Raw genomic sequence first — 72,089 nt, 5'->3', positions numbered from 1 at the left:
CTGAACTTATTTATTTTAATCTTGGTGAATACAAATAAAAGAACATTTATTTTATTCTGAAATGTATGAGTCTTTTTCGACTTTCAGATTTTAATGCAAATTTCCACATGTGCTTAAACAGGGGACATAAGTGCCTCTGGTAGGAAAAGGAAGGTGAGCTCAGCTGGCCCACTTGGTTGAAGGCTGGGCTTTCATGGAGTGATCTCACTTACTGGGTCAACCTATGAGGAGGAAAGAGAGTGCAAGGGAAAAAGGAAGTGCCTATTGCAAACTTCAGAGGCTTTTTGGAGCTTTAGGTTAGATTGGAGAGGAGGACCGTAAGCCTGTTTTGGGGAATTCATCTTTTTGAACCCACTTTTAGGCTCCTTCGCCAGACAGGTGATGTCAGGTTTTTTTGACTGATTTCTCTCCTCCATTAACGGCTTCTTAGGTAACAAAAGCAGCTCTAAGTTGATTGCACACACCTATAAACCCTTCACCTTGGAAAAGGGGTAGAAGTGTAGGAAAAGGGTTGGAAGGGGAAACCTGTGCTTCTCAGGCTTTAATGAGCACATAGATCACCTGGGAGTCTTGTTACCCTGCCCATTGTTTTTTAGAAGTCTGGGTGGGGGACTGAACTTTTGCCTCTAAGAAACTTATTTTTTTATTTTTATTTTTTTGAGATGTAGTCTCACTTTGTCACCCAGGCTGGAGTGCAATGATGCGATCTCCACTCACTGCAAGCTCTGCCTCCTGGGTTCACACCATTCTCCTGCCTCAGCCTCCCAAATAGCTGGGACTACAGGTGGCCACCACCATACCTGGCTAATTTTTTTTTGTATATTTAGTAGAAATGGGGTTTCACCGTGTTAGCCAGGATAGTCTCGATCTCCTGACCTTGTGATCCACCTGCCTCTGCCTCTCAAAGTGCTGGGATTACAGACGTGAGTCACCATGCCCGGCCAACCTCTAACAAACTTCTCTATGATGTTGATGCCTCTGGTCTTCAGAAAACACTTTTGAGTAGCGAGGGGTACACTGTATATTTCCAGTGTGTTTTTCTTATTATTTGCCCACCTTTGGTTGGCCATAATAGTTTGTGCTTTTTGACTGCTGGGCCATCCCTTTGTCTTTAAAGTCAGGAACTTATGAAAGAAATAGAAAAAAAAAAAAAGTACCTCCCAGGTATGTGTAGGAGGGAAATGAGAGATAACATTTGCAGTTGAAGAATTTCTCATAGTCTAGGATGGAGTCCTGCAGTTTTCCAGCATCAAATATTTGAATCTGTCAGTCATCCAAGAGTAGATCATCTCTTTAAGACCTACGTTGAGCAAGCTCATAGCAATTTATGCAAAAACTAGAATGCCAAGCCACTGATCAACTATAATGAGGATACACTTCTCACGTTTGTTGATAAGATCAAAGAATTTCATATGGATTTGAGGATGTGAGAGAATGACAGCTTAGCTCTCAGTTCAGGGATGCTTTTAGTAGTTTATTCTCAGATACTACAAAGCAGTACAGAGGATATATTCATGGTATGTTAGAGTAATGCTATGGCTATAACAAATAAATATTTCAATTTATAAAAGTTCAAACACAATATATATTTATTTTTCATTCATAAAACAGTACCTCTGTGCAGTGGTTTTCAGTTCCAGGCTTTCTCCATCTTGTGATTCTGTTGTTTTCTAGGACCTTATAGTAACTGAGTCCATGTGACTGAGGAGGAACAGGGACTTGAGAATGCTGAAAAGCTTTCTGAAAAGCTTTGACCTGGAAGTGACACACATCACTTATGCTTGAATTTCATTTGATGGTAGCTAGTCACATGATTACATCTAACTGTGGGGGTCGGGGAAGGGGTGGCTAAGAAATAGTCCTTGCAGGAAAACTTCTTGACAGCGAAAATGTACTTCATGTAAAGAAAGTACTATTTTGGTCAACATCTAGCTATCTCTGCCACTTGAAGTAGTAGTCTTCACTGCCTATAGTTCATGTTTGGTGATCTCAGTAGCTCATGTAGAGTGAGATATTCGTCAGTTTGGAGGAGTGAAAAACTGAAGTCTCTCCATCCTCAGCCATGTTAGCAACCAAGAAAATAACTTATATAACCATATAAAGTAACAACTCTCCAATCAGAAACCCTGTCACCTGGGCCTCAAGACTTTATTGAAGGCCTTGAAATTTATGCTACAACACAAAGGCAACTCGTCCTTTATTGCCTCTATAATATGGGTCCTAGGAATTTTCTACCTATGTCCACATAAAGGCTTTCGGGGGGGAGTTGAAGCTATGTCTTATTGTACAAGTCAGGACTAAGTTATTTATTCACATGGTAAATGATAACATTTTTGTCCTACAGGCAGACCTCTTCTTGGAAGACAAATTATAGTTATGAGGTTCTTTGGTCATTGGAATCATAACAAGGGGTATGAAGACTAAATATTTAATGAAACTAGACAGACAGTTTAATGCATTCATCTTGCCAGTGAGACCATAACACTCTTTTCACGAAATTCCTAGAGGGGACTAATAAACATGTCCTCCCTGACCTTTCTTTTTCAACATTTCAAAGCTGAGTAACTACCTGTGGGAGGGACACTTTACTTTAGATTCATTGATTATACATATTAATCAAATCAGTATGTTACCAGTGGAAGGTATCCGAGTCACCTGCGGCGAATCCTTAGGGGTCTGTAGCAACTTCAGTTCTTGCCTCCTTAGAAGGTGGAACTCAACCGAGGTGCGTAAGGCAGAAAAAGAGACCAAGACAAGTTTTAGAGCAGGAGTGGAAGTTTATTTAGAAAGTCTTTAGAACAGGAAAGAAAGGAAAGTTCACTTGGAAGAGATCCAAGTGGGTACCTGAAGGTCAAGTACTGTGTTTAACCTTGATCCTAGGACTTTGCAGGCTGGCCTCTTTCCCACGATTCTTCCCTTAGGATGAGCTGCCCACAATCACAGTGCCCTTCTTACCCTTGGGAGCTGAGCACGCACAGTGTGTTTAGGAAGTTGTACGCATGCCCATCTGAGGCTTTCTTCCCTTTTCTGGTGGTGTGCCCCTGGAATGTCATACTCCACCATTTTGTCTCTTACTGTGCATGCCCAGGAAGTTGCTTCTCCTTGGTGTCTGCATTCAATTAACACTTTAGAGCAACGGGTGTAAACCATCAGGAAATGGCCTCTCCCTGATGCCGGCTCTCAATTTATCACTTTCAAAGAGGCAACGTGATAATTGCCAAACCATCACCTGATGTTTCTACTGGGTGAGGGACAGCCCTCTCCTGCCCTACTCATGCCTGTCAAACTACCTGTAACAACTCAGGATCTGGCCTGTCTTGCCTGCCTAAGGGTGATGTTTGTCTCCTTAGGTGGTTTTATATACCTCTTGCTATGGTTGAAATGTTTGTTTCCCCACAAAACTTAATACGATAAACTCCAAACCTCCAAGGTTATAGTATTAAGAGGTGGGGCCTTTGAGGATGTGATTAGGTGATGAGGGCAGAGCCCTCATTAATAGGATTAGTACCTTTATAAAATATGCCCAAAGGAACTTGTTCCATCATGTTGAGGACACAGCAAGAAAGTGTCAAGAAGGAACCAGGCCTTCGCTAGACACCAAATCTACCAATTCCTTGATCACGGATTTTCCAGCCTCCAAATTGTGAAAAATAAATTTCTATTGTTTGTAAACCACTCATCCTGTGATATTTTATTATAGCAGCTGGACAGACTAAGACAGTTCTATTCTAATTTATCATATACAAATTATGACAGTAATTTTAATGTTTCTCTAGGGCCATGTTATTTCCATGTTATTAATATTTGGAGTAAACTTAATGTAGCACCACTCAACTGACTGCAGAAATCAGATGCTTTCACATTGCCATAGTAGTGGGAAAAAGTAAATAATCAATAGGATTTCATAAGACACTAGAGACATAGGCTTCCACACATAGTAAACTGATCATTAAAGTTGAATATAATTAAAGGTGGAAACTGTAGGGAAAAATTTAGAATCAAGTTGAGTAAAAAATCAGATCATTAAGATATTAGATCTAACACTAAATATTGGTTACCAAAAATGTAGCATGGAAGAGCTTACTTTCCTTGGTTGTTGAAGCCCAGACAAGAGACATTTGTATATGTTGGTCAGTTTCACTTAAATTTAGCACAGCCAAAATAAAAGTCATCATTCTTTTCTCTCTACTAACCCTATCCTATTTTCCATTTATGCCCAGCATACTTCTAGGTCTGAGTATCTAAGAACTACTCTTTGAACTGCCCAGGCTTGTAACCCAAGGACCTTTGTTCCCTTATGGTTAAGGGTAGAGATGCTGAAGCCAGTCTGCCTAGATTCTTGCGTGACCTTGGGAAAATTACTTGCCTTCTTAAGTCTCAGTTTTTTATCTGTTAACTGGAGATAATAGTGACTACCTTATAGGATGAGGGTTGAAAAAGTTAATATATGAAAAGTTTTTAGAATTTTACCTGGAGCCAAATAAGCTCTGTGGAAGTGATTGTTCTTATTTACTGTCATTTTCTAGAGTCATTTTTTAATGTCATTTTATTGAGTAAGCTTTTTATCTCTTCCCATTGTACAGATTCAGTTTATCTTACCTCAAATACAGAAAGAGTCCCCATACACTTTCCCTGACTAGAGTCATACCTTTATATCCATCTCTCACTCTAATTCCAGAATGACTTTTCCTAAGCCTCAAGTCTACGCATATTATTTCATTTCCTGAGGACATTCAATTGCCTCCTAACCCTCATTAAAATATTCAGACATCTTAGTATGGCATTCATGTCATCCATAATTTTCCCTGATCTTTCTTTCTATATAATTTTGCATGACATTCTTTACATTCCCTTGCTTCAGCTATATGAGAATGATGTGATAAACAATCTGTCATGTCTTCATCCTCAGTTCCTGATGCAGACCTTCTAAAACTCTCTTATTTCTTTAGTAATAAGAGTGTCTTTTTTATACAAATGAGATGCCTCAAGGTAAGCACCTAGATAGGTTTTGAATGTGTGGCTGGTCACCAGAAAGACCAACCATGTTATTAGAAGGTTATAATAACCATGTTGTTAGAAGGTTAGGCCAGCCAACCTCTGGGGAGAGGAGTGGTGTGGAAGATTGAGTTCAGTCACATAGACAACCTTTTAACAATTTGTAACTATGCAATGAAACTGTAATAAAAACTATGAACATTGAGGCTAAGTGTCACTTCTTGGTTGGTGAACACATTGACATGCTGGGAGTGTGACATGCCTTGATTCCATGAGGGGAGAGCACTATGTATTGCTTCTTAAACTTCACTTATGTGTCTCTTTATTGGTTTGATCTTCCTGTTTTATATCCTTCAAATAAAGCCATAATTTTAAGTATAGCATTTTCCTGAATTCTATGAGTTGTTCTAGCAAATTACTGAACATGAGGGGGTTGTAAGAACCTGTACTTCTTACTAACTGGTTATAAATTCAAGACTGCAATATAGAAACCCCACCAGAGTTTCCAGCTTGCCTGGCATGCTCTGCAGAATTTGGACTCAAAACTGCAACATTAGCTCTTACCTGAATTTCCAGCTGGCCGACTTGCTCTACAGATCTCAAACTTGCCAGCCCTCACAATCACATGAGCCAATTTGTTAAAATAAATATCTCTTTCTCTCCCCTACTACACACATACTCTGGATTCTACTTCTCTGCAGAACACTGACTAATGCAGATGAAGTATAGATAGCCTGGGGAATCCCAACGTATGAGGAAAGTTTCTAAAGTAATAATAGTCTTGTTGGGTATTATTTTCTTTAACTTGTAAGAGTGTTGCTAACTCTGGGTGGTGAGTGCCAGGACTGAATTGCCGTACACCTAGCTGGGGCTGAAATAGAATAACAAGCTAAGTCACTATTTGCTAAACTGGCTCATATTTCAAGGTCCTATTGAAAAGTTAAAGCCTTTACAAAGCTTACCTTGACGTTTCAGCAAAATTGACTTGCTCTTTCATTTCTGTGCCTCTTTTGTTGAGTGTATATGCATCTTTATATCACATTCCATCGTCAGATAAGAAATACTACTTTATTTTCTCTGACATTCAAATTTTGCAGTCTTCTCCCATTCAAGCTTGCTGGCAGAAACGTAGGCTGTCTTTCTTGGGATTCCAACTTAAGTCTGTGCTGTTGTTCTTGGACGTGAAGCAAAGCCAATGCAGAAGGAGTGGGAAGTATGTAACCTCGGTTCACACAGGTTGTTCTTCTTTTCAGAGTCCCTTAAGTCCACTGAATTTTGGGAACTTCTCTACCACACGTGGAAAATGGCAACTTTGAAAAGCTGCCAGTGGGGTAGGTGAAGAGCTCAGTTTTGAGATATCTGTGGTCTAAGTCAGAAATCCAATAGGCAGTTGGATTCATTGAACATATATATATATATATCTCAAATGTTAGGTCCTACCAGTGAGTACTTCTTTAAGCACTGGGGATCTAGCCTTGAATACATAAATATAGCATACTTCTTCATGGAAGTTCAATCTAGCAGACACGATTCTGAAGTTTAGGTCTGGATGGAATGGAAAACCTTGAAGGTAAAAAGCCAATAAACAGAACAATAGAAGCAAAGAAATAAGAGAGATCAAATGACTGATGAAGCAAGGTTCTGGAGGAAGAGAGACGGATAGAGTTAAGGGTATGAATGGTTGGTTTGGTCTTCTACAGATGAAGGGTTAGCTTATTCTTAGACTAGGGGAATAGCAGGCAGGAATTTAGCCAGTTTTGGAGTCTGCAGATGGAGATAGGAAATAGAGTGGAAACATGAGTTATGGTCCACATTTTTTCAAGGTATAGGCAAACTTATTTTCTGAGAATGAGAAAGGCCAAAGTTCATTGGAGGAATTAAAGTAAATGATGGAGTGTATTTGACAATAGTCATCAAGGGCATTGGAAAAGAATGCTGTCAAGCACAAATAAAGGAAAACAAATTTATATGGATCCCATTTGGCAGCATTGTGTGATTTTTCACTAAGACAGTTTAGCAGATAAAGCACAGAAGCAGAGACGTGACTTGTAGGGACATGTTGTATCATCTTGTTCCACAGCAGTTGTCACTGCAATTTGTATAATAAGAAGTGCTTGATAAACTGTGATGAAATTTATTAATTACTTAAAACACTGAAGGATAAGAAATCTTGAAATATACTGTTATACTATCCATCTCACAAGGGACAAATCAGATTATGATTCTAGAATAGAAAATTTTGCAGTCAAGGTTATTATAGTCTAGATTTTACAGAAAAAAATGAGAATATTAATTATAAGTAAGAGTTATATTAATAACTTATACTTTTATATAATATATACATGCATATATGTATGTATATTCCCATATATGTATCTATGTATGTATACATATGTATGTAGATATGTATACTCTCATATATATGTATGTATATATGTATACATATGTATGTATGTATATATGTATACATATGTATGTATGTATATATGTATGTATACATATATATACCTCTATATACTCCCCCCCTCAAAAAAAATGACAAAAGAAATAAGTAGAAGTTTCCAACTTTCATGCATCCACTACCATCCCATTCTTTTCCCCAATAATCACTGAAAATATTTTGGCACTGGCTTCCAAACTTTTTTCTAAGCATATTCTCATTCTAATATTCCCTCTTTTTCTCTCTAATTAAAAGAAACCCCTTCTTCTGATAGTAGACATTCTTGTTTACTTCTCCAACATTCTTAATTTCTTCCTTCTTTGTCACCCCTATTTTGACCAGGTACCCATCTCATTCTCAGTTCTGGAAAAGGTGAGCTATTTCCAAGCCAATAAGTTCATGGCATTTTCCTAGTGACTCTTATTGGCACAAAGATGTGCATATGATTTCAACTGGATCAATCATATTAAAGGGAAAAGCTCCCATTTCACGCTTAAGAGAGGAGTATTCTTTTAACGTTAACAATTTCAATAACAAATGATTATATTTTTTGCTATTAGATTAAGATATCCATGAATATTGAAGTCCTTGCATGACCCAAATACTTTTTCTTCCCTAAAGTTTCTCAATACGCATATAGACAAAACTTATTTCACAAAGTAATGGAAAGCATGTGGCTGTGGTCTGCTGCAATATGGATGAGATAAGAAGAGCTTCCTCAAATAAGAGATGACATTTGTGTCTTTCTGTAAATGTAACCCGGGCTGTCCTCATGTACGACTGTAGGATATTGCATTAATGGCTTGACTCTTCACTCCTTCCCCTATCCACCTATTTTGCCATGTGATTTGAGGTTTCTACCCAAGGGGAAATAGATTTCTTCACTCCCTGATTCTGGGTTTGGTCATATGACCTTCTTTACCAATAAAATGAAGTGGAATTGATAGGTAGGCCAGCCTTGCATTTTTCTGCTTGCTGTCTTATGTCCCTGCTGTAAAAAGAGACAGCTGGGTTAGCCTGCTTGTCTCAGGAGAAAGATGGGAAACTTACGGAACAGAGGCATTCCCAACTGAACCCAGCCAACTTTCCTTAAGTTTCACATTCCTGAGTCATCCTAGCGGATAATGGTACCATAGAACCACCCAGCAGAGCCCAATCTAGATCATTCAACCCTCACACAATTTGTGAAAATAAATATTGCTTAAAGCCTCTGAGTTTTGGCGTGATTTGTTGTTGAGCATCAATGTAGCAACAGCTGATAGATACACTGCACATTTCAGAATTTTCATGGAAAGGATAGGGGAAGAAGTAAGAGAAAGAGGGAGACTTTTGGAGAGTTTTCTCTTCCTAGAAGCTTTTGACAAAATAACATAGACATTTTTCTTTATCAGCGTATGTAGCACTACCATGCTAGTTTTAGAATGCTGGTAATTTCTTTACTAAATTTTAAAAAGTCACAAGAAAAAGAAAAGATAAAAATATACTGGAAAAAGATAGTAATATTATGACAAGCAAAGTTCTGTTATCCTTAAAACTCGGAGTCTTATAAGTCAGGAAGCAAAAGATGAAGAGTCTAAGAAGGAAATGTATTTTTTTACATTAAAATAATTTTTTAATGGTTTTGTTAGTATTCCATAGTATGAATATACTACAGTTTTTTTAGATCTACAATTCTTCTTAGTTATGAGAAGTAATATATAGATATTTTATACATAGAATTTCTAGGTATATACATTACAATTTTTGTTATATATTTCCAAATTGTCCTCTTAAATGTACTAATTTACATTTCTATTAACAGTATATGAGAAAGCCTATTTTCCTATGCCCTTCTCAGCATTGAAGTTTAGTGATCTTTATAATTTTCACAATTTAATGGGCAAAGCATTTATCTCATTCATTTTATCAGCATTGTTTATTCTGAATGAGATTGAGCACATTTTCCTACTTTTAAAGTTTGTTTTATTTCTTCTGTGAGCCTTCTGTTAATGTGCTGTGTTCATTTCCCTCTTGGACTCTTCGTCTTTTGCTTGCTGGCTTGTAAGACTCTGGGGTCTTATAAGGATAACAGAAGTTTGCTTGTTGTAGTGTTGCTGTCTTTCTCCAGTTTATTTTTATCTTTCTTTTGGTCATGACTTTTTAAAATTAAGCAAAGAAATTACCAGCATTCTAGTTTATCTAGTCATACATATCACTCTTTTACTTTTATGGCTTTTTTTATGTTTTACCTAGAAATGCTTTTTACATACAAAAAATATGAAATGAGTCATCTGTGTCTTCTAGCATTTGTTTTTATTTTAAAATTTATTTATATATTTGAGTGATATGGAATTTATTTTGAAATAATAAGTCAGTTACCTTTCTTCTTTGCTTGCAAATGGTTAGTGTGTTATTCCAATCTTATTTGCTAAATAATCCACTTTAACCCTATTGATTAGAAATGGATGAATTTTTTGTAATTACATAGATCTGGACTGACAGATTCTCTATTTTATGCCATTGATTGTTCTGTGAATTCCTGCTGAAACAAATTTTAAAACCACGTGTATGGTTAGTCGATTCACAATTCTTTTCTTCTCTGGAATTGTGCAGGCTATTCTCCAACATTTATTTCTCTGCATGATATTTAGAATAATAGTGTATGCACAGAAGAGCATCTGGAAGCCTAAATGTCAGTTATTAAATACGATTATTCCTGAAGAGTGTGATTAGAAAGTGGCATCTTCAACTTGGTACATTACACGTCTATCTTTTTTTAATTTGGGACGCAAGCAAATAATAATTGTAAAGATTCAATAAGGATTTAAACAAATAAATAAACATGAAAATATTGTAAGCAGAGACCTTAATAAAGTATCTGTGTCTTGTAGTGTCTTGATTCCCTTGTGTTTTCCATATGTACAATAATTTTATCTGCCAATAATGACGATTTAATTTTCTCCTATTCAATATTTACGCTTTTTACTTTGTTTTCTTGTTTAATTATATTTCTTAGAATTTCTAGAACCATGTTAAATGAAGTGTCGATAGCATTTCTTTAGTTGAGAAAATAAAACTTTAAAAAAATTAAGCTTGGCCAGGCGCGGTGGCTCAAGCCTGTAATCCCAGCACTTTGGGAGGCCGAGACGGGCAGATCACGAGGTCAGGAGATCGAGACCATCCTGGCCAACACGGTGAAACCCTGTCTCTACTAAAAAACACAAAAAACTAGCCTGAGGAGGTGGCGGGCGCCTGTAGTCCCAGCTACTCTGGAGGCTGAGGCAGGAGAATGGCGTAAACCTGGGAGGCGGAGCTTGCAGTGAACAGAGATCCGGCCACTGCACTCCAGGCTGGGCGACAGAGCGAGACTCCGTCTCCAAAAAAAAAAAAAATGAAGCTTTAATTGAAAATAAAGCTTTTAATTCTACACTGGCAACTTCACACTTAAATTCATGAAAGTTTATAATTATGTAACAAACAGGTTTATCAGTCTGATACTATAGCATTTACTGAAGCTCTAATTAAATTAATGATTTATTAGGCTCTAAAAGTAATATTTCAGTCTATCAGTGGATAAGCTTAAGAGTAAAATGTTTTCTGGTTATTCTGCATTTTTGTTTCATGACTAGTACAGTTCATACTTTGCAGAAACTAATTTGTCATAAAAAAGAGGGTCCTTTTCAGTCTCTATAAGTTCTCCACCTCTTCTTGATGAAAAATCTTCACTTAGGGTAAAGGGAAATTAGTTCTAATAATTCACCGTTGAGAGGCCCTCCAGATGAACTCAAGTGTTTCAGCACAATTCAGTATCTAAGCCTTATTTTTCAATCCTCAGGGGCTTTGTATGTTGTTTGCTTCACTGCTTTTACCCGAGTCTTGAGGAGCATGAATGTCTTCCTTGGACCCAATAGGTTTTATACATCACAATTTCTTTGTCTGAACAGCTGTTTCATTGCAAGCTACACACAAATGCCCACACAAATGCCACAAACCATTACAATTCAGAAATTAGGGTAGACTTTCATATGAATCTAAAATAAACTAAATAACTGAAAAAACAAAATTAAATATCTATATTTATTAGATAAATGAAGCTTTGGAAAATGTTCTTTTCACTTCACCCCAGCCTATTGTTTCCCCACTTCTGTGGTTACAGTGGTTAAGAGTACAGCTGCAAAGGCAACCGTGTATGGGGAATGCAACCGACTTCTCACACCCGGCTGCCCAGATGTGCTCCTCTCTCAGGGATGTGGTGCTTGCTTCTTTCTGAACAACCTGGCTTGGCATTCTTTTATCTTTAACAGTGATGAGGAAAGAAGTTGACTAATACAACATCATTTCCTAAATGTTTATTCATTCTTTGATTCATTCATTCAATGTTTATGAGGGAATGCCTACTAAATTTTAGGTACCGTGTTGAGCAAGACAGGTAAGCCCCAGTAAGTCATAGTTCTCTGTGCCAGAATGCTTACAAGCTCCCACAAGAGTCAGACAAACCATATAACTACGAATCAGTGTGGTAACAATATAAACAAGTGAGGTGCTATTAGGAATGCACCCATGAGTCATATCCTGGCCTGTAAGAGGATGTCTTCCCAGAAGAGGCAATGCCTGAGGCTAGTCTTGAGGGACTGGTATGAACTACCTAGACAGTGGGGGTAGCAAGTGCAAAGGCTGGCGATTGAGACCGCAGGCTGAGAGTGGTGGCAAAAAGTGAAGAAAAAAAGGCAGGCTGAACAATCCCTGTGCTCGACAAAAGTGTCCCACATCCTAATAATGAAAATATATAAATATGTTACTTCAATGGCCAAAGGGACTTTGTAAATGTGATTATGTTACAATCTCCAGATGGAGAGATTAGCCTTGATTATGCAGGTGGACCCAGTGTAATCACAAGGAATCTTATAAGAAGAAGGCAAGAGGGTCAATGTGAGAGAAGGCATTGTCATGATAGAAACAGGGAATGAAATAATTCACTTCAAAGATAGAGGAAGGGGCTGGGAGTTGTGGGATACGGAATACAGGTGGCCTCTGGTAGATGAGAAAAGCTGGAAAACGGATTCTCCCTGCAGTCTTCAGAAGTATCACAGCCCTGTTGACACTGGGGTTTTTGCCCCAGAGGACTCATTTTGAACTTCTGATGCCTGATCTGCAGGCAAATAAGTAAATTTGTGTGTTTTAAGCCACCAAGTTTGTGATAATTTATTTCAGTAGCCACAAGAAAGTAATACACTAGGTCATCAAGAGCCTTCCATGTTGTGCTAGTTCGTTCTGGCATTACTATAAAGAAATGCCTGGGACTGGATGATTTATAAAGAAAAGATGCTTAATTGGATCACGTCTGTATGGTTTACAGGAAGCATGGTGCTAAGATCTGCTTGGCTTCTGAGGAGGCCTCAGGAAATTTACAATCATGGTGGAATGCAAAGGGGGAGCAGGCACGTCACATGGTGAAAGCAGGAGCAAGGATGGGTGGAGGTACCACACACTTTAAAAACAACCGGATCTTGTGAGATCTCTCACTCTTGAGAGGAGAGCACCAAGGGGATGGTGCTCTCACAAGGCTCCACCTCCAATACTGGGGATTGCATTTTATCATGAGATTTGGATAGGGACAAGAATCCAAGCTATGTCACATGCCATGCTGGAAAGTCACTAAAGGATTTTAGTTAGGGAGGTAGCTTGATCAGATTTCCTCTTTAGAAAGATACTCCCAGTGGGCATGGGGGATAAGTCATATGACAGCCAGACTAGGGCAGGGTCAGATGGACTTTTGTGATTAGGGGACACCACAACCACGTCAAAGATGAGTCTGAGGCTAAGACCAAGTGGGTCCTTGTGCCATCTTTCTTTTCATCAGAATAGCTCTTCCTTCTCTTCCTCCCTTCCATCTACCAGTACTTACTAAATATTTGTTTTATTCCAAGATTAATAGAGGTAGTGGAACTTGCATGGAACTTGAATTTTAGAATCAGAGAAAGGCAATAAGAACAATCAGCAAAAATAAATTAATATTAATAATTAGTAATGAATTAGTGATTAATAAATGGTAGTTAATATTGAGGAAGGGGTTTTGAAAGAAATAAACAGGGAGGCATGATAGAGAATATCAGGAGGAGGGTCTTGTTTTCATCAGAAAGACCACTTCTGTGGAGGTTACATAGAAGCTAGGACCTGGAGAGTAAGAAGGAGCCAGCCACACAAAGATCCAGAGAAACCACATTTCAGACAGAGAGAGCAGCAAGAGCAAAGGCCTTGGGACAGGCAGGCTGGCTGATTCCCTATTATAAGATGTTCTGGAGGAAAAGGATAAAAGTCCTTCACTCAAGCTCTAGCTTGTCTAACTCTCAGCCAATCAGTAACAAGACACCCAGAAACCTATTAACTACAAGCTTCTATTTCAGGGGCCTAGGGATTTCCCTGGAGTCCCACAGGTTCTGCTATCTATGTTATTCTTGGGATGAAACAGATATTTAGTAAGTAGTAAGTACTGGTAGATGGAAGGGTGGGAGAGAAGAAGGAAGAGCTTTTCTGACAAGGAGATAAAGGTGGCACAAAGACCAATTTGGTCTTAGCCTCAGGCTCACCTTGGACCTGGTTGTGGCATCCCCTAAGTGGGTATAGAGGTCACAAAAGTCCATCTATCCTGGCTCTAGTCTGGCTGTCATATGACCTATTCTCTGCCTTTGCCAGGGGGATCATTCTAAAGAGGACATTTGATCCAATTACTTCCCATGCTTGAAGAGGCAGAGAGGTCTAGAGGATGAAAGAAGCTTTCTTGACAACACGTGGAGACCCAGTTAATAGACAGTATGTGGATCATCCATATTCAAAGGAACATGATGGGCCCTGACACATTAGCAGTAGATACAGCACAGGGGATACCATCCACAGACAAGACAGAAGCCTAGAGCTCAGAGGAGTCCAAAAAAGTCACATGGCCCCAGATTCCTTCTCCCAGTACCATGTGCATTCATTTTCTAGGGTGGTGATAGCAAAGCACCATAGACTGAGTGGCTTAAACAAGAGATTTATTGTCTCACAGTTCTGGAGCCTAGAAGTTTGAGATCAAGGTGCCAGCAGGGTTGGTTCCTTTTGAGAGCTGTGGGAGAGAATCTGTCCCATGCCTCTTTCTTAGCTACTATGATATTCTATCAATCTTTGATACTTACTGTCTTTTAAAGATATAACCCCGATCTCTGCCTTCATTTTTCACATGACGTTTTCCCCATGTGCATGTCTGTCTCTAAATTTTCCTTTTTTTTTATGAGGACGCCAGTCATACTGGATTACGCTGCACCCTTATGACATTTTAAATTGATTACCTATTTAAGGAAACTATCTCCAAAGAAAGTCACATTCTGAACTATTGCATGTTAAGAGTTCAACATATGAATTTTGGGGGGACACAACTCAATTCATACCACCATGTATCTAAAACTCCCAGGAGAATGGAAGAAGACATCTGAATTTGACTGAAGATTTAACAAGAGACTGAACTAAAAATGGCATGACTGAGTTAGCTTGTGTGTCAACCAGGCTTTAATGTGGCCCCTGTGATGGCCAACTCCTGAGAATCTTGTCTTTGTATAATCCCCTCCTCTTGAGTATGGATGGGACCTCTGACTTGCTTCTAAACAAAAGAATATGACAACATGATGGAATGTCATGACTGTGGTCATATCACTTATATAAGACACTATCTTGCTAGTAGACTCACTCTCCCTTGCTGGCTTTGAAGAAGCAAGTTTTTGTTGAAAGAAAGTTTATGGGTCAGGCACGGTGGCTCACACCTGTAATCCCAGCACTTTGGGAGGCCAAGGTGGGTGGATCACCTGAGGTCAGGAGTTTGAGACCAGCTTGACCAACATGGCGAAACCCCATCTCTACTACAAAAAATACAAAAATTAGCCAGGCATGGTGGCGTGTACCTGTCATTCCAGCTACTCAGGAGGCTGAGGCAGGAGAATCTCTTGAATCTGGGAGGCAGAGGTTGCAGGGAGCCAAGATCGTGCCACTGCACTCCAGCAGCCTGGGCAACAGAACAAGACTCTGTCAAAAAAAAAAAAAAAAAGCTTATGAAGAGGGTCATACGACAAGAGGCTGTGGGTGAACTTTAGGAGCCGAGAGTGAGCTATCAGGAAGCTGCAGCGCTCAGTTTTATAAGCACAAGAAAATAAATTCTGCCATAACCTAAGTAACTTTGGAAATGGACCCATTGCCAATGGAGCCTCCCAAAGAGAAGCAAGCGAGGGCCAGCATTTTGATTGCAGCCTTGCTGAGGACTCAACTAAGCCATGCCCAGACTTCTGACCCACAGAGGTTGTGAGATAGGAAATGTGTGGTGTTTTAAGCTGTTAGAAAAAGAAAGAAGGAGGAAGAGGAAGAACAAGAACAAGAAAAGTAGGAGGGAGGAGGGGAAAGGGAAAGAGGAGGAAGAAGGGAGGAGGAAGAGGCCAAGAAGGGGGAGGACTCAAGAGAACAAAAGCTATTATCTTCCTTTCTTTCCAAGTTCCCCTCACCACAAGCCTATGATAGGATGTGTGTGGCTTTAATTAGAATATAAGACTGCGTGGCCGGATGCGGTGGCTCATGTCTGTAATCCCAGCACTTTGGGAGGCCAAGGCAGTGGATCATGAGGTTAGGAGATAGAGACCATCCTGGCTAACACGGTGAAATCCTGTCTCTACTAAAAATACAAAAAATTATCCGGGCATGGTGGCAGGCACCCGTACTCCCAGCTATTTGGGAGACTGAGGGAGGAGAATGGTGTGAACCCGGGAGACAGAGCTTGCAGTGAGCCGAGATCATGCCACTGCACACTCTAGCCTGGGCGACAGAGAGAGACTTGGTCTCAAAAAAAAAAAAAAAAAAAAAAAGAAGAAGAAAAGAATGTAAGACTGCATCTTAAAACTAGATGAATTAAGCTTTGGTCACTTAAAGTAATCTACTTCAGACACGGATGTTCGATGGAGCATCTTTGGAGATGAGTAATTAAAGAAATGTCAGAATTACTTTATATTTATATCCTACTGAATTAAAATTCCTTCCTAAAACCTGCACAGAAAATGTATATTTCACATCACATTCCTGATTAAAATCCTGCCAAGCACCTCTATTTTCTGCAGAATAGATGACAACTTCTTAGGCTGCCATGCCAAATGCTTAATCATTGGCCCCCACCAATTCTTCCAAGCCTAATCTCCAGCCACTACTCTGCAGACTGTAGGGACTAGGTATACCAAGTGAAATAGGTGTCCACGCAGGGCTTCCGTTGAACCACCTGTTGAGTGAAGCAACACTCTGTTCTCTCTGTTAAATACATTGACACATTGAGACTTAACTACTAGCAGGCTGCCTTCTAGTGCAGTGGTTCTCAACCTTTTTGGGACCAGGGACTGGTTTTGTGGAAGACAGTTTTTTCCATGGACATGGGGAGGTGAGTTTTCAGGGGCTGAAGAGACGTGTGGTCCATTCTGGGAATCCCTCTAGCCACAGTTTCCAGAGAAGACAGACACAGCCACAAAGAGTTCCATAGCATTTAATTAAATATGAGACAGTTACATACATTGTACACTTATATAGTAAGCAGCTCTGCGAAATGTTTGTAATGCATGTGGATAATACATGGTCAAATCAGAGATCTTCACTGTAGTGAACAATGGGTATTTTAAAGAATAATCCCAACAATAAACCATGGAGCTGACAAAAATGCCTCCTGATCTGCATCATTTCCAGGAGCTCTACCACATATTCTTCCTGACCCGTTCCAAGTCTTGTAGCCCCTCTAGAAGAGCTAAGAAAACACAGGTATGCACCTCTGAAACAGCCCATACTTGGCTTTTCTGAAGCAAATTCCCATGGAAACCACTGTCTGAAGGAAGAGGCAAAGGCTGGTAGGAAATCAGCCGAATAAGCCAGGGTGCCCTAGACCCAGACATGGTTGTTGGACCAAATTAGTTGTCTTTTCATTTCATGTTATGTAGAACTGGCAGTTTACACTTCTGATTAATACATTGTCTCTGATCAGGAGGTTTATTTTTTTTCTTAATAAAATCTGAAAGGAGATTGGGCAAAATCAATTAGTAATCTTACATTACACATTGTCCCTAGGTATGTAATCAAGAATTAACAGCAGTTATGATTATATGATTACAGCACATGCATTTTAAATACTGCAGTAACAGACAGATGCTCAGACACTAAATTCCAATGAAACATATGCCAAACAACATTGAGACAAAGGATTTTAGAGCTGGAGATATCTCGACGTTTCTCTATGGTCATCTCTTCATTTCTTCGAGAGATTGTCTATTTATACCAAGGATACAAAATTACGGCTCCCAGTTCTGACTTAACGTGTGAGGTTGGGTAGTTTACCTGTCTTCTTGTGTCCCAATTTTCCCATAAGTCAAAGAAAGTAACAATAAATACTTCAAAGAACCTCTGTGAATAAGGAATCAGAGACCTAGGTTTGGCATGAGATTTTGTGGAGCCTCCTATTTGAGATTTGACTCCCATTTCTACAAAAGGAACACCTGCCCACTGATGAAAAATGTCTTCTGCTGCCTACAAACTAGGCAGATTCTACTTTTCCTCCATGGAAATTTACATCGCTTTTGTGGCATTTGCCCTGTCTCCAACAGGGCACTTTCAATATGCCTCTTTTATAGTATTTTATAATATAACAATAATTTGTTTACCAAGTTGTCATTTTCATTAGGTTTTGTAATTTATGAGGCAGAATGCCATCCTTTTGTTTGTCTTTAGGTCCCCTGTGCCTAACACTATGATTGACACGTAGCAGGCTTTCCATAAATGTCTACCAAGGAGGTGGAAGGAATGCTTATGGAAGTGCTTTGAAAATTGTAAAAGCACTAGGCAAACCTAAGGGATTATGGCATTGTATTTATTACTGCTGGTGCAGAGGAGGGCACTTCAGAAAGTAAAACATTCACCTGAAGAATAAGATGGTCTGATTTTACCAGTCCTTTAAGCCAACAGATAAGGTCCATTCATCCGCAGTTAAAACCCCATTCACAGACAACACAAAACAAAACAAACAAGAAAACTAAAATATCAGAAACACCTAGTCCCCCTAAATAAAGTAAAAACAGAACAAAGAAGAAAATTCAAAACAGAAAAAAATAACAACAAATCTCAAACAAAACCCTAAACCTATGACCCCTTCTCTAGTTTTCTGTGCAGCATCTGCCCTTTGTGGTTCTGTGAACAGCCAGGGTTTGGAGGTCTGTGGGAGAGGGGTTTGCTGCACTTCCCTGAGCTGACATTACTGAGTTGCCTTGACTTTGAGCTAGTCATTGTAAGTCAATCTAGACCAAGAAAGGTAAGATGATAAATATCAAGCATTAATATGTCTCTTCCGTGTATCTTCAAGAATGTAGCCACAGTCAGTTCACTCATTGCATGTACTTGTGACTCTTTTTCCCTGAAGTTTGTGGCAGCATCTATTGTTGGAGAACTTGGGACAATTTGGGGATGAATTTAGGTTGGGGTAGTGTCTATACACGTGGGAGGGGTCATGCCTCCTCTCACTCATCAAACGTACCCGTGTCCAGGGTCAGCGACATGTTCCTCTGAGATCATGGATGGATGTGGTTGGGTGGTAGCAGCAAAAGAATCACAGTCTTGGTAACAAACAGGAGAAATTGTGAGTTTCTAATTTATTCCCTCTTGAGCTTATTTTCAGAAAAATGAAATCAAATGGGCTTCATGGCTTTTTCTTGCCTTCTTTACCTTCTCTTGACATGGCTGGTCATGGGACTTTACATCCACAAGACCATTTCTCCCCCTCTTTCTTTCTTATAATCATTTTAATTTAAGCGACCATATGTATGTTCACACTTGTCTGGGGGCAGTCCTAGTTTCTGCTCATTGTCCTGGAGGGATTATATGTAAGTTCCCCTTTCACTTTCCAAAGTGACTCAGTTTGGATCATAAATTATCTAAGCACACCCTGTTACTAGTGAGACCTGGCACTCAAGAATGGGGCATTCCTCAGTGAACAGAAAGGCACATGGCTCAGGGAACTGCAATTAGACTCCCAGCCATCATATCTTGGCCCCACCCTTCACTGTGTGAACAACTTGGACAAGTTACTTAACTCCTTAGTTCTGAACTTAATGATCTATAAAAAGTGAGTAGTCATAGTAATTGCACACACCTCCCAGTATTATTGTCAGGATGGAGTGAGACAAGGTGCACAGAGCACTTGCAAAGCGCTGGATATATATTAAATCCTAATAATGGCAACTATAATTTTTTATTTTCCTTTCTTTCTTTTCCCTCATGCTCTCTTCCTGCCTTCCTCACTCCTCATTCATTTTCTTTACTCTTTCATTATTTCCTCTTAAAAAAAAAAAACAGCTGAATCATTTAGTCACCTTAAACCTTGTGACCAAATCCACATGGTAGAAGCAGGATGCTCTTGCCTCATGTTGAGTGCCACTGAACTCAGGAAGAGTGGTCAAAGCAATGCTTCAGAATCCTGCAGACTGTGTAGTGGGGTTTTGCTAATTTTGTCTTATCTTTGCTGTGAGGGAGAGTAGGAACTCTAGGCTTCCCCTTTAAATCATCTTTGTCGCTCACGGTAAGTTCAGTCTGGGTTTCTTACACTTCACTGGTTTTGGTAGAAGCTGGACATGGTGACATACGCTTCTTCTTGATTTGATCCCAGCGAAGTAAGAATGGGCTGCCCTTGAGCAACTGGGTTCAATGTCAGGATTCCGGATTGGAGAGAAAATGGAGGGGGCAGGGTGCTGTTTGTAGTCCCAAGGCTAAGCAGGAGGTCCTGGTACACATGAAGCCCATTCTTGCCACTCTCCCTGCAGTCTAGGGACCTGGAAGAGGAGAGTATAGGGGCATCACATGCACTGACATTCCCAGCCAGGCATCTGAGGGATGAATCTCTTTCAAAACTTTCTGGGGTGATGACCACATCCTCAGATGGGCAGCTGGGGCTCTGCACATCCCCTCCAAGCCTCTGCTTCTTAGATTCTTCTAGTTGCTGAGGAAACATATCTTGCAGAAAACCTTCCACTTCATCTCTAGCTTGAATGTCATCCACCCTATGAATCTGGCAGTCCAGGAAACTTTCAGGATTGAAACTCACATTTAAATTCTGCATGGAAAAAGCAGAAAAGGCATTAAGATGGCACCAGAGAGACACACCACCAAATGTTTAGTTCCAGAGTAGGTCTAAAGAGTTTTCTGACAGGGAATGTCACAGAATTGCCTGCATATTCCTCAATGGACTCTTTGCTTCTGGAGCTTCTGAGACACTTCAAGACTTGAAGTGACCACTGGTGTGACCTCCAGCCCCAGGGAGCCCAGAAGTTCTGAGATGTGTATCTTATTTCAGTTCCCTACTGCAGCTAGGGTCTTAGGAGGGACCCTAGTTACAGGATGCATCAAATACCAAAAGGTGAGGTTCAACTGTTCCTTGTCCTGGAATATCATTCTTGGCCACCGGGATGTTGCCAACACAATACTTTTTAAGCACCAAAAGCACTCACCTTTCTTGGTTTCTTACAAAGATGTTCCAGAGTCTTCTTATGATCAGGGAGACTGGGCCATACAATAGGCTTAATTCTGAAATCAGAGAACATTGATAGATGAAGTGAATGGCAGAGGGCACAGGCACACTGAGTCTTCCCACTTACTCTAAGCCTGGAATCAGAAGAACAGATTTCTAGTCTTGGCTCTATCACAATTAGGTGGGTGACCATGGTCAAGGGACTGGTTTTCTGTGGGCCTCGGTGCCCTATCAATTCAAGGAGGGGTTGGACCAGAGACCACTGCTATCAATCCATTCCATGAATAAGACATGACAATAATATACCTCTGGGAAAAAGCCCTAGAGGGAAGGAACACCAAGGCTTGCAAGGAGGTAGTTTTGGTGGAGCTATGGAAGTACAATTCGACCCCGTTGTTTACTTCCAATTTAAGTGTTGTCTTTTTATTCCTTCCCTTTACTGACAGCAACTCTGGCAGCTGATTTTGGTGGAAGTGGGGGAATATTTTTCAAGTTACCCAGGGAAATTACTTAGTACTTTCAAGGCAGTACTTTTCAAATTAAGGTATTTGTAATCCTGGGAATATATAGCCTTCTGCCAAGGGCATTCTCCTAGTATAGTAAGTAACTTAACAAGTGCCTGTTTAAAACATCATTTTTATGATGAAACAAACATAGCCTTAGCATGGATTAGAATACAAAATCCCATGAATTTATATGTTTAAAGTCAAGACTTCAAGTGCATTGTGCATTTGCCATGAATGATGGCTTCTGCAACCTTTAGGAGATACTGGAAGAAAAGCTTGGGAAACATTGCATTACAGAATTCTTACTTTGGGGACAGGGTTTGCCTAATGTCCAGTTTATAAATTTTTGCCTCTTATGAAATTAACTGTGGAAATTCACTGAGGATAGGTAGGGATATTGGGCACTAAATTTGTGAAATGCCTTAATCCCCTTTGTGGTTTTCTCATCAATAAATGGGACTCAAGCTCTGACTGTCTGTGATCCCACACAATCACCCTTTTTATTAGTTGAAGAAGGTCACCTTTTTTTCCATAACACACAGGCCAAGATGACCAACAGAGCCACAGAGAAAAAACTCAAAATGCTGATGGTTAGTAAGATAGGATCCATCTCCCCTGGAAAGCAAGAATAGATCGTAGTGAGCATTCAGTAGCCATGCAGTGGGGGTAGGGTCTCAGGATGCTTTGCATTTACTTAGTAATGTGGGCCGACTTACTACTTCCTGAAAGTTGCTTTTGAGTTAACAGAAAGATGTGACAGCTTTATAGAGGGAGTTTGGTTTAAAAGGCATTGACTTGGGTGACCAGGCCTAGAGCATCTGCCACTTGAAATGTAAACGTGATCTAGCATCAAAGGTACCAATGTTCTCTTCCCTTCTTAACTTTCTACCAATGGAAAGAAGCCAGAGCAGGAGATGATGAAAGAGATGTTCACCCCTGTTGCAAATTCTAGGGAGGGGATGTCTCAGTTCCTAGGCATTCTCAGTTCCAGTCCCAAGGACATCTTCATCCTTCTGGAAAAGGACAGCCACACCTGTCCACATACCTGACACCAATAAAGGTGCTTCTTAGAGGGGCCTTAAAGACTGCAACCATTGGGGTCCCAGGCTAGATTGGTTAACTGGAGGTAGTGCGTGGGGATTTTGTTCAAAATGTATGGCAGCTTCCAGGAACACAGACGGCCTGTACTAATTCTCAGGTAATAAGGACCCCGCTCCCTCTGCTTCCTTGTTCTTTACAAAAGGGGCAAAGACAGCAGGCAAGTCATTCTCCAAACAAAGTGTAAGAATGTCCTCCAGGGGTGTCCTATTTTGCAGGTTAGTTTCAACAATCTTCCTCTCACTTGCTCCCACACTTGGACATGCAAAGCACTCTGGGGGAACAAAAACTCTACCACCATTCCTTACCCGGGCTATTGTTGATCTCTGGAGTTCTGAAGTAGTAACTTGGACTCCATTCACTCCAGAAGCCTTTAAAATAGTGATCAGGGATGGATCGAACTTTAATCTCATACATTGCTTCAGGTTGGAGGTTTCTCTGCAGGAGTGTCAGCTTTGTGCTGGATAAATTCACATGCTAGAGAGTAGAGGGCAGTTACATTCTTAGGATGGGAAAAGAGGTGTTGTCTAAATCTCCCACATCATTTCAAGTGGGATTCCTTTAGTCCCATAAGCATTCTCTCAAGGTTGTCTCATATTTGTTAGAATAAGGAGCTCTGATATGTAAAGGAGTCAACAGCAAAATTAGGGACAGAATCTGAGCTTATAAAGGATGTTGTGAGTGGTCTAGGAGGAGAGTGAAATGATGGGTCTTATTCAGGTGAGTTAGGCACTGCCCAGGCTCTCCCTTTCCACACTTCAATATCTTCTTCTTTTCTCTCTATGCTTTCACATATGAAAGGGAGAAGAAAGGTTAGGTTAGGTTAGTGAGCAAGAATCATTTCTCTCCAGAAAGATGCCATTTTACATTGTGAATAGTGATATAGAGACAAAAGCCTCCCCCACACAGTGTATTAACTTTAAGATAAAAAAACTCTATAAATTTGATAGATAAAAAGTAGTCCATTGTTATTATATCTGTATTTATTTGATAATTAGTTCATTTCATGTATTTATTGAATTTATTCCATATTTCATGAGATTTTTCCCAAATTTTTTGCTCCTTTTTCTATTGTGATTTTTTAAATGAATTATAAGAGTTTGTTATCTATTAATGATACTAACCATCTATCAGCTGTTTATGTGGCAATTTAAGCCTACTTTTAAATTTGCATTTTTGATTTTTGATTATTATGTGTGTTGACATATATAAGCCTCTACATTTTATGTAGTCACATGTCTCAATCCTTTCCTTCCTTCTACAGCTTTGATGCTTAGAATGTTCTTCTTCATGTCAAGATTATGTAAACATTTGGCTATATTTTTTCTAGTTTGTTTAGAGTTTCACTTTTATATAATTTCCTTAAATCATCTGTTATTTTGTTATTATATGAAGGCAGCTAAGCATTTATCATAATTTTTTTTAATTAAAAAAAATTTTGGCTGGCGTGGCGGCTTATGCCTGTAATCCCCAGCACTTTGGGAGGCCAAGGTGGGTGGATCACCTGAAGTGAGGAGTTCAAGACCAGTCTGGCCAACATGGTGAAACCCCAGCTCTACAAAAATACAAAAATTAGCCAGTCATGATGGTGGGTGCCTGTAATCCCAGGTACTTGGGAGGCTGAGACAAGAGAATTGCTTGAACCTGGGAGGCAGAGATTGCAACGAGCCAAGATTGCGCCATTGCACTCCAGCCTGGATGACCGAGCAAGATTTTGTCTCAAAAAAAAAAAAAAATTTTTTTTTTTTTAGTTAACTAATTGTCCTGGAAGCATTTATTCATAATCCTTCCTTTCTCCACTAAGTTGCTTTTCTATTGGTGCAATTTTCAGATGAATAATGAAAGATGGCAGGATCAAGGGTGGGGTGGGTAAGTAGAAGGAGGGAGCAGGTGGTTTGGGGCAGGTGTTACATTTATGCAAGTGGCATCTTGCATCTTACTGCAAACAAACAAGGCCAATCTTGGCCGGAAAAAAGAGGACAGCAAGAATAAGAAGGCCTTGAGAAAGAGAAATCATCATCTCTCCTCTTCGTCTCTGAGGTGCAGAAAGAACAAAAGTTAGGCTGGTGGGTTAAGAGAAATCTCATAACCTGATACACTCCACTCTTCTGCCACCTCCTCCCCAAAATAAATTTCAGGGACTGCCAAATCATTCCAACCTCAACAAATCATGAAGAGAGCATCTAAGTAACCCTCCTGATTATGAAGAAAAATTAAGCTGTTACTTCAAAAACAAAGACCTTGGGCTTTAAAATAAAAACAAAGCAAAGACAAAAATTATGCCTCTCTTCCTTACCTCATGCTGGTCCCATGAATCCCATAAGCCAGAATGTGGCTATGACTTGGTGATCATAACCAGATAAACATTTTTGCCAGATTTGCCTATGAAAGCGGCACTAAACATGATACTTTTTGAGGCCCCTGAATACAGAGGATTAATTTGGCCTCAATCTTTATTGTTATCCATCTCACTAATGTAGAAACATTCTGAAGACCAAAATTAGAGCAGAAAAAATAACCAGAGCTAGAAGAGTATGCACCAGGGAAGATCCAGGTTTTTGTGGGGCCAATATTGGGAGCTTCTTTCAGTAGAAGGTAGGTTTTGAAAGCAAAATTGTTGGGTCCTCCCAGGGGAAATGCACCAGTAGGCCAACAAAATAGAAAACATGAATAAGTTTTTATTTTATTAACGTAGATGAACTACATACCATCCATTTGTTTTCATCCTTTTCCTGGCGGTAAGCTACATCGTGCATTAAAACTTTTACATACTTCTTTTGCAAGTGTGATGTATTAAATGTCACCACAAAGTCATTGGCTCCTTCACGATAGATGACACTTAGGTCAAAAGGAGCCTCAGGTTTAACTGGAAAAGAAAAAGAAATAAATTCTGTCTAAAGGGCAGCCAAGGAAATAATTATAGTATTTAAAATTCATCCCCTCTGCAAATCACTTTGATGCTTTTTGTGTCAGTAAATGGCCAACTATTCAGAAAACCATTTCTTCTTCTTGGGTTTAAATCCAGTCCACATTCTCCAGCCTCCCTTGCAGTGGGGTGTGGCCTTGTGAATGAGGTGGGCAGAAGAAATGCACACCCACTTCCATCCTGGCCCAGACACACACCCATATGTGACTCCTCGGCTGTGCCCTCTTCCACTACTTGGAGTCCTGCATTACAGACGGTGGAGCCACAGGATGGAAAGTGCCCTGAATACTGCTTGGAGAAGCCCCAGTTGCAGGTTAGAAACATCCATTTTGACTCTGATGTGAGTGAGAAATAAACTTACGGTGTTTGAGATATCATATGTTTGGGGGCTTATTTGTTACAGCAGCTTGTGTTAATTTTACACTAAAACACATCCTCTTTGCTTTTGAATATTGGAGAACTTGTTACTAATGAGCCCCAAAGCAGGAGTATTTAAACTCTGAGTCTTCATTCTTGTAATAAAATTAGGTTATATGCTGTGAACCTTGCACCTCATCTCAGCTACAGTGACATGAAGGGTCTGCATCCTGGCCCTGGCTAAGACCTTCCAGAGTGGCCTCAGGGGGTCCCCTCTGTCAGTCTCACTGACTTAATGCTGAAGGAATGTCTTAATTCCTCTTGGGCTTCCTCCTACTGCCTTCCTGCCTTGCAGAGTTGCTGTTAGAATCAAATGCTCCACACATGCTAAGCTGTTGGAGGGAGATCAGTATTACTTCAGGTAGAACAAACCCAGAGAAAGGTATTGATTTCCTAGAAAGGTCCTGAGACTTCCCTGTCCTGGCCTCTTGGCTGCTCATTGATCACAGCCTGGGAAGTTAGCTGTCTGGGGATGGGGGTGCTACTTTTTGCATGACTGATCTCGGGCGCAGTTGTTCACAAGAGGATGTGGGTTCATCAAACTTTCACTCAGTAGAGTGTGAGCTGGGATTTAGAGCTGCCTGCCAGCCCAATAAAACGCAGAGTTTGGCCCAGTTCTTGTTGTAGTCACTTGTTCATAGTGGTGACTGCCTGTTTCTGCTGCTTTGCCTTCGAGGTACTGAAAAAAAAGCAGTGACTTCATTTTTCACCCTTGGATCCGTTATAAAAGGGAAGTTTATCAAAAGGAAAGATGCCCTGGACCTAGAGGGAAGCAGGAGGAAAGGCAGTGGGTGGACAACAGCCCAACAGAGAATGCTGGCAATGCTTTTGCCCCTCTCCCCGGTTCCTGCCCTCCATTCCATTCTCAACAAGGCCTTCTGAGCTGAAGCCCCTGCCCCGTGCCCATCTTTTAATAATAGAGGAATTAAAGGAAGAACACATCTCCTAAGTACTGCATGCTTTGCTTATGCTGTCTTCAAACAACAGTCACTTATCACCAGCATATTGATAAGGAAACTGAATTTCAGAGAAGTTAATTGTGTTCAGGTCCCTGTAAAATGGTTTAAAGGGATTCAAATCCATTTCTTTGATTCTGAGGCTCACTCTTCTTCATTTAGCTTTTGTTTCTCTACCTTGTTACATATCACAATGGCTGGTCCTGGTGCCCTCTGGACAGTTCTGCCTCAAGCCCAAATGATTTCTTTGAGCAAATTAGAAAAAGGGTCTCATTCGTCAAGCAATATTTTAGAGGGAATACATCCTTGTACAATCTGAACAATCATATCAATCTAATCTGCCCAGAGAAGTGGGAAGGCAGGAAGCTTCCCTTTTCAGCCTTACTGGGTTGGGAGACACCCAAACAAGGGGAAGTGAGGGTGCAGGTGGTGGCAGGGGAGCACTAGCTCTGGGGCTCAATCAGAAGCATCCAGTTTAAATTCACTTAAATGGTAGTTCCATTAATGAAGTGTCCCATTAGGACCTAGGAGATGCTACTGTGAGACATGCCTCCACCACCTCTCATCCTGCTTGTCCAGGGGTGCTTTCTATAGCCCGAAGGGACTCACACCACCCCTTCCAAAGGGACCTGTGCTATCAGCAGTGTGTGTACTGTACCTCTCCCCATTGCCGTTCGGATGAGGCATGTCAGATTTACAGTCTTCTGGGGGATGGAGACTGTAAGTGCATTAAGCATGTGGGATATGGGGATTTGGAGGTGGCAGGTGTCACCTGGACACTCTTGGTGTGTTGTTAGTGCTTATGTGCATGTAAATGCTTGCATGCTGGTGTGGAGTTTTGTAAGAATGGGCTCTCCCCTGATGCTCCAGAACCTCTGCCTTCTCTGCTCACTCTCAGAGAAGTGAATGTATATTTGCAATGTAAATGGTGAAACTTTAGATATGGTGCTCTATCCATAGAGGCCTCATCTCCAAATGATCAGAACCCAACTTTTTCATAACCTCAGATATACCCTGTTGTTGTCATCCCTGGTCCTTTGCCACTAATCAGGACCCACACTTGTCATGGCCAACACTGCTTCTGTGTGGCCAACATGCACAGCCATCTGCCTAATGTCTCTTTTCTACTACATTTGCTTTTTCACAAGTTAATTGTTCACACATGGAACTTCTGCTTTAACTCTCTATTTTACCATCTTAGTGAAACAAAACTGAGACAAAGCTGAGCTAGGTTTCTCACTCTTTCCTGTCTTTAATGAGTATTGCTCTCTTACCTTTAATTTTCTTTTTGAGTGCTGTAGTGGGTGCGAATAGGGAATGCTAAAGGTATTTTTTTAGACATGGTTAACATTTAAATCAGTAGACTTTGAATAAAGTAGATTGCCTTCCATGATGTGGTGGACATCACCCCATCAGTAGAAGGCCTCTAGAGCAAAGACTGAGGTTCCTTGAAGAAGAAGGAAATCTGTCTCAAGAGTACAATACAGAAAATCTGCTTGAGTTTCTTGCCCTGCGGAATTTAGACTCAGTACTGCACTCTTTCCTGCATTTCTAATCTACTGGCTTGCCTTATGGATTTTTGCAATTGCCAGTTCCCACAACTACAAAAGTCAGTTTCTTAATAGAAATCTCTCCTGTCAATTATCTGTCTGTCTATCTATCTATCTATCTATCATCTATCTATCTATTCTCCTATTGATTCCCCTTTTTTTTTCTAGAAAACTCTGACTAATAGAGAAGGCATATATACTTTTAAAAATAACTTGACAAGTTAGCTAAACTTATTTGGGGATTTGGGGAGAATACCACAAGGAATTCAGGAGAAGGACAGGTGAGGAAAGAAAGAACAGGTAAGGAAGGAAAGGACACCTGTGGATGGATGACAAGAAACCCAGCTCCAGTTAGACACTTCATGTAGATTTGCACAAACACTCTCTTTCACAGGTGGGTTTGAAGATTCTCAGAATTCTTTCATGGCAGGAAAGTATAAATTTCAAAATTTTCATTTATTAAAAAAATTTGCAGTAGGGAATTAGCTATTGTCTATTGCCAATTGTTTCCACTACTTGTCTACTTTTAACCTACAGAATGTCCAGACACAGTGTTTTCAGGTATCCCCAAAATGACAACCATACCCTTATATACAACTTCTTACCTATAGTGGTTAGGTCTATTTTTTTGCAGGTTAGACTCTTTCCTCCAACCTTCACACATATATTGCTCTTTCCAATCAGTAAGAATTTCTTTGTCTCAATGAAATATATCTCTTGTAGTTTCCTGAAACTCAGGCACTTTACCTCCACGAGGGCCCCACTGTAGGAATAAAAAGGGGATATGTCTTGATTCAGGTAGGAGTTCCTGTATACAATGGAATAGTATCATACGCACATTGATGTATGTTAGACTTTAACTCTGTTCATAGGTATGTGGGTGGGTGAGTGGAGGCATGTTCAGGAATGAGAGATAATAAATTAAAATCATATGGCTTTCTGCTGCTATGATACTTAGTGATGATTTACTTATAATTAGATGCAATTGAGCCTGAAATAGTCAAAACATGTTTATAAAATTATAGGAAATTTCTGTATTTTTTATAATTGATCATTGAAACACAAATGCTTTGTTCAGGTAAAAAGGTAATTGCTTTTTTTTTTTTTTTTTTTTTTTTTTTTTGCTGTTCCGTAGGAATATATGTGAGAAATAAGAGCCGTAAAAATATTGATTAAAAATGAGTTAAAGAAAATGATAACATAGTATAAAGGGTTATATACATAATATCACATATACTTAATGGGTAACGTAAGGGATTTTCATAGGTAATTTTGGCTGATAAACCCTAACAAGACCGGTTAAGAAAACAAAAGATATAAATTACTAATATGTGGAATGTAAGAGGAGATATCACTATAGAACATGCAGATGTTAAAGGTACAATAAGGAAATTTTAAATGTTATTTTAATGTATATAATAACTTAGATGTAATGAAAATGTTTTCATAAACACAAATTAGTAAATCTGACCCACATAGAAATGGAATATTTCAAGAGTTATATTTCTCTCAAAGAAATTAAACTTATTATCAGTAAACTTTCCCACAAAGAAAACTCTATGCCTGATGGTTATATTCTGGTAAATTATATCAAATGTATAAGGAAAGAAATAGTGCCAATCTGACACAAATTCTTTTGGAAACTAGAGGAGGAATGACCCTTGTCAATCTATTTTTTGAAGCTAGCTTAATCCTTGTACCCAAACCTGGCCAAAATATTACAGAAAAGAAGCTGATAGACAAATATCCCTCAAAATGTATAAGCAAAATTTTACCAGAAAATACTAACACACTAATTTTAATACATAATGACAAAGTAGGGCATATCTCAGGAAACCAAAGCAGGTTAAACATTCAAAAATTAATCAGTATAATTTGCCACATTAATAGACTAGAAGACATAAATAACCTGGTTATAGTCAACTGATGCATTCAAAGCATAACTTAGTAACATGAATGCATCTATTCATATTAAAAACTCACAGCAAATAAGAAATAGAAAGTTACTTCCTCAACCCGATAGAGAGCATTTACAAAAGCCTATAGTTAATATCATATTTAATGCTGAAATTGTGAACACGAATTGTTTCCCTAAGACCAGGACATGACGGGATATCCACTTTCACCATTTCTATTCAGTGATGTTCAAGAGGTTTTAGCCAATGCATAAGGCAAGAGAAACAAATAAAATGTATCCAGATTGGAAAGAAGGAAAAAATACTTCCAGCATTTGCAGACAACATGTTTATTCACGTGGAAAATGGTAAAGAATATTCAATACAACTACAGAAATGAATAAAGTGAGTTATCAAGGCTATTATACAAAAGTAAGTTTATATGTCTATAGGCTAGCATCAAACAATTAGAAAATAAAATTTAAAAATGATATTTCAATTTATGATATAAATAAATACATAAAATATTTAGAAATAAAAGATGTTCAAGGTCTTTGCACTAGAAACGACAAAACATTGTTGACAGGTTTTAAAAGAAATCTAAATAAATAGAGAGCTATGTTTATGGACTAACTAATTCAATATTGATAACATGAAATTTTCCCCAAAATGGCCTATATAATATTACTCAAAATCTCAGTAGAATTTTTTAAGAAATTGACAAGCTGATTCTAAAATTTATGTGGAAATACAAGGAACCCATGATAGCCAAAACAACACTGGAAAATGGAAGCCTCAGAAACCCGACTTCAAACTTAGTATAAAGCTATAATAATCAAAACAATTTAGTACTGGCATAAGGATAAATAAATTGACCAATAGAAAGAACAGAGAATTCAGAAATAGACTCACATATAATGTTGATGGATTTTTAAATGCAGGCACCCAATAAATTCAATGGAGTCATAGCACATCATTTTCAACCAATTTCTTTGAAACAGCTGAGTAAATGTATAGAAAATATAAACCCTACTTCCACATAGTTATATAGGGTTAATTATATGTCGGATATTAACCTAAATATGAAGGCTAAAATTGTAGAATATTTAAAAGGAAACATAAGAAAATATCTTCCCAATTTTGGGGTAGGCAAAGGTATCTTAGCAAGGATACAAAAAGCACTACATATAAAAGAAAATGAATGATATATTAGACTCCATCAAGACAAAAAAAACTCTTGTTTATTAAAATGCACCGTTAAGAAAATAAAATGGCAAACTTCAGACTAGAAAATAGATGCAATACATCTATCTGACAAAGGAAATGTATACAGAATATATAAAGAACTCATATCCAGCAATAATAAAAGGACAAATAACTCAATGATTTTAACAGATTCTAACCCAAAGAAGACATGCAAATGACCAAGTATATGAAAAGATGTTCAACATTTGTTATTTGAGAAATACAAATTAAAAGCCTAGTGAGATACTATCCCAAACTCAAATGTTGCAAATGATGTGTAGCTCTCATGCATTGCTGGGATGAGAGTAGAATGGTATAACCACTTTGAAAAACTGTTGGGCAGTTTCCTATAAACTTAGATACCCTCTTACTGTATGACACAGCAATTCCATTCTGAGGTTTTATACCCCAGAGAAATGAAAATACATATTCACAAACTGATTTGTCCAAGAATGTGAACAGCAACCTAAAAAAGAATAGTCTCAAACTTGAAAAAACACAAATATTCATAAAGAGGAGAAAGAATTAAAAATTTGTGGTATATTCATACAGTGGAATTACTATTCAGCAATTGAAAAGATGAGCTATGAGATGGACATCAACATGGCTAACTCTCACAAACACTGTGTTAAATGAAAGAAGACAGAAAAGAATAAAGAGTATTCTATTAATAAGAACTATCAGAAACAGGCAAAAACCAAAGGGTAATAAAATTGAGAATTATGGTTGCTCCTGGGATATGAAGATTGACTGGAAGGGAACATGAAGCGTCCTTCTAGGGAAAAAAAAAAGTTCTATATCTTTACTGTTGGAATGGCTACATGTCCTAGACATTTCTCAAAATTCACTAAAGTTTTGTGCATTTTACCACACATAAATTTTACCCCTAAAATCCATTGTAATCAAACAAGAAAGTAAACAAAAATAAAAAATAATGTAAAAATTAAAGAAGTAACAAAGGTATATATTCTCATTGTAAAGATAGAATAAAAGTAAAATCCTAGGGTTATTTTCCTTTCCTAACCCTAAATTTAATTTTCCTCTTCTGTGATAAACACAGTTACCAATTTGTTTTTCCTATGTGCTCTTTAAGCTCAGCCAAATAACTCTAAAGAGGCATAACTGGGTCAAATTGGAAGTGAAGATCTGGGCAGAAAAAAGTTCCTCTGGGTAAGTGTGCGTATATGAAAGAATTCTTTCCATTAACCAGATGTAATTTTGTTTAAATCCTAAGGAGTGTGTTCTAGGAAGGCCTTTTACTACCTACAACCCACAATGTGTGTTGGTTTTCCTTGGTGAACTGGATGTGTGTACACTCTTCTCTAAATGTGCTCAAATGAGTCCTTTCGAGAACGGCTCCTGGACTCAGCAGAAAAAGAGGAGCATGTTTGTCTAGCTTCGGGTGAGCTGGCCAGGAGGTTAAACACAGGGGAGAGTGGCCCAGCTTTAGGTACAGAATCTTTCACCTTTGGTTTATTGTGGTCTGAGTGACTGGTTAAGCTCCTACAGTCATGAAAACTAGAGATTGGTGAAGAAATGTTAAGTTAATTAACTGGCAAAACATATTGATTACTTTGGGGACATTCCTTAAAACTGTTCTCCCAAATCGTTAGTTTTGTTAACTGCTATCTTTTAGGGTATGCAATTGTTTAGGCTTTAAAGAGTATGCGTGTATGTGTGTGTGTTTCAAAGTTACCAGGGAGTTGTGTTCCTTGTTGGGGTAGATGGGCTTTCCCATTTGGAACAGGATAAAAATAAAAACTGAATTTTTGGGTAAGGTAGACAGATACCAGGGAATAAGCTTAGGATGAACATCAGGTGGAAAGATCTGAAGATGGCAATGTCACGATTTGATAAATAAATCTAGAAGGGGAGACTGGGAGTGGGGTCCCATTTCTGAATTTTAGGTAAACATGGGTTTTAGAGAAGCTAGGACAAAACTTTTAGTTCAATCCTTGAATATAGAATATATTTGTAAGGAAAGTATGTGTGAAATATCCAATTACAGGCCCCAACCTGTAGCAAGTTTCTGGCACTGTTGGGAATTTAAGGGGTATCTAAAATGGTATTCTCAGCTCATTCCCATGTTTTTGAGAATGAAATTAATGAGCAATGGACAATCAAGGATGACTGTATGGCTGTCTTGTGAAACTGGGCATCCTTTTAAGGGCTCTGAACTCCAGGAGTTAATCTATTAAAGAGCTCATACTTATATTTTCTGCTGAAAATATTTCTTAAGGCAGTCCCTTTCCAACTGAAATACCTGAATCCAATTGGAAAACCCAAATAGAGGAGGCTCTGTACAGATTACAATTACAATATGACAGGAAAAATCAAAAGACATGTTAAAGGGTAAGTGTGTTCAAGTGGGCAAGGAAGTGGTCAAATATGGTGTGAATGAAAGTGAACAGAAAGGTCAACCTCAGCTTGGCCGAGAGAAACCAGGATGAACACTCAGCCCACCAGTCAAAAAGCCAAAGTCAAACCTCTGTGTGAGAGAGTGATTTGCCCATGAAAATGAGTGCATTGTTTGAATGAGTTGTTCGGCTATTTTAGTGCAATCCATTTCCAGCCTAGATTGTGGACAGTGAACTGGTTCCGGTTCTTTCGACATATTTTATTCCTGGAAAATGTGTTAGGGAAGTGAACAGAGGCAGACGGAGAACACAGTACACTACTCAAGTCCAAGAGCGTGTTTATCTAAGGACTGCAGCAGGAAGCGCTGCAATGAATAGACGCAGGAAGCTCCCATAAATTAGCATAAACAGGAATTCAGGGCTTGTTTGGACTATGGACTGTGGAGAATTGTCTCAGTGTCTACGGAATGTAGGAAGCCTTCTATTACTACTGGTGGATCTTGATTTACTTTGCTCACTAGGACACTAAGTAAAAATTAGGTCATTCGGATACGAATTTGGAGATAGCCTCACATCAGAATTTCAAGTTAGAGTAGTGTCTCAAATCACCAGAGATAGTAACCCTTGGCAACAAGAGATGACTTATGTTGGAAGGAGAAGATAAAGTTCCCTGAGACCTTCAGTAAATTTTCAAATCAAAGACTCTTTTTCTTTGCCTTTTCTGTGAGACCTTGTGAAAAAAAATGCCAACTTGTTCCTGTCGATTTTTGGAAAATTTACATTGAGAGGATCATCTGAAGTCAAATTGTGTCAAGACGGTAGAAGTTAGGTCAACATTCACAGAATTATAATTTAATGTTGCTTTCCCATTACTCGTTATTCACTGGCTATTTGGAATGATTTACATGATGAAACTATTTAACCATCACAACCTTCCTGTGAGGCAGGTTATCTCATTTTACAGGTGAGGAAACTGAGGCATAGATATATCACATAACTTTCTCTTGGTCAAAAAGCTAGTAAGCACTGGTATTGGGATTGGAAACAACGCAGTTTAACTCTCAGATGCAACTTGAAGACACTGGATTGTCTCATGTTGGGCAAACAGATTTTTGGTGAGGCATGTTGAAGGAGATGCAGGTTTTAAATTCTGACATGAAGTTGGGAGGGATGTGGGATCCCCAAGATCCAAAGTGTCATTTGAATGAGCCTCAGGATCTGAAAGTTGGACCATGAGAGGAGCTTTGCATGAGTGTTTTTGGTGAAGGACAAGCAGTTTCAGGAGGCTGTTGGGAATTCCTTAGATGTTAACATTTGTTAATTAGGCCACATATTCTTTCTTTTGCAGCTATTAAAAACAGCACATGAAAAGAGAGACAGAGGATGCCTAAGCAACAATTAAAACCACCATCCCTCACCATATTTCAAATTCCAGATTGGTGGTGTTGACATCTGGGTCCTCAAAAGCACAGGTCAGTGAGTGCTGGGATCCATTCACTTCCAACTGGCTATAGCATGAGAATGAGTAGTCATCCAGTTCTGCATCTTCCAAGTCTCCTGGGGAGGAACAAACATGCAGCTGTTAATGAAACAAATAAATGCATCCTTTTGAAATATGGCATGACCTTAATAAAATAGCAGACTCTGTGGCAGACATGCAGTAGTAATGGATTATGTATTATCTAAAGAAGGAAAGCCCAAGGGTGAAGACAAGGAAAATGCTTCAAAACCAACCAACCAACAAAAAACAAAAAACAAAAATGCTCAATGCTAACAGAGTTTTCCAATACAAAAAAAAAATCCATCATAATGAGTAAGTAACCTCCAAATATTTCTGAGTTAAAGAACCAGAGGCACTGAACACATTTTTTTTTCTGTATTTAAACTGGAGTTTCTTCTACTACATTTGTTATATTGATTGTCCCTACATTTCAAAGAAGAGACACTTTATTTCCATTATCCCCATGCTACCTAATCTCACTTTTGACTTTATTACAAATCATAATTTATTCCCTCCCTAGTATCTTTTTTTTCTTAAATGAAGGACAATGATAGCTATCTTGCAGTCAGAATTTTGCTTTTTTAAGAGGTCACTTTCTCTTGCCTAAAAAGGCATCCCAACTAAAAGTGGCACTGATTATCTCCATTGTCTTAAGCTACTGACTGAGACAAATGTGGTTAGGAAAAAAATTAGATCTGGCAGGACTCAGATTTGGTAAAACTTCCTGTGAATGTTGTACATACTGCTTCTGCTCTTATAGATTCTTCTATAGACACAGTATCTTATAGATTCTAGCAGGATTCTGGAAGAAAGTGGGGAACCAAAAATTTTCTTTTTTTTTTGCTATTACTTTTGGAAAGTGTAATCTGTCACACATAGTATTTGGTTTCTTAAGCTGAGTTGTAGACCCTATAATGAAATCTGCGTTTTGTATGTATGTTTTACATGATAGCAAAGTGAGGCTGGAATAAATATGTCAGAAAGTGCACAACCACTGGGACCTGAGAAAATCCAGAGCAAGCAAAGCCATTCTCAGAGTGCTCAAGTGTGAGCCTAGGACTGCGTCCATGTATTTTTGGTTCACTGGTACTAGAAATTAGATGCTTCCAAGGCTTTACACTGGAAACAGAATATACTAAAATCGAATCCCAGTTGAGTGTCCCAGAGACCAAGGGCTGTTGGAACAGCACTTTCTTTACTTAAATAACTCAGTAGGGAAAATGGGAAAGTTAGTAAAGCTAATTGTGAATGGACCAACCAGTTGAATGACAGATTGGTTCAGTCAAAGCAACAAATCTCAAACAGTCCTAGCTAGACCATAGGTGTGGGCGCTGCTCACAGCCACAGGCATTTATCTTTCTGGCCATTCCCAGAATCCATCCTGCTCACAGCTCTGCCACCAGCAAAACTCTTTATGTAATTTCAGCAGGGTATGGCCCTCCTTCTGATGACAGCATGAAATAATGAGAGGCAGCCCACTAATTTTGTAGACTTAGATTTCTTCCCTGTGCAGTGATAGCTTTCTAAACGCAGTGGTTCTGACTTTACATGGCACTCCTCACACTGTCCTGACATTTTCTCTTCCACCAATCCTATACACAGAACATAGATTATTATTTGGATTCAGACATCCTGTGGGCCAGCTTTGTCTTCACGATTGTTCAATAGAGACAGCACACTCTAGCAGATGCCGGCACCCACATCACAAAACAAAGGACTCCCACTTCCACTCAGTCTGACAAAGCATACAATATACAAAGAGCCATTTATACCCTGTTTCCTGCACCTAAAATGGCTGTGTTTTAGGAAGCAGCTCGCTGACTTTTCAGTAGATATTACTGGGCAGAGTTCCTTTGTAACCCAGAAAAATTCCCTTCAATGACTTATAAAATGTGATGGCATTTTACAAAGAGAATATTCTGCATGACATGAGCTGAAAAATTCTTGGCTAAGAGTAGTTAATGTACACAGTGGTTAAGACCTGTGGTGTCAGAGCTGGACAGATGTGCATTTAAATTCTGTCTATAGTCTACCTGTGGTCCTCTGTCAGGTAGGCAACTTCTCTAAAACATGTGTTCTAATATGTAAACTCATGCTATGAGCAATCACTGGATGGATATATACAAAGAGGCAGCTTAGAACACAGTAAGGATTTAATAGAGATTAGCTCTGAGTATAATATTTTCTGAGAAATAAGTAATGAAAAGGTAAAATAAGAATTCTAATTCTGAAAATGTACATGAAACATTTGAGCTTCTCTTTAAAAAGTTTGTCAATTGAAGGTGTTATAATCACTATGGTTTTGAAATTACATGGAGCTTTTGAATAATGAGTTAATCTATTATTCTTTAAATGCGCAATAATTAATATTATTCATATTTAAATAGGTATCTAGACATATTTATCCATAAAAATTTACATTTTGTGGAATATGTATCATAGGCAAGCCAGTGTCATTTAGAAGTCTTCTTCCTACTGAAATGGAGTTAGTTGATTAATAGTGTAAATGATTTGGATTTTTAAAAAGTGTACCTTTCTTCTCTTGATCATCCTTGTGATGATCAGAAAATTGACAGCTTTCGACAAGCAGCAACTGAATGTGAATTCCTTATACCCCAAACTGGGAAGTATTTTGATGTAATCATGTGAATAGGGTAATTATACATCTTCTAAAAAATCTGAAACTTAAAAAGTTGAAGTGAAAACTCAGCTTTCAACTAGAATTCTTATATATTTTAAAAATAGTATGATCACCATAGTGAAATAGTGAGTATAGATGACACCAAAGAGAGTAAGATTTATGTTTCCTGCCACACATCAGTCTTTGTGGAAATCCAAGGCAATGTTTAGCATAGAATAATGATCATCCCCCATAAAGTGAGTCATACACTGTAAAAAATGTCAAATTCTCTGACAATTCCCTTAATGAGAAAATTCTAGGGATTTCCATCCTTCGTAATTACATGACTCAAAATATATAAGCTGAGTCATTAGGCTGATGTGTTTGATATTGTCTACAGGCAAATACTCTTTAACTCTTGAAGTGAAAGGGCTTAATTTGCAGGAGCAAGTTGATTGTCTAAATTCCCACATGTCTCCTGCTGCTGTTAGACACCTCTGTCTAGTTTTGTTATAATTACAATGTGTTTATATATGGGCAGAGTTGGCTTCTCGGTACTAAGTTTTTTAGATCCCAAAGAGAATCATTACATATGGCCAATTTGTTGGTGTAGAGGCAATTCAGTGTATTGCAATGAGTAAACTTATTTAGATGTTTCTCTAGTCAGTTCTTTACTTAAAATCTCACATAAATCTCTCAAAACTAAAGTACTTTGCAAACACTTTCAAAAGTTATTGGATGTCTACTATATTCTAGCCACTGATTTGGGTGTTGAGGATACAGCACTGGTCAATGCAGACAAAGCTATTGATGGCTTCTAGACATTATCTCATCCTGAAAGTTATGCTTTCAGGATTTCTTAAAAAGTCAAACAAAATGAATCCAATTTGATCTCCTGACAAAGTAAAATGACTTTGGACATTTTCCTACAAGCACAGTCATAGCATCTACATGAGTGTTCCTTTTGTAAGAGCAGAGGAATCATTCAACATTTAAGACCTACACTTGGGAGTGAAATGCATTCCTTCTTGAGAATTCTGAGGTCTTATAAACCACCCATAGTATTGACCCCCTGCCCCCTGTCATGGTGGTTAGAACATCTAAAAAAATGACTGAATATGTAGTAAATTCTCAAACTCCACTCCAACCTAGTGCCTGACTCAGGTCTGTTACGGAACTGAGTAGCCTGAAACCATGCTACAGATAATCCAAAATCCATAAGAAAAGTAAGAAATGACTCACCATTTTGCGCATAGCCACTTTCTCCAGAAACGACTTGAAGTAAAGAAAAAAACATGCCAAAAGTTGTACCTAGAATTGTCATTCTGAGAGAGAAAGAGAGAGAGAGATGTGTGAGCCAGTGTGTATGAAATGAATGAGAGGAAGAGGAAGGGAGGGAGGGAGGAAGACAGAGAAGCTTAGATCTAGGGCTTTATACTTATCTAACCACAGACAAGGGAAGTATAAACACAGCAAAAAAGAAGGCAAGTTCCAGAAACAGGAAGTCTGAGTAAAAATATTGCTGCTGTAAGCAGAGGTAAAGGACATGAAGAGACAGAGCCTCTGAAATTATTGTTCCTCCTGGATATTCCCTGCAGCCCCCACACTTACTGTGCTTACTTTAAAGTAAGGCAGTAGATTCACACCTAGGCTCAAGCTATCTTAGGCTAGAGGCTACTTTATTTATTTTTTTAATTTTTATTTTTTTGAGACAGAGTCTTGCTCTGTTGCCCAGGCTGGGGTACAGCTGCATGATCTTGGCTCACCGCAATCTCCACCTCCCAGGTTCAAGCAATTCTCCTGCCTCAGCCTCCTGAGTAGCTGGGACTACAGGCAAATGCCATCATGCTGGGCTAATTTTTGGATTTTCAATGGAGACGGGGTTTCGCCATGTTGGCCGGCTTGTCTCGAACTCCTGACCTCAAGTGATCTGCCTGTCTCAGTCTCCCAAAGTGCTAGGATTACAGGTGTGAGCCACCGTGCCTAAGGGCCCACTTTAAAAGAATCTGAAGACAAAAACTCAAACTTACAAAGTGAATCAATTGGTTGTTTGGAGTGAGTTTTGCTTTAAAGAAACATTCTGCACTATATGAAGTACTTTATCGTAGGTCTATTTTAAATAGCTTACCTCCAACTTCCAAGTTTCACAAGAATAGCAGTTTTTCTCTTTTGTTCTCTGTGTATCCCTGGTATTTACTCATATCTTATGCATCATAGTAGACATTCAAGAATTATTTGTTTAATGTAAGGCAGAAGTTGGCAAACTATGACCTAGGGACCAATTTTTTTAAAATTATTTATTTATTTTTTCTCTTTCAAAAGATCATTTTTTTCCCCAAGTAAGCCTTGGGATCAAATTTAGTCTACCACCTGTTTTTGCAAATAATGTTTCATTGGAATATAGCCTCACCCATTTGTGTATCATCTACAGCTGCTTTTATGCTACAATGGCAGAGCTGAGTAGATGGGTTAGAGATTGTATGGTACAAAAGGTATAAAATCTTTACTATCTGACCCTTTGTAGAAAAAGTCTGCTGACCTTTCGTTTAAAGGATAAAGTAGGTCCTTTCTTTTTTATTTTTATTTTTATTTTATTTTTTTTTTTGAGACGGAGTCTCGCTCTGCCACCCAGGCTGGAGTGCAGTGACCGGATCTCAGCTCACTGCAAGCTCCGCCTCCTGGGTTCACGCCATTCTCCTGCCTCAGCCTCCCGAGTAGCTGGGACTACAGGCGCCCGCCACCTCGCCCGGCTAGTTTTTTGTATTTTTTAGTAGAGACGGGGTTTCACCGTGTTAGCCAGGATGGTCTCGATCTCCTGACCTTGTGATCCGCCCGTCTCGGCCTCCCAAAGTGCTGGGATTACAGGCTTGAGCCACCGCGCCCGGCTGGTCCTTTCTTAGTGTATGTAAAACAGGATTCTATTTGTGAAAATTTGATTGCCACACTACTTTTCAGGTACATATAGTACACATGAACTATATTACTGCCTAGGTATACAGGGCAGAAGTCTGAGACCATGGCACAGACAACTCAGACTCACCCGAACCTATATGCCAGTCAAAAACCTTCTTAATATGGCCTCATGGTTAAAGTGGTGGTATTTGTGAAGCCTGACTGCTTCTTGGTAACTGTTGGATTTTTTTTTTTCTTTTTCTTGAAAAAAATAATCTAACCTGGATTCAGGCCGTAAACCTCTATGTTTGATTCACAGTAGCTCTCTTTTGGAAAGACACCATAAGACTGCAATCATAAGGTGAGGAGTGCAGAGAAATAAGTGATCAGAGTTATGAACTTCTGTTGGATTCACTGTCATTAGGTAGAATTGCACCTATGGGCTTGTGAAATGGCTAAAATTAGCGGAGAAAAGCAACATCCCCCCAGGTGCAAAACAAATCGGAGAGACTTTAAAAGACGCGTAACTGGCCGGGCGCGGTGGCTCACGCCTGTAATCCTAGCACTGTGGGAGGCCGAGGCAGGCGGATCACGAGGTCAGGAGATCGAGGCCATCCTGGCGAACACGGTGAAACCCCGTCTCTACTGAAAATACAAAAAATTAGCCGGGCTTGGTGGCGGGCGCCTGTAGTCTCAGCTGCTCAGGAGGCTGAGGCAGGAGAATGGCGTGAACCCGGGAGGCGGAGCTTGCAGTCGAGACTCCGTCTCAAAACAAAAAAAAAAAACAAAAAAAAAACCACGTGATTTAGCTTGTCCCATCATTACAATTATCTGGCAATAATGAAGTAAGAAAAAAAGGAGGTGGGACATTTGTACCAGTCTCTGGATTCTCCTTTTCAGTGTTAAGACACTCGGTCTGCAGCAGTTATAATGCCACACTTTGGATTATAGGCTCAAGGAATACTTCGGAGCAAGAATCCAACTGAAGGGGACATATTCCATCTTCTTCATTTTTCAGGGCCTTCTCTGGGCATTTGAAAGCAGTTTCCAAGTCAAATAAAGAGTGAAAATTTTGTGCATTGATAATAATTTGTGTCCTCATTTCTAATCTTGTTTTGAAAGTTTGGTTAGAAAATTGTAAACCTGATTCACAAAAATTGGTATATTTTGTGCACTGAGCTCAATACCCGTTCAAGAAAGCTATAATTATAAATTCCCATGAATTAAGCAAGTGTTCAAGGAAAAATCCCAAATTATATCTATCTACCAACACAGATCTCCTAAACGGCTAACAGATTGTCACTTCATGGGTGAGTAACTGGGTCATGTCTCTTTAAATTCTCTTGTTTATCATTTAAGTGGACTATCATTTTGATTGTATCTCTTTCCTTTAGTTGTGAAGATGTAAAAGAACAAAGCCAAGACACAATATTTTGGTACAGCATGTGCTGGTTTGTTCTGGGGATTTCCACAGGGGTGCTTACTTTCTGGGTGGGGCAGGAGATGCTGAAAAGACCTTAGAGAGAAGCCTAAAGTGTGGGGAGCTCAAAGAAAAATGACATGCATCACCAGTCCTTCTAGAGATTGTTGGGGAACAACAGTGCCTTCTCTCTTTCCTCACTCAGGTCTTGCTAGTCCTTTGGAGACTTAGAAAAGCTGAGGAAGAACCACCTAGCTCACCCTATCCCCCAGGTAACACACATTTACTGTATTACTTTGTCATTAATTTTGTGAGACAAGCACAGAAAGAAGAGGATGAGAAAGACTATTTGGGGGCGCTCAAGCCTCCAAATGTGAAATCAGGATGCAAGCATTGGGCTGTGGTAGAAGCAAGCAGTTTGGCGTGGCAACTGGCTTGGACGTATTTCTTTTCCTCCTCTTCATCCATCACTTCCTTTCATGGCTACATTTTCTCATCTCTGTTTTGTACATTGTCTTCCTTTCGTTTAATGAGTTTGTATGATGTAGTGAATCATTAAAAAGGAAAGCCAGCTGGGCTCAGTGGCTCATGCCTGTAATCCCAACACCTTGGGAAGCTGAGGTGGGCAGATCACTTGAGCTCAGGAGCTCAAGACCAGCCCTGGTAAACATAGTGAGACTCTGACTCTACAGAAAATAGAAAACTTAGCCAGGCATGGTGGGGCCCACCTGTAGTCCCAGCTACTTAGGGCTGCAGTAAGTAAACCGAGATTGCGCAGTGAACTGAGATTGCACTATTGCACTCTAGCCTGGGTGACAGCAGCACTCTGCCTCAAAAAAAAAAAAAAAAAAAAAAAAGAAAAGAAAGCCATTTGATTCTTTCTCATGCACAAGCAGAACACATTAACCTTGTTAAAACTCCCGATACCAATTGGCCAAGTTTCCCTTTCTTTCTTTTTCGTGATTGTTCAGGCCATTTGCCCAACAGGCAAAACACAAAAAGACTTCCTTTTATCTTCAGATTGCAATAAGTTCTGTGGTACTCCTATACAACCAGTAGAGTCCTAGCAAGTTCAAAGAACCGATCTTTCAGTGAGATTGAGATCCTAAATTGTTAGAGGGGTGTATGCATTATTTGGTTGTTTGTTGTTTGTTAACTGGATAAAAATCTAGCCCAGGTCTTCCTTTTTTTTTTTTTTTTTTCTAATTAGTAAGGACAAAGATTTTCCTGGGAAAATTATTCAGGCTGAGCATCTTGTCTTATTGCTAATGTTTAGTATCTGGATCCATCTATAAGGAACAGAAATTTTGACTCTATTTATGGACAGATACCAGTGTATCATGAGAACCCCGGGAAACAAACTGTTTCAAGGACAGAAGCATTCCTCTGACTCAGTTTTTAGATGAAGCTTATAAAACAGTCCTTAAGCATTTAGTAAATTGTCCTAAATAAGGATGATTTAAAAGTCACTCACCTTGGGACTGTATATTGAAGGACAATAAAGTGAAAGAGCAATAATAACAGGCAGTAAATGTTGCAACAGGAATATCCTGGGCAAAATCTGATATTTGAAAAATATTGAAAACACATTCTATGACACATTCTATAAAATCTGTATGAACTGCCCCCATCTACTGTCAACTTACCTTTCTTAACAGGTTTTATCCTTAAGGTGGAAAACAATCCTGGGGACCAGTTTTCTTATTTAAAAAAAATCCAGTCCTGCACAAGAGAGAGGCTGGGGACCCCAAGAGCTGTGGACAAAAAAAAATAAAAAATAAAAATAAAAACATCCAAGGGTGTCAAGAAGGTGCAGATGGCTGTAGGGAAAGCTAATGCCACTCTAGTCCTAAAAGAATAGTCTCTAGCATTTGATCAACATATGCTGAGTCAGTCCCTAGGGTTCTGAGGGGGAGTCCCAGTATCTTGAAGTTTCATTTCCAGGAGCATGACATTTTCCTTGTTGTGGCTCTTCTTTCATTTCCCTTTCCTCCTTCTCCCACGTCTTCAGCCTCATGTCTTGCTGCCATTTGTGTTCTTTCTGGGCAGAGTTTGAAATGTCACACTTTTTTCACCTTTATGAGATTTTAGCCTCTGTCTCTGGATGCAATAAAAATGGAAACTTTGAGCACCAACCTTTCACTCTTTGCTGATGACATTTCTGCCAGAAAGTGAGTGGTATTTCAAATTCAGGACATGTCCACATTTTGATAAAACCGTGAACAAGAGGGCTGACCCTGGGAAGAGTGGGGAGAGTGGTATGCCTTCGGGCAAAGACTGAGTCAAGGCGCCCCTTTGGGCAGGGGAGCCAGTGTGGTGTCCCCGCAGCTCAGTGTCTCTCTCTCAGGCCTTCCCAGCAGACAGACAATTCACGCAGCTCATGCTGCCCACTTCAGTGTCAGACACAGTGCCCCACTGTGTTTCTGAGAAAAGTCTGGATCAAGCAGATCCAGACTTTGCCCCTGCACACAGTACTTGCCTCAGGGTAAGCTCCTATCCTGCAGAGTGGTTCCTGAGGGACCACAGTTGGTGGCCACACCCTGCAGGTCATTTCCAAACCCAGACCACTGGGAAAGCTGGCAAGAGCCCTGAATTCTACTCTGAAGCTTCCTCTGCTCTATTAGAATGCAGTCCTCTGTGCAAATTGAGTCCCCAAGAACAACTCTGCTAGCCTATCATTTCCCAAACTTAATGTGCAAAGTCCAAGCCTGGGCAATATGGTGAAACCCTTTCTCTACCAAAAATACAAAAAATTAATCAGGTGTGGTGGCATGCACCTGTAAGCTACTCAGGAGGCTGAGGTGGGAGGATCACCTGAGTCTGGGAGGTTGAGGCTGCAGTGAGCCAAGATGGCACCACTGCACTCCAGCCTGTGTGACAGAGTGAGACCTTGTCTCAAGAAAAAAGAAAGTACAGTCAACCTTAAAAGTGACCCTGAGTGATACTGCTCATGGAATTGTCACAGAGAATTAGGAGGTGTTCCTAAAAAAGCAGGAGCAAGGGCTCTGTCTTTGGTCACACTGCATACCCCTGGGCTAAGTGATTAAGATACAATCATTCTTTCCAGATACTTTCCAAGAAAATGGTAATGTACTGCCAACTTTTGCTTTCACTTTATCGTAGGTCTTAGGAAACTCTGGAATTCAATAAAGGATTTTTTTTTGTTATATGTGTTAGTTGAGCTATGCTGCCAAAACAGGGAGACCCAGAAACACAGTGGTTCTAGCAAGGCTGAAAATTTATTGCTCTCTCAATTAGTGGATTATCCACAGTAGGCAGGCAGCTCTGTGAACTCATACAATTAGGAACCCGGTCTATCTTTCATTTCCTAGGTGGCTGCCCATGTCTACCTATTGTATTTGATGTTAGCTTACCAGCACTATGATCCCATTTCATCTCTGGGAGAGTAGATAAAAAGGAGAAAGTGACTGGGTTCCTTTTTAAGGACATGATCTGAAAGTTACTTCTGCTGATAACATTTTGGCCAGAAAGTAGTCACCGTGGGCACTTTAGCTGCAATGGACAAAAGGTAATGAGTCTGAAGAGGGGGTTGCTATATGCCCAACTAAAATTGGAGGTACTATTAGTTAAAGAAAGAAGGAGAGAATGGATGGTGAGAGAAGCAGCAGCCCCTGAAAGGGTTGTATATTTAGTGGTTATGCAAACGCATGCATCTCAAAGACCATGGGCAGGAATTTAAAGTCTGTATTCCAGTATGACAATTTTTGCTTGGAGCAATAGGTAACTGGTGGGAGAGGGTCAAAGGGTGAATTTAATGGGAGAAGGAGAAACATGGTTTAATATTTTCTAATATCACTCGCCATATTTGCTATCTTCTTGATTAAAGCAGACAGTGAAGAAAACTCACATGCACCCAATACCTGTGTGACAGGCACTGAACCATGTTCATTGGTCACAGAGTAACTCTCTGAAGTAAATGTTTTTCTCCCATTTTGCAGATTAGGACAGTGTAGGTGAGATGCATTTGCAGGAATAGAATTGGAACCCAAGTGCAATTCTAAGTTCATGCCCTATTTATTAGAATTCAGAGTTTTTTAAGCAGTAGAACTCATTTTCTTTCCAAACAAAATTCCATGCAGAGAACCACAACATAAAACAGATTTAAGCAGAGGGAGGTTGCCATTCTCCTCACTGAACACTCTCATGTTGGTTCCTTCAGCCCCTCAGGTACAAATTTGTGGTGAGGATAAGAGAAAAGATTTTCTTCTTTTTTTTTTTTTATTTCCAGCCCCATACGAATGGTCAAAGGCATATATTTCTTCTTCAGGACTTAGCAATTACCTGAAGCTCTGTTGCTGTAGAAGCCAGACCAGATCAGAGCGTTGTTCTTACTGGCATGTCCATCTGTGCTCTAACTTGGGTCCTAAACACAGATTGGGGCAGGAGGGGCAGGAAACCCCTCACAGTGGTGTGCAAAACTTGCTGTCCATTTTTCTAGAGAGATCTGTAGCTTTTCCTAATTCTCATGTGTCTGTGACCTCCAAGATGTTAAGAACAACTGCCTGGCTGTGCAGCTGATCCATCCCCTTCTATCGCCTTCTCACCGCTGTACCCTCATTTGAGGCCTGGCGGGTGGCAGCCTTTGGTTTTCTTACTGAAAAATCTTATTGCTGGAGACCCGAAGCATACCAGCAGTCCCAAGGTTCTCCTCATGACTTCTCTAGAAAGAATCACATCATGTACAAATTACATAGAGCTGGGTTGGGTGCAGTGGCTCACGCCTATAATCCCAGCAGTTTGGGAGGCCAAGGCAGGTGGATCACTTGAGGTCAGGAGATAAAGACCAGCCTGGCCAACATGGTGAAACCCCATCTCTACTAAAAATACAAAAATTAGCCAGGCATAGTGGTGGGCGCCTGTAGTCCTAGCTACTCATGAGGCTGAGTCAGAAGAATCTCTTCAACCTGGGAGGTGGAGGTTGCAGTGAACGGAGATCATGCCACTGCACTCCAGCATGGGCTACAGAGTGATACTTCACCTCAAAAAAAAATTATATAGGAACTTAATTCTTTTGTATATGTACATCCAGTTGATGGAAAAGCTACTTATTGAAGTTCTTTCTCCTTTCAGCTGTCTTGCCACTCTTGTCTGAAATCAATTAACCATATTATACAGATTTTTTTTTTTTTTTTTTTTAGATTCGCAATTCTATTCCATTCATCTATATATCTATTCTTTTTGTGGCCTTGCGCTGTCCTCATTACTATAACTTTGTAGTAAGTTCTGAAATTGGGAAATTAAGATCTCCAATTTTATTTTTCCTTTTTTTTCAAGGTTATTTTACATATTTTAGGTCTATTGCATTTTCATATAAATTTTAGGATTAATTTACTAATTTCCAAAAAAAGGCTGCTGGAATTTGACAGAACTCCATTAAATCTGAAGGTTAATTTTGAGAGCATTGCCATTATAATATCAAACCTCCTAATTCATTAGCACAGGATATTTTTCCATTCTTAAAGTTTTAAAACATTTCTTTCAATATTGTTTCATAGTTCTCACTTCTTTTGTTAAATGTAATCCTAAGTATTTATTTTTCTTTTGAATGCTATTGCAAATGGATTTGTTTTCTGAATTTCCTTTTCATACTGTCAGTTGCTTGTTATAAAAATACAGTTGCTTTTAGTATATTTATCTTATATCCTACAATTTTTCTGAACAAATTTATTTGTTCTAATAGTGTTTTTTCTTGTGGATTTCTTTTTTTTTTCCTTGTGGATTCTTGTGAATGTAGACAATTTTCTATATCTAGAATCATGTTTATGTGTATGGTGATAGTTTTACTTCTTTCTTCCAGTCTGGAGGCTTTTTACTTCTTTCACTTGGCTAATTGTCCTGGTTAGACTCTCAAGGACAATGTAGAATAGAATTTGTCAGAGTCTTTTTCCTGATTTCAGTGACAAAGTATTGATTTATTTTTTTTTTGCCATTAAACATACCCTTAGCTATGGGGTTTTCTTAGACGTCCTTTATCAGGTTAAAGAATTTCCTTCCTATCCTTTTGTCGCATGCTTTAATTGAAACAGATCCAATAGTGCCATAGACCGGGGTCCCCATTCCCTGGGACACAGACTGGTACTGCTCTGTGACCTGTTAGGAGCCAGGACACACAGCAGGACGTGAGCAGTGGGCAAGTGATCTGACTCCTGTCAGATCAGCGGCAGCCTTAGATTCTTATAGGAGTGTGAACCCTATTGTGAACTGCACATGCGAGGGATCTAGGTTACGTGCTCCCTGTGAGAATCTCACTAATGTCTGATGATCTGAAGTGGAACAGTTTCATCCCAATATCATCCCCTGCTCCCACTTTGTGGAAAAATTGTAGTCCACGAAACTAGTCCCTGGTGCCAAAAAGTCTGGGACATCTGCCATAGTCAGTTATTATTTCTTTTTATAAACATAGAAATTGATGCTTTTCTTCTGAAGCAGAGCCAGACAGTGAGTTTAGGCCTCTCAAAAGGTATCAAAGGCCTGAAACCCACCAGATAATGGTCCCTCATACATCATGATTGCTTCCTTAGCCCTCCTGGGCTCCTGTTTTCCCATACATAGTTACATTTCTTCCCTGCTGCATAGCCCTCTAATTTTAGTCAGTCAGGGAGATGGACTTGAGACTGATTTTCCATCTCCTCATTTGGCGCACCCGATTAAAGCCTTCTTCCTTGGCAATAATTGTTGTCTCAGTAATTGGCTTTCTGTGTAATGAGAACAGTACCTTAACTGAACCCCTGGTGCTTTGGTAACAGATTTTAATTCCCTGACCATGACCGTGTTGCTCATGACTGGGCTGCTGTGTGTCAGCAGTCTCAGAAGGCTTTTTAAGCAGCTGTCTGCTCAATTTTGGCTGGTGATAACTTCCCATTTTTCTCTGGCTTCACTATTGCTGGCCCCAACCATGTTCCTGATTGCCTAGGAAAGACCAGCCTCGAAATATGACATCTGCATCTGGATAGATGAATGTCCTCTGTGGACCCAGACAGCAGGATCTGCTCCACTCAATTAGGGACATTTTTAAAGGAATTTCCATTTGTAGGCTGAACTAATCCAACTGACTAAGAGAGGGATGCACCCTGACTGTTTCAGTATAAAAACTCTTGGGGACTTGTTTGTAACTGCATGTTGTGTGTGTGTCCAGGCAAGTGAGTGTCTTTTGTGGGTCCCAGACAGTGGGACTGGCTCCTTTCAATTTGGGAAATTCCTAAGGAATTTTTGTTTGCAGGTTGATCAAGCCCAACTGATGGAGAAAGGAAGCACCTGGACTGTCTCAGTTTGGACACTTATATTCTTTGGCTGTGTCCCCACCCAAATCTCACCTTGAATGGTAGTTCCCATAATCCCCAAATGTCATGGGAGGGACCCAGTGAGAGGTAATTTAATCACAGGGATGCTGACCTCCATGCTGTTCGCTTGATAATGAGTTCTCACAAGATCTGATGGTTTTATAAGGGACTTTTCCCCTTTTGCTCAGCAATTCTCCTTGCTGCTGCCATATGAAGGACATGTTTGCTTCCCATTCCACCATGACTGTAAGTTTCTTCAGGCATCCCAGCCATGCTGAACTGTGAGTCTATTAAACCTATTTTCTTTATAAATCACCCAGTTTTGGGTATTTCTGCATAGCAGTGTGAGAATGGACTAATACAGTAAATTGGTACTGCAGAGATTGGAATGCTGCTATAAGGATACCCCAAAATGTGGAAGCAACTTTAGAACTGGATAACAGGCAGAGATTGGAACAGTTTGGAGGGTTCAGAAGAAGACAGAAAAATGTGAGAAAATTTGGAACTTCCTGGAGACTTGGAGGGCTCAGAAGACAGGAAGATGTGGGAAAGTTTGGAACTTCCTAGAGACTTGTTGAATGGCTTTTACCAAAATGCTGATAGAGATATGAACAATAAAGTCCCGGTTGAGGTTGTCTCAGATGGAGATGAGGAATTTGTTGGAACCAGAACAAAGGTGATTCTTGCTATGCTTTAATAATAAGACTGGTGGCATTTTGCCCCTGCCCTAAAGATCTGTGGAACTACTTTGAAGTTGAGAGAGATTATTTAGGATATCTGGTGAAACAAATTTCTTTTTTTCCTTTTTTTTTTTTTTGAGACAGAGTCTCACTCTATTGCCCAGGCTGGAGTGCAATCGCATGATCTTGGCTCACTGCAACCTCCACCTCTCGGGTTCAAGCGATTCTCCTGCCTTAGCCTCCCAAGTAGCTGAGATTACAGGCATATGCCACCATTTTGTATTTTTAGTAGAGATAGGATTTCACCATGTCGGTCAGGCTGGTATCAAACTCCTGACCTCACGTGATCCACCTACCTTGGCTTTCAAAGTGTTGGGATTACAGGCATGAGCCACTGTGCCCAGCCTGGTGGAAGAAATTTCTAAGCAGCAAAGGGTTCAAGCAGAAGCAGAGCATAAACGTTTGGAAAATTTGTGGCATGATGATGCAGTAGAAAAGAAAAACCCCCTTCCTGAGGAGAAATTCAAGCCTATTGCAGAAATTTGCATAAGTAATGAGGAGCCTAATGTTAATTACCAGAACAATGGGGAAAATGTCTCTAGGGCATGTTAGAGACCTTTTGGCAGCCCCTTCCATCATAGGTCCAGAGGCCTAGGGGGAAAAAGTAGTTTTGTGGGCTGGGTCCAGGGCCCCTCTGCTATGTGCAGCCTTGGCATCTGGTGCCCTGTGTCCCAGCTGTTCCAACTATGACCAAATGGGGTAAAGGTACAGCTTAGGCTGTGGTTTCAGAGGGTGCAAGCCCCAAGCCTTGGCAGCTTCCATGTGGTGTTGAGCCTGCAGGTGCATAGAAATCAAGAATCGAGGTTTGGGAACCTCTGTTTAGATTTCAGAGGATGTATAGAAATGCCTGGATGTCCAGGCAGAAGTTTGCTGCAGGGGAGGAGCCCTCATGGAGAACCTCTGCTAGGGCAGTGCAGAAGGGAAATTTGGGGTTGGAGCCCCCACACAAAGTCCCCACTGGGGCACTGTCTAGTAGAATTGTGAGAAGAGGGCCACCATCCTTCAGATCCAGAATGGTAGATCCACTGACAGCTTGCAACACATGAGTGGAAAAGCCACAAACACTCAGTGCCAGCCATGAAAGCAGCTGGGAGGGAGGCTGTACCCTGCAAAGCCACAGGGGTGGAGCCACCCAAGGTTATGGGAGCTTACCTCTTGGATCAGCGTGACATGGATGTCAGACATAGAGTCAAATGAGATCATTTGGGAACTTTAAGGTTTAATCTCTGTCCTATTGGATTTTGGACTTGCATGGGGCCTGTAGCACCTTTGTTTTGGCCAATTTCTCCCATTTGGAATGAGTGTATTTATCTAATGCCTGTACCTCCATTGTATCTAGGAAGTAACTAACTTGCTTTTGATTTTGTAGGCTCATAGGCAAAAGGGACTTGTCTTGTCTCAGATGAGACTTTGGATTTGGACTTTTGGGTTAATGCTGGAATGAGCTAAGACTTTGGGGGACTGTTGGAAAAGCATGATTGTATTCTAAAATGTGAATACATGAGATTTGGGAGGGGCCAGGGATAGGGTAATATGGTTTGGCTGTGTCTCCATCCAAACCTAATCTTAAATTGTAGTTCCCATAATCCCCATATGTCATGGGAGGGACCCAGTGGGAAGTGATTGAATCATGGGGGCAGTTACCTCCATGCTGTTCTCATGATAGCGAGTTCTCATGAGATATGATGCTTTGATAAGGAGTTTTCACCCTTTCCTAAGCACTTCTTCCTACCACCATGTGAAGAAGGATATATTTGCTTCCCCTTCTGCCATGATTGTGAGTTTCCTGAGGCATCCCAGCCATGCTGAACTGTAAGTGAATTAAACCTATTTTCTATATAAATTACCCAGTCTCAGATATTTCTTCATAGCAGTGTGAGAATGGACTAATAGAGACACTCTTGGTGCTTGTTTGTTGCTGCAGCAGTTGGATTGTGTTTTGATGATTGTGTGTGTTTGATACAGTCATGGAAAATTAGAATTTGGTAAACGGACTTTCTTTTCATAATACTGTTTGGCTCATGTTTTCTTTGGAATCTGAAGTTTGTTGTTGAATTGGAAAATGAGATGGAGTTCCCATAAAAGAACAGGCTTTTATGTTGCTGTTCTAAACAGGGTTGGATCTTGTTAGTAGGTTTCAGGTGGTATTCTTCTGTGGTGCTATTTGGCTCCAGTGCTCTTTAGAGTTGGAGAGATTTGACCTTTAAAAATCAAACTACTATGGAAATTGCTTTACCCAAAATTTTAGTTTGCAGCCTTCACTGGATTACCTATCAGAGCTAACAAAGTTCAGCCATGTGAACATGTTTATAGACTGGTGAGTTTGTATTGCTATCTCATGGGTAGAGTTCCAAGGTAAAAGTTATTGGCTCATTTGTTCATGTGCATGTATAGATGTCTAGATGTGTTTATGTGTATGTATATTTAGTTATATATTGTGTCTACCAAATTGGCTTATAAATAAAATAGTGCTCATAAATTAAGTAAATAAATCAAAGTAGTTTTCAAATTCATGTGTGTTACTAAACAAGCTGTCTTTAAAATTATTGGTAAATTAAAATAGAAATATCTTCAGAATTGTCAGCATACATCTTTGTCTGGGTTTTATGTTTGTCTTTGCTAGATATTTTGAGATATCAAGGTTTGCCACAGATGATTATAAAACTGTAAACCCAGCCAAAGCAAAGTGATCTTTATGTGAATCTTTTGATAAATTAGGCTAATTAATGTTGTTGGTTTAATGAAAACAGCTGAGTCTTCTAAATTATTGGTGAAAATGCCCATGTAGCTAACTTTAAGGTTCTTATTTAGGTGAATACCTGATATTCACAGGTTATCAAATGGTTAACACAGATAAATGATGCATAAATAATCTAGAGAAACTGCTAAAATAAATAAAATGTAAATGAGTGAATGCTATAGGTGAACTTTTTGTGTAATTTTAAATCTTAAAATTATTTTTGATGCTCATTAGACACCTGAGTCTTTTCCAATTAAGAGAGGATTATGATATGGGGAAATGTGTTTCTAAAAATTGTCAAATTGCTCTTATCCATAAAATGCAAATATCTGATAGTTCAGGATTTCTTGCTTCCTAAGGATTCCCTGAAATTTAAGGTTAGTAAGGATAAAAATTCTAGTTAATATACAATTCTGTATATAAAATGTGCCAAAGAAAATGTGTTCTCAGTGAGAAAAAGAATACTTTTGACTAACTCAGAAGTTATTGTAAGGTGAATTCAAATTATAGACTTGAAAAGGTTATTTATAAAACAAGGTAGAAAGAAATCAGTAAGTAGAGGAGAGAGATGTGAAGAAAGTTATGGATATAAAGTTGTATTTTTAGTAAGAAAGGTTACAAAGAAAATAGAATAATTTTGTATGAAAAAGGATTTTGTATGGTGAATTTTTGTCTTAAAGTAAAATGACTGATTATTTAAAACAGAAAAGAAAATTTAGGACAAAATAGAAAGTCCAAGCGTACCTTAGATGGTCTGTGTAAGTCATACATAGTTTTCCCCATTTCTCTGTGTGTCTATCTTCATGCACATACAGAGAAAATAAAAAGTTGAAAAAATTTAGGTAGTAAAATATTCTTTAAAACCTGATAGAAGCCGGGCGCGGTGGCTCAAGCCTGTAATCCCAGCACTTTGGGAGGCCGAGACGGGTGGATCACGAGGTCAGGAGATCGAGACCATCCTGGCGAACACGGTGAAACCCCGTCTCTACTAAAAAAAAAATACAAAAAAACTAGCCAGGCGCCGTGGCGGGCACCTGTAGTCCCAGCTACTCGGGAGGCTGAGGCAGGAGAATGGTGTGAACCCGAGAGGCGGAGCTTGCAGTGAGCCGAGATCGCGCCACTGCACTCCAGCCTGGGTGACAGAGTGAGACTCCATCTCAAAAAAAAAAAAAAAAAAAACCTGATAGAAAATTGGAGAAATTTGGCTAATTAACATTGCTCACAGTTAAAACTTTTAGTCTTGATGAAGGTAAATTAAGCAATATTGTAAAGAAATATATTGGCAGTCAATTTTTTTGTTAATTAAGTTAAAGCATGAAGCCAGATTTAACATGGAGCCAAATTTCACACACATGCTTGCATTACTTTATTTCACACTGTATTTACTCTTCTGCATAGATAGTGTTAGCACTGAGGTACTTACTGGTCATGTGCCTAAAGTGAATTTCTTAATTGCCCAAAATGTATAGTGGTATTGGTGGACTTAAAGACAGTAATTTGTGTATCAGGAGTGAAATATCTATCATGTCCTTTTTTTAGGCTCTGGGTTGCACTTTAGCTTCCAAGGTTAACTGAGTAGGAGAAAACTTTGGGGTGGTTTCCCATTTATTTGTTTTGCTTTTAATTTTCATTTATTTGCTGTTTGTTCTACTTTAGGTTTTACATATATATACATATACATATATACATACCCATATACATACAAATATATAAGTATATATTTATATAATGTAAAACCCATATGTGTGTGTATATACATAGGTGTGTGTATATATGTGTCTATATAGGTGTATATATGTGTATATATGTACATATAGATGTGTATATATAGGTATATATACATATAATACACCTATATATACACACACATATGGGTTTTGCATATGTATAAATATATACATATATTTTACATATATTATATATGTAAAACTGGATTTTGCATATATATTACATATATAATTCTAGATATATAAATCTAGAATTCTAGATAGATATATCTATATATTCTAGCTATTCTCTATATATTTACATCTATATATACATATATTCTAGATATATATATCTAGAATTCCTAAGTTACCGTTGTCAAGCATGCAAAAACTGAGGGAGCACACCAATCACTTAAAATTTGGTTGGTTTTGCTTACCCTGATAATCTAGAGAACTACAAGAGCTTTAAGGTTCATGACAAAAAAATAAGACTTATTTTTGCAAGTTCTGAGCAGAGATGGTGCATTCTTTATTTTGTTATTTGAAAAAGTAGGTGAGAAGAAATTGTGTTTAAATGGTGTTTATTTCCAAGGTAATTTAATTCAATCAATAATTTGAGCTTGTTTTGGACCTTTTCCTTTAGGTAATGAAGAAAAATTGTGATGTGTGTTCAAAGTTTTAATGTTCAGGAAAAATTGGCCTTGTTCTTAAGGAAATTATATTGATTGAGATTTTTCTCAAACTAATTTAGTTATGTTTACCGTTATTAAAATTAAGTGGTATTCACTTAATTGGTTGAACCCAGGAGGCAGAGGTTGCAGTGAGCCGAGATGGAGCCACTGCATTCCAGCATGGGTGACAGAGACACTCCATCTCAAAAAAAAAAAGAAAAAAAAAAATGCTTGGTGATCTCTGATCCCAAGCTGTTTATCACAGGTGGGCATTCATGTGTGTATTTAAAGACAAAATATGTACAAGTGTTGCACTTGTTTGAAGATTTTAGTAATGAAAGTTATCTAATCAGTTGTCAGTATTATATCTAGAAACTAGTCTTATAAATACATGATGATGGCTGAAATAGCTGAAAAGAAATTACTATGTGCTTGTTCTTATTTTGCCCTCTTTTTGTTGTGTGAAAGGAAAATAAATCTTGAGGCCCCAAAATCACTAAGCTAAAGGGAAAAGTCAAGCTGGGAAATGCTTAGGGCAAACCTGCTTCCCATTCTAATCAAAGTCATTCCTCTGCTCACTGAGATAGATGCATATCTGATTGCCTCATTTGGAAAGGCTGATCAGTGATTCAAAAGAATGCAACCCTTTGTCTCTCACCTACCTGTGACCTGAAACCCCCTCCCTGCTTTGAGTTGTCCTGACTTTCTGGACAGAAATGTACATCTTACATATATTGATTGATGTCTCATGTCTTCCTAAAATGTATAAAATGAAGCTGTGCCCCAATCCCCTTGGGAACATGTCAGGACCTCCTGAAGTTGTGTCACAAGCCATGTCCTCAACCTTGGCAAAATAAGCTTTCTAAGTTAACTGAGACTTGTCTCAGATATTTGGGGTTCACAGTTGTATGATATTTAAATGAAAGGAGATTATTTATCCTTATATTGAATTTCCGAAACCCATATTTGCATTTACCATTTTTTAAATGATGGAGATAAAAGTTAGTTGCCTTACTTTGATAAGTTTGGCATAGAACTTATCACATTTTTGATGCTTTTAGTCACAGTTCTGCCACTAGAATGCTAGCAATTAGACATATGTAGAGAGTAACCTAACTACTTTAATACTGTGGTTTGAAGTGCTTCAGGCAGTAACTCTTAGACACAAAATCACAGTGTTTTAATTTGTGACATGTTAGAATGATAGGACTTTCTGCAGTATAAATATTGTATTAATTAATCCTTGTGCTAAAGTTAAAGGGCTTTGATTCCTGGGTCTGAAAAAGGCACTGAACCCTGCTAAATCTTGAGCATTGACACCAGTTGAAACCTCATCTTCACACCAGGGAGAGGATGACAATCAAAATGAACTGCTTTCATGAGACACAGGGCCAGAAATTAAAACCATGTAATCCCTCTAATTTCAGGGGCATCGAGGAAGAGATGGGCAAATGAAATTATAAGGGCTGATTTTGAGGGATATGATTAGTTCAGAGTTTGTCTATAAATTGAACATTAATATCAAAAGCATGCTGCTGCAAGGCCAGCATTGGGGTCTGTGTGTCAGAGTAACAGGGTTTTCTTGGAGCCTTGATCTGCTTTTTAGTAGAAAATGGTAAAAGGTCATAAAAAGTTTATGGAAAATATTCCATCCTCTTTTATCTTTTGGAAGAATTTGTGAAGTATTGGCATTAATTCTTTAAATATTTGAGAGAATTCTTCAGTGAAGCAATCCAGGCCTGGGCTTTTCTTTGTGGGCATTTTTAAAATTACTATTTTGACCACTTTACTTGTTCAGGGTTATTTGAATTTTCAATTTCTTTCTTGAGTCAGTTTTGGTAGTTTGTATCTTTCTAGAAATTTGTCCATTATTTAGGTTATCTAATTTGTTGGCCTATAGTGGATTGTAGTATTCCCTTTTATTATTCTTAAATTATTTAATAATTCCTTTTATTACTGTAAAGTCAGTAGTGATGTCTCCTCTTTCAGTCTTGATTTTAGTAATTTGAATCTTCTCTCTTTTTACATGGTGGTCTAGTTAATGGTTGCTGTCAATTTTGTTGATCATTTCAATGGCATGTCTTTCTAACCTACTATATGTGTGTGTCTCTCTCTATATATATATATTATATATTATCTATCTATCTATCTATCTATCTATCTATCTATCTATCTATCTATCTATCTATCATCTCATGGAGAGGAGAGAATAGAGGAGGGCAATATCTTGTTGAGAGCATCTGTTCAAGTCAAGTCCCATTCTGATATCTGAGTGGAGAAAGCATTACTAATAAAAAAAATCATACTTTAGTATTCTAGTATGAATAAGTAGAATCACAGAATAGATACAAGAAGAGTGTCAATCATAGAGCAGATGATGTGATTTGAAGAATTATATGTTGTTCATGGGACTTCAGTGAGACTGATTGAAAATCTCTTACTTCACACTGAAATACTCATAGATGTGCCCATGCAATAGAGATCTCACTTCTTTGAAACTGGACTCTATTTCATAGAAGCTACAAGTGTGGTGGAGAGCATATTTGACCTACCAGACACTGCATCATTCTCTTTGGGTGCAAGGTGTTCAACAAGATCATTGTGTGGTTGGATGAATGGGGGCTGGCTCTTCAAGGGTGTGGTTATAGGCAATGGGTCGACTTGTGGCTGAAAAACAAGTTTTAGTATTGATAGACAATTGGTGTGTTTTGTTTTATTTAAGAAAAGAAATGGCTGATGTGCGCTTGTAAGGAAAATATGGGGATAGATGCCAAGAGCTTGAGTGACCGGAGAAAAAAAGATAGTGAGGGACTAAGGAGAGCCGGATGCAGCACAAGTTGGCAGTGCCATATGCCGTAGATCTTTGTGCGAACTGAGAGTCCTGGGCTGTCTTACTGTGTGTATTGTACTACATAACAGCCTTGCTCCAAATTCTCAAAAAAATCTTCAGTAAAATCTATATTAGTACTACATGTTAAGAGAGAGAACAGACAATAATAACAACCTTGTATAATAGAAACTATCTTAAATGCTCATCATCACTGGCCATCAGAGAAATGCAAATCAAAACCACAATGAAATACCATCTCACACCAGTTAGAATGGCAATCATTAAAAAGTCAGGAAACAACAGGTGCTGGAGAGGATGTGGAGAAATAGGAACACTTTTACACTGTTGGTGGGATTGTAAACTGGTTCAACCATTATGGAAAACAGTATGGCGATTCCTCAAGAATCTAGAACTAGAAGTACTATATGACCCAGCCATCCCATTACTGGGTATATACCCAAAGGATTATAAATCATGCTGCTATAAAGACACATGCACACGTATGTTTATTGTGGCACTATTCACAATAGCAAAGACTGGGAACCAACCCAAATGTCCATCAGTGACAGACTGGGTTAAGAAAATGTGGCACATATACACCATGGAATACAATGCAGCCATAAAAAAGGATGAGTTTGTGTCCTTTGTAGGGACATGGATGCAGCTGGAAACCATCATTCTCAGCAAACTATCGGAAGAACAGAAAACTAAACACCGCATGTTCTCACTCATAGGTGGGAATTGAACAATGAGATCACTTGGACTCGGGAAGGGGAACATCACACACCGGGGCCTATCATGGGGAGGGGGAGGGGGGAGGGATTGCATTGGGAGTTATACCTGATGTAAATGACGAGTTGATGGGTGCTGACAAGTTGATGGTTGCAGCACACCAACATGGCACAAGTATACATATGTAACAAACCTGCACGTTATGCACATGTACCCTAGAACTTGAAGTATAATAATAATAAAGAAACTATCTTATCTGACCTTCCCATAACTGACTCCTCAGGCCTGCTGACCACCAAGCCACACTGCTCTGACCAGTGGAGCTGTTTATTTATGAAAGACAAATTGTGTGTGTCTGCAAACTTGTTTACACCAGATGTAATTGTTATTATAATTATACAGGTTAGTTAAGTACTAGATCAACTGGTGAACTATCAATATAAAATAAAAATTATCATTTCTATAAGACATGTTTGAATTATTTGAAAAGTAAAGTTGAGGCCGGGCATGGTGGCTCACACCTTTCATCCCAGGACTTTGGGAGGCCAAGGAGGGTGGATCACCTGAGGTCAGGAGTTCGAGACCAGCCTGGTCAACATGGTGAAACCTCTTCTCTACTTAAAATACAAAAACTAGCTGGGCATGGTGGTGGGCACCTGAAATCCCAGATACTCTGGAGGCTGAGACAGAAGAATAGTTTGAACCTGGGAAGCAAAGGTTTTAGTGAGCCAAGAATCGTGCCACTGTACTCCAGCCTGAGAGACTCCATCTCAAAAAAGGGAAAGAAAAAAATTGCAGCAGATTAAGTATGAGAGAATTTTTAATGATTAGTATAAAAACGTAAACATGTAAATGGCTGTTCACTCAGCTTCACAACAGAATATTACTCCACTTAAGAGAAAGATAAACTAAAAATTATTAGATGAGGCCCTATGAAATATAGAGAAAACAATATTAATCTCCAGTAAAAGAAACTATACTAAAAGAAAAACTGTTTAGTCTTATACCAACATTTTAGAAATGAATGCATATTAAGTGAAAAATGTTCACGTTATGATGTTTAATGATTTTGCTCTTTATACTGTTATCTTCAGTATACTGATCAATTTCCACTTTAATAGGAGCATTTCTGCAGCAGTAGTTTTTGTCATTGCTTACTTTGTGCAGGTATTTATTGTTTTATTTATGCATCACTACAACTCTTGTAAATTGTAGCACTATTCTCATTTTACAGGTGAAGTATCTAAAACTTAGGAAGTTTAAATAACCAGCTTAGGCATAGAGTTAGAATATACATAGCAAGAAATAAACAAATAAAAAGACTTTTAGAAATCTCTATTCTAGACAAAATTCTTAAACTGTAGTATTCAACTTTAAAAAAATACTGTAAAACAGGGACTAGATTTCAAGAATATGCAAACATTTTAAAGATCTATCTGCTCTTGACACGAGAGGATGAAGCAATTAAAACAGATAACCACAATACAACATGGAAAAGGCTGATTAGCATTAGAGAGCTATCAGTCACATCAGAGATCATTTACAGAGTGGTGGAAAGAACAGGGCTGTGCAAGCCACTCCACTCAGTGCAAGCCACTCCACTCAGTCTCAGTTTTCTCGTTTCAAAAATGCAGATAATAATGCCTTTGTAAAGGGCAGTTATGAGCCTTAAACCATTTAGCAGGAACCTGGCATGTAACAGGTACTCAGCAAATGGTGGCTATTATTGCTGGTTGGTCCATGATACCTGCTTTCCTCAGCATCAAAGGTTGATTTTTCTACTTTGCTCCCTTTATTTGCTTTCATGCAAACCTGGGCTTTTCTAGTCAATCACCAAAGTCAGTCACTTCAAAATACTAACTGTCAAACCAGTCTTTCTCTGGAGGTCAGACGCACAATGCACTGAACTTTTCCCTGGTCAACCACCCGTTCTGGTGTTATGTGGATAGAGCACCTGCACTGTGTCCCAAATTAACATGGTCCTAGGAGGCTGAAGGACAGGGCGGCCAGGGAAGAGGAGCAAGGCTACTCACTCTCCGGACTCATTTCAAAAACACATCTTATTGACAGATGGAGTATGTAAAGCAATCAGTCTTCACTGTGGTCTGACTTACATTGATCTTTCCTTTTTATATTTTGTGAGTTTTTAATTGCCTGTCATTTGGTCAAAAAAATAGATGTTTTTCATTGTCAGTTTCCCCATACTTTGCTGTAGTGTTTTTCCCCCTCTTTGTGTTCACACCGATCTTGATTCACTGTTGCTCAGAACTTTTTCTCCTTTTTGGTAATCAAGATGATAACTCATTGCTATGTTTTTCACTCACAGATGAACTAGGATATGAGATCTAAGTGCATATTTTATGATATTTAAAGTTAAAATTATTCGGAAATTTTAAATTTCATCACTTGGCATATTTAAATTTTAAAAATTTAGTCAAGATAATAAAAGAGAATGTCGGAAGTGTCTGCTTAACACTAACCACAGATTCCAGACAAAGACTTCAACAACTTGAATAGTCTCATTTCTTCAAAAGTTTAGTCATAAAGCATCACTTTCAGTCTTTCTCTGATTAACACTGAAAAAAGAAACCGGTGCCACCACTCCTTTCCCTCAACTTTCTAGGTAGATGTTTTGCAGTTACAAGAAATGTTTGTTTATGAGGCATTTGAAGGAACAACTATGATGCCAAGTAAGAATTTTAATTATGAGTGCCAGCAAATAATTTGGAATTGCTATGACTGGAATTGAGGAAGAATTGTGAGAATGTTTATCAAAAGAAAAATCCGAAAGTTCTAAATGGTAATGGAAAGGACCCCAGGCAGGAGAGAGAAGTAACAGCTCATGGCCAAAAAGCTATCAGTGAAAAAATACTTGCCAACGGGCTATGTTACAGTGAGAGAAAGGTGACTCTTAATAGGCTTAAAATTGGCAAAAACCCCTTAAAGAACTGAATGAATAAATGCATGGACATGGGGCTCACTATCACTGGCATCCTCGATCATTGTCATCATCATCATCATCATTGCTAACACATGCTGGGATCTTCATTCTATTTCATTTAATTATTATGACAACTTTATTTCCTAGGAAAGAAAACTGAGGCTTTGAGATTTAAGTAATATTCCTGGAGTCACACTGCCATTTTAAGAAAGATGTAAGTTCATATGATTTCAAACCCATGCTCTTCGTGACTACATGAATATGCCTCTGAGAATACAACTTCGAAATCATATATGTAGGAACGAGCCAAACCCTAAAAATTAGTCTGGGCCTTGAAAAGACTCTTCCAAAATCATCTCAGTAAAAGAAAACTCCCCAATCCTGTGTCCAAGGAAGAGACTCCATCGGCTCTCTGGCATTCTACTCTGATGCCACGCAGTCCCCTGTGGTGCACATTCTAGTTGTCCCTCTGCTGCTTCCCATAGCCTCTTGGGGACTCACTACAATGGGGATGGGTGGGCAATGACCTGTTCTAGTCTGTGTCTTTCAGTAAGTAGGGAGTTCACTGAAGAGAGGCTTGATGTCCAAAACTGCCTGGAGCTTCATTTGAGGTCTTCTAGTTCAATCTCATAAAAGTTTACTGAATAAAGAAAGCTTCGGCCGGGTGCAGTGGCTCATGCCTGTAATTCCAGCACTTTGGGAGGCTGAGGTGGGTGGATCACTTGAAGTCAGGAGTTTGAGACCAGCCTGGCCAACACAGTGAAACCCCTTCTCTACTAAAAATACAAAAATTAGCTGGGAGTGGTGGTGCACAGCTGTAGTCCCAACTACTCAGGAGGCTGAGGGAGGGGAATCACTTGAACCCAGGAAGCGGAGGTTGCAGTGAGCCAAGATCGCACCACTGAACTCCAGCCTGGGTGACAGAGCGAGACTCCAACTCCAAAAAAAAGAAAAAAAGCAAGCAAGCTTGGAAGTGAAGCTAATTCCTTTATGCAGTAGTTTAAGTTCATTTTCTTTTGTTGAAGTCAGTAAAACATAAAAAAAAAATGTTATTCATGGCTTTTCAGAGGCATCTTCACATACATGAAAAACATGACTAAATTACACACACACCTTTCTTTCAGGAAGAATAATCTCAAATCAAATCCTCTATTTTTTCATTACTGTGTCATCTCTCAGCCCTCTAGCTATCTGAATGGTTCTTCTCTAACATTTCTCCAAGTTGTTCTGCCCTGGCTTAGTTTAAGATCACGGATTTGGGATGCCAGCAAATGTCTTTCAGCACGACTCTCTTGAGAGCCCTACCATGTTTTCTATAATCTGAAAAAGATTCCTGTACCTTCTAGGACGCAAATGCACATGTTGATGCTACTTCAGTGGAACAAATCAGAAAAGAGTAATCTTTCAGGTTTTCAGAAACAAGGTAGTTTCTGATTTAAAATTTTCAAATAATGAAAATGGGTTGACTTCAAGTTTTAAAAGATTCGGTTAATTAATAATCCAGGTTCAATTTACCCTCACATTATTATTTTAGTTCTCAATGTAAGGAATTCATAATCTTGAACATGTTTTTGCTCATCTTTCTTCTTCCTTGGTCCCTTCCGCCTTTTTGTTGCAGATAACACACAATTGGCTAAGTTCTGGTTGGCTACATCTATTCCTTTCTTGGTTATCTTGTGGTGAGTTACGTTGTCAAAGAATCAGTATTTTAACCATTGCAGGCAGCATCTTGATGTTTCCTGATAATATGTCAACGTGCTTGTTTGAACAACAACAACAAAAATGTGTTCAGGTAGGAAACTTTAGAGAAATTAGGTTTTCCTGTTTACATAGTTTAAACAACAGTTCTGTCTTGACACATCAGCTTTTATTTTTGTGATGCACCAGAAGTTAACTTTGTTTTAGCCACTTTGAGGTAGTGGTGCTCTGTGAAACTGAATTTTCAGATAAGTTGAAATTAATCTTGTTTTCCAGGCAATAAAAACACAACAAAAGTCTTGAGCCAATTTTGCTTTGAAATAAAAATGATTTCCTATACCCCTTTTCTGCTTGGTTTCTGAAGTCCAGTTCACCCTCAGCCTTTTATTTCTGTAGACCCACTACCTTCTGAGCTGTGAGTCCACATATGTTCTAAGTCAGCACTTCGGACCAGAATCATGCTGATAGCAACTTTTGCTTACGGATACAGTTGGTCTTGAACAAATTACGGGAACAAAGAGCTTAGTTTAATCTGACACTCTACTTGTGGTTTATAGGTGTTAAAAACATTTTTCCCAATAAGGGAACACCCAAAATACATGTAATCAACACATTGGCAATTATACAATAGAAATGAATGGATATATGGTTTATCTGGATAATTTCAGATACTGTAAATGATTAGATCCTTCAAAAGCTTAATCAAGTGTCATTTTGAGTTGCATTTCCATATGTCCTAAATAAAGATAATTTTATGTGCAGCAGTGTTCAGTATCAAAAACATAATATCCAGACAATGTTGCAACGATACTTCATAAAAACCCCAGATAATTTGATCCAATCCTACAAACAGCTTTTTAATTCAGAGATTTGTTTAAAAGTTCATTTAGGTATGAGTCATCATTGTAGTAAAAAGGATTCAATTGGTTATTTGAGAGGAGATGAGTTAACTAAAGTAACAACTTGATTCTTGATGATAATGAATCAACACTCAAGGAAGAAGAAAAGAGGATCATGGAAAAAGATGACACTATCTGAAAAACAGAGGATAGGATTTTGTAGTAGCATTTTCTGTCATTTTGCTCTTGTTTGATTGAAGAGGCAATTCCATAATGATTTAAATTCGTGTTCTCTCTTGATAAGTGTTTCAGAGAAACCTTATATGATTGAAAATAGGTCAGTCAGTGTTAGTGATTTGCAATTGTTCAACACATTCCCATCGAAGTAGGTCAGACTGGTATCCTGCTAGGCACAAGCATATTTGTTTAAAAAGGTGTTCAGCTCTAACAATAAAAATCTATGTAACTACATAGTCCTCCCTTTATATTGATTAAATATAAGTTACAGTCCATTCAAATGGAATCAGGTACAATGAGAAGACCAGACAGCTGGGCTTCAAGCCAGGATAGAAACAGATAAGATGATTACAATAACATTAGAAATTGCCTTTAAAGCAAAATATCATTACTGTGGCATCAAATAATTCAGAATTTTAGTAAATCAGGTAACTTGGAAGTTTAATTAGGTACTAACAATAAAGAAAACGATTCCAAGGTTAAACATAGTTAAACCAACCAATAAACAAAAAACCTGACAGAGCATGATTAACACACAGCTTGAAGCTCAGCTGTCTGGTCTTCTCATTGTACCCGATTCCATTTGAATGCACTGTAACTTATATTTGATCAATATAAAGGGAGGACTATGTAGTTCTAACTTTTTTCTCCTTGTTTTCATTCAAATGTAAGAAAAATTACTGCAGGTAACAAGAAAAATGAGACAAGGAAGACTGTCTTTGTGCTAATCCATGATTAGAACCTTCTTTTAGGAAGGAATATTCTTAGAAGAGAAGGAAGCACATAGTAGATGTTTGGGATATCTAGGTATCTTACTACTTTTCAATTTCTCATAAAAATAAACATTTTGGGTGACAGCACCTGATGTATCAGATCACGTATTTGTTTAGGTCGAATAGCTTTATCATTGAAGTGAACTAAGATCTGTTCTAGAGCTTCCAAGGAGAAAGAGTTGGAAACCTATACTCTTTTTCATTTCTGAAATGGTTAAAGCATTGCCCTGGACTGTAAAACTGGGACTGCGGCTTGGAAACAATCTTTGATATTATCTGAAAATCTTCAAAACAAAATGCAAGTATGGCCGTATTTTTTTTCTAGCTGATCTGCCATATGTGTATTTTGGCTGGCTGTCTGATTGTGCTCAGATGTGGGTAGTGGTAGGGAGGAAAAAATAATGTTTCTTAACTCTGAGGATAAAAAGACTTCAAATTGTGTGCCTCTCACATCCTTTGGTAATCTGCCCCACATTCTGCACCGTGATGTGGGATATAGATACTGCTAATTTGGTGTTTATTTCTTCGGAGTGGGGGTTGGGGAGTAAAGTGGGGAGAACAAGCATTAAAGAGGAAGGTGTTGCAGATAGGTGTCAGTTTCTGAGCTCAATGAAGAGGAATCAGGCTCTAACTCTCAAAGTAGAACTCAAGGAGCTTTAATCACTATTATTATTTAAGTAATAATAGGCACTATAGGTGCCTGCGATTAAGAGTAACTGATATGGAGTGATCCCAGATCATCACCTTCCTTGTCATTATTAAAATATCAGTCTTCACTGTCATTTATTTTTTCTACTCAGAGCAATCAAACTGAGAGGTACCATGTAGGCAGCAATGATCTAAGCAGAAATTCTCAAACCTTCATCTCAAAGTCATTTGAAGTAAGTTAAGAAAGGAGGACATGTTCTGAGGACACTGAAGTCTTGTGTTTTACCTTAAAATGTATTTATATATGTATATTGCACTTGATGGCATATATAAGTTTTTAAAAATAAAGAAAATAAGGTGACTGGGCACAGTGGCTCACTCCTATAATCCCTGCACTTTGGAAGGCCAAGGCAGGTGGATCACCTGAGGTTAGGAGTTTGAGACCAGCCTGACCAATACGGTGAAACCCCATCTCTACTAAAAATACAAAAATTAGCCTGGCGAGGTGGCATGCGCCTGTAGTCCCAGCTACTTGGGAGGCTGAGACAGGAGAATTGCTTAAACCCAGGAGGTGGAGGTTACGGTGAGCTGAGGTCCCGCCACTGCACTCCAACCTGAGTGACAGAGCGAGACTCCATCTCATAAAAAGAAAACAAAAACAAGACAAAAAACCAAGGTTTTCCAATTAATTTCTCTTTCTCTTTATTTTATTTTATTTTTTTTTGAGATGGAGTCTCACTCTGTTGCCCAGGCCAGGGTACAGTGGCACGATCTCGGCTCACGATAGCCTCTGCCTCCCAGGCTCAAGAGGTTCTCTTGTCTCAGCCTCCTGAGTAGCGGGGATTACAGGTGTGAGCCACCACACCTAGCTAATTTAGGAGAGACAGGGTTTCACCATGTTGGATAGACTGGTCTTGAACTCCTGACTTCAAGTGATTGGTCCACCTTGGCCTCCCAAAGTGCTGGGATTACAGACGTGAACCACTGCACTGGGCCTCCAATTTCTTTATGTATAAAAGTACACATATACCCATAATTTTGCATGAATATGATATTAAACATGCTATTCGAATGCAGTTTTCCTCTTATTTTTTTGTTTGCCCTTTCATGCACAATAATCTTTTATCCTCTAAATTCAGGCTAATAACTTAGAGTATATCTTACATATTTTTCTATATGTTCACAAAATCATATATAGCATATGCACATCTACGAGTATAGATGCTACACACATTCATATATGGAAATACAAACAAATGCATTTAATTTTTGTCTTTTATTTTGAAAAAAGAGAATTATATAATACATACTTGCCTGAGTCTAGCTTTGCACACACAACAATACATTGTGGAAATCTCTGAACAAACCAGTTATCTCTGAAATCTTACTTACTCTCTTTAAATGACAGCACAGTGTCCCATGTTATAGTTATATTACAATTAATTGTTTCCTTGAAGTAGGGCTTTGTTTTCCACTTATTGGGAAACAAAACATTGATATATATTCCATCTATCTATCTATCTATCTATCTATCTATCTATCTATCTATCTATCTATCTATCATCTATCTATTATTTTCCTATGGATTAGATCCTCAATAATGAGATTTTTGAGTTTAAGACTTCAAATATTTTTAATTTTAATGGGGTTTTCTAAACTTGCTTCCAAAAAGCCTGTATTAATTCACATTTCTACCAGCATGGATTAGAGTAAACATAATGTTTAAAGTACTTGTTATTCGAAGTAGCGTTCACGGACCAGAAGCCACGGCCTCAGCTGGGAACTTGTTGGAGATGCAGGCCTGCAGCCCCATTCCAGACCTACTGAATCAGAATCTGCATTTTAATAAGATCTTTGGGTGATCCATATGCACTTTACCATTTAAAAATTACTGTTTTAAAATCTCTTGCAATCTGTTAAGTTGGGAATATATTTATTAACTGTCTTCTCTGGAAGGATAATTAAGAAATTACTAACAGTGGCTAACTTTTGGATGGAGGACGGGAACTGACAGACAGACTGGGATGGAAATTGTTTTTCACTAAATATTTGTATAATGTTGAACTTTTTCATGTGCATGTATTCCTATTTAGAAAAATTTTAAGAACAGCTGTTTGCAAATGTGATTACTTTCCACCCTCAAGTCTGCAGGATTACTTTCCACCCTCAAGTCTGCAGGCAGATAGTAGACCATGGTTCACATGTACTCATCACACACTGACCATGCCCACATGGTCAGTTAGTGTGTTCCAGTTTAGGAAATGCGGTGGTAAAGGAAAATTCTCCAAGCAGCATGGCTTGCTTTTTGAGGATATGAAAATGTAATGATGTCAATGAGGGTTTTTCTGACAGGGAACATTTGACAAAACAGACAGTGAGTCAGTGTCACAGAATACTTTCAAACCTTCCTCTGCAACATTCCCATAGTTTGAGTTGTGACCACCATCCCACTGTTAAATTTTTAATAATCTAAGACTTCCCGAAATCAGAAAGTTGCACTAAAAACTCTGACTGATTTATCTTCTTGGGATATGGGGATTCTCAGGTTTGCTGTGAATCAAGGAACTGGCAAACAAGTATGGAACATCTCGGTTGCAGGGTCCACAATTAGATTTGTTGACACCAAAGTAGGGGTGAGGTTCAAAAGAGTAGGGTAAGTAGTCCTGCCTTTTTAAGTTAGCCATGGAGCATCCTCATCACATGGTTGGTTCCTGTAAATCTACCTAGGACAAGAATTCCCCTTCTACCTCAATAATGCATTGTACATACACCTTATTCTTAGGAAATATTTTATACAGGCTAAATTGAAAATATAGGCAACTTCTAAAAAGTCTCTGAAGGTTAAAATATATCAGTCTTTGAAATCTAATTTCTCCAGGAGCCACAACCTTTTGGGTCTCCATGGCTTTCCATTAAGGGCAACGATTCAAATTTGTTTGGCTCATGTACCCAAACCCACCCATTCTCTCAGGACCACCAGCCTGGAAAATGTTGCCCAACTATTTGGGGGACTTTTTTATGGGGGCGGAGTTGTACTCATTAATGCTCACAAACATCTGGTTGGCCACCAAATAATCTGCCATTTCTTACTTTTCATTGGCTTTGTCCCCTGCTTTCAGGTACCAACACTCCTGCCAGGAATTTTTTTTTCTTCTACAGAGCAGCTTCTTTCTCCCAGTGGGCATCTGTCTCCAGCTACAGCTGGGACACTGGAGTCCTAGCATGTGTGTAGGGTGGAGGGGACAAAGCTCGCATGACATTCTTCTGGATGAAAAGAAATAACTTGGTCTGTCTTCTTTAGGGGTATGAAGGTGCCAGGTCCAAGGATGTTAGTGAAACACCACTTTTGGCATTTACTTAACAGGTTCCTCTTTCCTGAGGCCATGAGTATCAGGGCTTTCCTAGAAGACAAATCCAAGTATCAGAAAACACACTGTGGCCATGGCCTTGTCATAAAATCTAGCTGCTGGGCTCTTGTTTCTTTGATGTTCAAGGTATATTTTGTCTCAGGATTATACCTCCTGCATATGGGCGTCTGAGTCCCAAATTAAATTTACGCTGGGGTTCCTGCTACATTCACAGCAAAAAATCTACACTCAAAAGAAATAATCATTTATTGCTTGGACTTCTCTGAGCTCTAGTACCTGATTCAGAGGATTTCATGGCAAAGCAGATATGATCCACAAAACTCTTAAGGAGCTTCCAGGGGCAAGAGTCCAGCCAGCTGTTCAGTCACTGGCTCCACAGCAAGGTCAGTCCTATCTAAACCTTAGTCACCTCTTCTTGCCCTCTCTAGAGTGGAAATGGAAATCAGTTCCATTCTGCATGGGAGAGAGCAGCACCCAGCCCCTCACAGGATGAGGGAGTGAGGAGGAGGTTGCTGTCTGTTCTCAGTTCTGCGATGCTGCATGCTGCCTTGTGTAGCTCAGCTCTGGGGAATGTCTGGTGTGGGTGGTTGGGTCCTGGGACAGAAGGAAGGGAACAGAGGATGGGAGGAGAACAAAGGGGATGCTTTCCCTCAATGCTCCACTAGAATCAGTAATGTGGTTCTCAGAAGACACATTTCATTTTCAATAAAAATCTTACTTTATTCCCCAAAGAATAAAAAAAGATGTGTTGGTGGCCATGAAAGGAAACTGTGTGATGGGGTGGGTGTGGGGAATACATTTTCTCCCCATGCTCTCTTGTTCCTGAAAATTTCTGTGAAAGGAGAGGAGTGCCTTGTGAAGCGATCCTGCAGCCAATTTGGAAATAGATCCCCCGTCTGTGATTTCCAGTTCAACAGTGTGATTACAATTGATATGTGGGTAGATGGTAATCACCATCTCAGTGACCGTAGCCTGAAAATAGTGGTATTGGAGGGGTGGTTACAGGAAACTGTGCTGGCTTTTCCATTTCAGTTTAGTTTTGCAGATTAAATTGAAAGTTTCACAAAGGTGCATTGCTAAACACTTTCTTTCTTTCTTTTTTCTTTTTTCTTTTTTTTTTTTTGAGACGGAGTCTCGCTCTGTTGCCAAGATGGAGTGCAGTGGCGCAATTTTGGCTTACTGCAACCTCTGCTTCCCAGGTTCAAGTGATTCTCCTGCCTCAGCCTCCCGAGTAGCAGGGATTATAGGCACACACCACCATGCCCAGCTAATTTTTGTACTTTTAGTAGAAACGGGGTTTCACCATGTTGGCCAGGATGGTCTTGATCTCTTGACCTTGTGATCCACCCTCCTTGGCCTCCCAAAGTGCTGGGATTACAGGCATGAGCCACCGCGCCTGGCCTAAACATCCTCTTAATGCAAAGGAATGTGTGGGCAAATGGATCGACAGGTTGTGCAATGTGTTTGCAGGCTTGTTCTTGGGGCCTGTCCTACTCTACCACTTACAGGTTTCTTCAAGACTCAGCTTCATCCCACGCATCTGTATAGTATCTCACTTCTAACCCTGTGTGTCTAACGTGGTCCAGAGATACAGGTGATGTGAAATCGGGCTGTCAAGAGGCTTGTAGCTCTGATTTTGAGCCAATTGTGCACCTCTAGACTCCCAGGAATCAAATGACTGGCAGCCTCAGAATTGAAGAGCAATAACTGGAGAACTTGGCTGCTGATTGTCTTCCTTCCTCAGATTTTTAAATTTTTTCACCCATATGGTTTGAGTGTCCAGGTTTGCTGGTTGGGGCCACCTAAAGCAGCCGCCTGTGGTTGGGTGGCTTATGCTCTGTAATAATGTAACCAGTTGAGAGGAGAATGGAAGCTAACCTCTGTTAGCCAGTCTTTGTTCCCTGCCATGTGCTACATCAGTCTGAAGGAAGGGATGTCTTTTTATCATTTATCCTCCCAGAGAGTGCCTTGTGAGGAGACCCAAGGGCCCTGAATGAGCTAGTGGTGGCCCTGGGCAGATAGTTTTAAACTGTTAAACCTTGACTTGAAGCCTATCCCCTCACTGCCAAGCCCAGACCTTCTCTGACTTGCTTGAATCTGACCTTGAAAAATTGATAACCACAGGCCATATATACAAGCTCCACGAACGTATTTATTTAGTTTACACAAAGCTAGACCACAAAGTGTTGTGGAATATTTGAATTGGATGTCAATACTTAAAATTTAAGAGATTTTACATAAATATCTGAGTTTCTAGCTTCCCATAGCACTGCCAGGTAACATTTGGTAGCAACCAGTTACTGTGTGACAGCCCTTGCCATGCCCTGTGGCCTCTCTAGCACTGAAGATGAAGGTCAATTGCTGTTTTTTGTTTGTTTGTTTGTTTGTTTGAGATGGAGTTTTGCTCTCGTTGCCCAGGCTGGAGTACAATGGCACAATCTCAGCTCACTGCAACCTCCGCTTCCCGGGTTCAAACAATTCTCCTGCCTCAGTCTCTCGAATAGCTAGGA

General features: G+C 39.2%; 1 protein-coding gene and 1 long non-coding RNA gene across 2 annotated transcripts; one reads left to right on the top strand and one right to left on the bottom strand.

Moving 5' to 3' along the window:
• Positions 1-16,939: 16,939 nt before the first annotated feature.
• Positions 16,940-39,485, bottom strand: IL7R (interleukin 7 receptor). Its single transcript, XM_003899574.5, has 8 exons — positions 39,283-39,485; positions 35,338-35,476; positions 29,028-29,185; positions 25,282-25,439; positions 22,882-23,050; positions 21,997-22,090; positions 20,950-21,025; positions 16,940-20,555 (listed from the first exon to the last, which is right to left on the bottom strand). Exons 1-8 carry the CDS (start codon positions 39,362-39,364, stop codon positions 20,052-20,054), a joined length of 1,380 nt encoding a protein of 459 aa, XP_003899623.1. The 5' UTR covers positions 39,365-39,485; the 3' UTR covers positions 16,940-20,051.
• LOC103885024 lies at positions 25,554-35,573 on the top strand. Its single transcript, XR_647903.4, has 3 exons — positions 25,554-25,812; positions 32,656-32,732; positions 35,268-35,573. It is a non-coding gene; the product is annotated as an uncharacterized LOC103885024 (long non-coding RNA).
• Positions 39,486-72,089: the final 32,604 nt, after the last annotated feature.

The sequence above is a fragment of the Papio anubis genome, chromosome 5, assembly GCF_008728515.1.
Source record: "Papio anubis isolate 15944 chromosome 5, Panubis1.0, whole genome shotgun sequence".
NCBI classification, from domain to species: domain Eukaryota; kingdom Metazoa; phylum Chordata; class Mammalia; order Primates; family Cercopithecidae; genus Papio; species Papio anubis.
Note: the sequence above shows the minus strand (reverse complement) of the source record. Positions and strands in the feature narration are given on the sequence as shown.

Excerpts from the sequence above, each read along its gene's own strand:
- IL7R (XM_003899574.5), bottom strand. The coding sequence starts at position 39,364 with ATGACAATTCTAGGTACAACTTTTGGCATGTTTTTTTCTTTACTTCAA. Across the intron at positions 35,477-39,282 it reads AAGTGGCTATGCGCAAAATG|GAGACTTGGAAGATGCAGAA; the intron begins GTGAGTCATTTC and ends GTTCCTCCCCAG. Across the intron at positions 21,026-21,996 it reads TGTGTGTTATGGAAAAAAAG|AATTAAGCCTATTGTATGGC; the intron begins GTGACCTTCTTC and ends CTCTGATTTCAG.